Below are 70,329 nucleotides of genomic sequence, written 5' to 3'. Positions count from 1 at the left end.
AACATGGGTGCTCCTCACTGTCATGACCGGTGTGGGCGACTCGGTGGTGCCCCTTCTCATTTTCATCATTTGGATCCTCCTCCTCGTGTCGAAGAGGACCACTAGAACATAGAAACAATGGATGGACGGTTTAACAACGCCGGATTGATGAAAGCAGATCCAAAGATTGTGTGAGCTGGAGAAGGTCGCCACCACGATTTCCTTCGGTTCTAGATTCAAGCGACGGAAGTCATGGCTTAGACTGCTGAGTTCAAGCTCTTCCTTTTCCCCTAGCAGCTTCCATACCTGGTGATCGCGGAGTTCAAAGAGAACTTCCTAGCGCAATCAGCTTCCCCTTGTTTCTCCACACAGATCAGGCCCGCCAATTGCAGTCATCACGACATCCTAGCAGCTCAGAACCACACCCTCCCCTAAGCGGGGCCGGCTAACTAGCTCTCACTGCACCTCTGCCATCCTTCACCAACCTCGCCTCCGCACGCACTTCCAAGCACCCTCCCCAGATCGCATAGAGTGGAACTCAAGTATCATATCGAGATCTTGATATCAGTACATCAGACATGCATGACTCCAATGACCCAACCATGCCATGGCTCAATTCAAGCTCAACCTTTATAAAATGCTCCCATTCTTGCATACATACTTAATTTGGTCATGTTTGGGAAGGCAGTGAAGGGAAGTAGCTAGGATGCTAGAGCTAGACATGCATTGGTTTTAAAAAACAGGTGTAAAACATTTAAAATTGTACCTTTTGTTATTACAAATAAAATTTTGAATTAAAATCCTTAATTCAAATATTGTGTCAAGGGGCATTTTGAGTGTATGGTTAAAAATAATATCCATAAAAAAATTTGGATTTGTAGGTTTCAAATAACCTAAACAATATGCACGAGTTACTTAGCCAGCGCACCAAATGGCACACCCAAATTCTAGTACTAGATAAATACGAAGCATGTTCTGGACAAGTGATAAATAAAGATAAATTAACTATCCTTTTCAACATTAACACAGAATAGTGGCAACAAAGTGAAGTAATGGATATTTTACACATCTCAGTTGAAGGATTAAAATGGAGATATTTTAGACTACCAGCTTATATTGGGAAGAGAAATTCAAAAACTTTCAGTACATTAAAGAAAGAAGGCTTGTAGCAAAATTCAGTGGTGAACAGAGAAGTTATTGCAAGCCATTTCCCTGAGTTTGTACAAACTCAATAGCTGCAGCCAGTATGTCTTCATAATGGAATGCTTTTGTGTTCCCTTTTAAAAAAAACAGGCCGTAAACTAGCTCCTAACCGGTAGGAAACATAGACACAAAAATAAAAAACCATCAATGTATAACTAGCTAATAAGCAAACCTTACCTTCTCCTTGATGTTTTGCAGTTCATCTTGATCTTTTGCATTCAATTGTTCTCCATGTTGGGAACTAACAACATTCAACTCATTCGTACCTATATGATATGAAAATATATCCATTGCAATCCAAAACTAATTGACAAGATTACGCTAAATGGGTGCAAATTTAACATACCGGTTGTATTGTCATCAAGCAACTGTGTGTTGGAATTAATTTGTGTTCTTGAGATAACGAAATCAAATTGGATTGTCCCATGAGTTGTAAAGAACATGATGCATCTAGAGAATTAGCTATAGTTGGGTTATTGCTTAGTTGTAAAGTTGAAGTTGTACAAGAGAACTAGAAATTGACTACTAGCTAGTGATATTTAGCTGTTTTGAGTATTGTAGCATGTTGGTTGATGTAGAAACCGACCTAAAAGTCCTATAAAAGGACATATACCCCTATGTAAATGGTGTCTTGCCTTGTAATATGTGAAAAATACTTTAGTTCATACACCTTATGTTCTTTTATCCTAGTTTTAGGGCCAACACTGTGTTTGTCTTTTGGATTTCTATTTTTGGTTCACTTTGGAAGCATTCCACGCAGCAAGTCGTTGACGTACACTATCGGTAATCTTTGGACATTGATTTGTTAGGTGATGTTGTAGATATCTTGTGTTTGGGTAAGTCCAGCCTTCATTTCCACAAAGCAAGCAATGGAATTTGACCTTCTTCTCTTGACGATCTAATTTCAGACAATTGACCACAATTTGCTATGTCCTTGATTCTCATGCCTAGACGATTACAATAATCAGATATTATATTTAGCAATGTTATGACTTGCTAAAAATGATCCACACTTACCCTACTTGTTTTGGAAAGTTCAGCCCACAATAATCTTTTATCAAGTTCATCATGTTGTTCGGGTGCTCTAGAGATCTGAAAAGAAAAACTTCAAACAATCACTTCCCAAATCACAATAAGTTCCCCGGTCAAAAAAAATCACAATAAGTTCACAAATAAGCAGTTTAGTACGTAAAGGAGATATTGGCTGCAAATGAAGGCGAGATAGTTATAGTGCTACTTTAAGAAGTTTTAAGCAATGTGACAAGAGACATATGCAAATTATGGTTGAAAAAAATGATCAAGCCAACTGTGTTGGAGAAAGGAAGATCATCTAATCATTATAATGGATCTTAAATGATATAGAGAAGCTATATATTTCATCAAGCAACAAAGGTATGGTATTTGATACGATTAATGCAACAATTGGACAATGACACAATAGGTAATGTTACCTAGTAGAACTGAAGCTATTCTTAATATCATTAATCAGAGACTTGATGTGTTCACTGCTTGCATATGGAGTAAAAGTTTGACAAAAAAGGTACAAGCTTCAAAAACATTATTGGAAAGCAGTAGATCAATCGGCATCCTCCAATGGAAGTGAATGAAAACCTCAGCGTGATCTCATTCATCCATAAACCTCTTCAAGTAATCATTCAATCCTGCCCAATTCTGATGGTTGATTAACAAGCTCTTGTAGGGATAGGCAATCAACCCTGTAGGTATTGAATGTAAAATAAAAATGTAAGAAGATATGCAAGTCAATACGTAAGCTTGTTTAACTGGAGGCATGCAAGTGGTATTCGTGCTTTAGGGGTGTAGCCATTCTCCCCGGGCAAACGGCCACACGCTTGCGCGGCGCATGAACGCCCCCTGCCGTCCCAATCATCTACTCTCCAAAACTCCATTGTCCTCGCGGCTCCGCGCCATCGATCGCAGCCCGCCCTGGTGCTATCCCACCAATAAACTCCTCGACTCGCTATTCGCTAAACACCGTTTGCCTCGCTCCTAGATGCACTTGAGAGAGAGTGCGGCGTAGGTCGAGAGGAATGGGTGCACACAGTGCCATTGCATGACCTCGCTTGGTCGCTCTGATGATTCTTGCCATCCGGCGCAGTTGAGGCGGCAACTTTGCTGGACAGTGCTGTGGCGTAGCGTCGAGCCGACCACCAAGGTGTCGTCTGTGATCATGTCACGTCTGCGTGCACGTGGTCATACATCCAAACCATAGTGATCAATGACAAAACGTGTACTCTAGATGCTTGTTGATGGCATTTCTTAATTTTTCTCTCATATTTAATATAGTTACTTAAAGGAACACAAATTTATTATTATTCTTCCAACCATCCACTATTACATAGCTGCAACAACATGCACTCTTTTATTGCTTATGATTTATTTGAAAACCATCCTTAGCAATCCAAGCCTATGATTGACATTTCTTGGTTATGCACTCACAGATATGTCTTGGTAGCTCTTGTAGGCATGACTAGGAGTGAACACACCTAACTCATCTCCCCTGTTGTGCTTGAGCCTCCTAGCTTCTTCTCTTGAGATACGATATGCATTTGCTACAACATCGTCAGGAAGTGCGCGGAAGATGGAATTCTTTCCTGCCATGTGGCTAACCATGGAGTCAGGGTTGGTTTTCAATGCAATATATGAGCATCCTTCCCTTTGTGCCTTTTTAATGACTACATGGTGTTGTGGTATAATTAGAAGCTGCCCACGACGGAGCTCTCCATCGAACACTGTCTTTCCATTGTTGTTGACGACTTGAACTCGGGCACGACCTTGAGTAATATACACGACACTATGAGCGTTGATGTTCCAAAAAGGTGAAAGGAGTGCGTTCTGCAATAGAGAGAACATTGTCAGCATAATTTTCAAAATATTTTCTTTCATGAGGATAAAATGTCATGTGGTTTTACCTGATATAAATTTACTTTAACGGCACTCATCTGTACAAGATTAAGAATGGGGAACTTTTGGCCATTTAGATATGTGATCCTTCCTGCTCTGGGGTTGTATGTATCTGCGAGGTTTGGGTTGTCGATATTTTGCCTTACCCTCATGGTACAAAAGGTCTCATCCAAACCATTAGAGCAACTACCTTGAAGTTGTTTTTGTTGATATTGTGTTTGGCCATAGTCTCTCGATTGCACCTGTTCTTGTTGTTGCTCTTGCAACGATGCATATGGTTGGAGCAAGGAAAGCCCATGCTCAACACGAACTATTTCTCCTCTTTGGTCATTTTGGCACTGGAGTTGTCTTGCTACTCCACTGCTTATGCCAAGAGCCTCGCTAAGTAGTTCAACACTAAATCCACCAAAGACGTTCTTCGAATTGTCCCTTGCCTCATATCTATACAATTGTTGACCTATCTTATTGTTGCCAGCTAAAAAGAAATCCTAACAATCCATAAACAAACAATTAGTATGTCAAAAGAGAGTTGCCCAATAAATCAAATAAATGATTGGAATACTTAGGGTAATGACTATAGATAATATACGATGAATTACCCTGTGTCTAGGATCAAGTTGGTTAGCACTATTGTATATATCAGTGACATATATGGCAACAATTGGTGCATCACCATCATTGTAGCACCAATGAGCAACACCAGCAGGCAATGCAACTACATCCCCCTGTTGAAAACGGTGGATCTTTTGATGTTCATCTCTAAATTTATGGCTTTGGCTTTGGCCTTCCAATTGTTGGTCTTGCTCGGATTGCTGAAACTGTTGTTGATAGGTCTCAGGACATCCTGGGAAAGTTGGTCCTGTTATACCTCTGCCTGCAAGTGTGGATTGCCATGTTAATAAAATGATATAAGTACAAGGATTAATCAATATATACTTAAATGTAATCACAAACCTTGGATGACATATACCAAAGTTGCTCCATTGGAGTAGTGAGGTAACAGAAGACCTCTAGGTTCGATAACTCGACGGACAACAAATACTCCAGTACATTGAAACAACTCATTAGAGACATCAAAAAACTCAGTTGTACCAGCTTGGGACCTTACAGTGCGAATCGGCTCAAATGCTTGCAACCGATCAAATCTGCACTCTCTTGGACTTCCACGGCGAGAACTTTGCCATTGACTAGTACTTTGGCTAAGAAGTTGGGCTAACGAACCATTACACAAGAGGAACAAGCAAACGACGGAGAAAACTATAGGGAATTTGATGGTTGCCATGTTTTTGTGGGACTGAACTCAATGCTTTTGTGAGAAATGGTGATATATGTTGGTCCTTTTATAGTGAAGTAAAGTAGTGATCGACTAGATGTTAAGATAGAGTTTGTTAATGTCCACATATGAAGTGACTCACTAGATAGAAGTAAGGTACACAAAAGGTGGATAGATAAATAGACATACAAGTATCAATGGGATGCACAATGGTCTGTTTGATATCCTTTTCTTTGCTTTTATTTTTCAGTGAGCCTTCTTGTTATCTTCCACAAAGAATTACGTGCAAGGTGGACTATACGTTGTGTGTTGCTTTAGTGATTGCTTTTGGGATGAAACTTCTACAGTAAGCACATCACTTTAAACAATCAGTTAGACCTACTACATTTTGGAGTCACAAAAAGTGAATAAGTCATAACCACGTCATATATTATCTCTTGTATTGCTACATGACAAACAAAATGCAGTTTGTTTAGGACATATGTGCTTTTGGTTTTGGTTTCTTATGAGCAAATTTATTACTTTAATTTTATGCATATCTTTTTTGATGATCACGATATTAACCCATCCAGGGGCATGAACCAGTATAAAAAAATCCTTGCATTTTGTTCTCTTGTTCCATGCTCGCATATACGTTGGTTTCAGCTATACAAAGGTCTCTCAAATACCATGGTCAGGTATAACCCAGCAGCACATTTCATTATAAGCCAAGAGATAGGATATTCACAAATATAATATCATGCAAGTTGGTAGCAAGGATGAATTATTCTTTCATCTTGGAACAATACTATAGCATGTGCTTGTGAAGATAGTAAAGCACTAAGCTATAAGAAGCTACACTTACATTGCACACTAACCTAAAATTCTTATACAGCTTTGAAACTTATATCTATTGAGCATTGCATTGAGTATTATATAGCAATATCTAGCACCATGGACTAACCATGTAACCTGAATGCTCTCCAAATAGTTTCGGTTATTTATCTTTCTTCTAGAACAATTTGTTTTCAGGTAGATTGCATGTCTTCATTTTAGAAAGCAAAGAAAACACGTAACAAATGGGACAGTTACAGCCGAGGAAAGCCTTGGCTGTAGGAGACATCCCACAAAGCCTTTACTGCAATGAATTCAGGGACATATACCTTAGCAAGAAGCACTTCTCATAGAACCATTTTATGCGTTGGGAAATTACATCAGCCATACTTTAGCCCATGTTTAGACGGTGGGATTTTTCTCCTAAGTTATAAGAAATTTAACCATTGCCGCAAGTTTAACTTCATTTGGTTGAATTCCACTTTGAGATATGAGGTTAGGTAAATGCATGGAAAAAATGCATGTCTTGTAAAACATCATGGTCTAGGCATATAGGTTCCTTCAAAAGTGATGTGATGAGGACAACACTAGTTCGGATATGACCATGGCTACATTATCTATATATCAACCAAAGGTGCATGTATTCTATGTAAGATTTATGTGTTATATATTTGAACAAATATTATTGCACCATGAGTTTTGTGTGTTCTTATTTGCAGAGTTACGTTTTTGGGTGACGGGAAAGACACCGAACGCAAGGGATGAATGGATGATCAAATAAGTGACATTCCTTAGTCTACTCCTACATCACCACGTCACTTTTGGTCCACAAGAGGCAAGACATTAAGTTCTGTACATTTTGAATTCGGATTCGGGCCTTCTGACAGCATCAACTTCAAACGGAGGCCCATGGACTATGTTAGGATGTTGATGAGGAACTACAACTCTCACAGTCCATGAGTACTCGTTGGAAAGCTTATGGAGTATACTTTCATCTCCTAAGTTGTTAGGAATATGCAAAACAAGCCACGTACCTTATCCTGACCAAGTCTGATTTGGCCTTGGACCTTGTAATTATGTCATGGGCTAAGACCAAGGGGTAGATGCCCTAGGGCTAACCTTAGGACATCCCTAATCAAATTTATTCAGTAGCCTTCATCGTTTAGAATCAGATTTTGCTTAGACTATTCTGCCAAATGCAGTTTCACAGCTAGTTCGGTTTGTAGAACCCCAACACCAAGTGTTTAATCATTCATCTATAAATCAAGTTGCAATCTACCTCGTTCTTGCTTGTGTTATTTGATTCGTATCAGAGATTAAACCATACGATCTGGATCAAACAACCCTCCATTGCTCGATTGCTCCATTGCTATCGAACGTGAAGCCCAGCCCAATACTCATTTCTCTCCCACAACACTATGGTTAGCCCAGCCCAAATCTCTACCCTACTATCTAGCACCGGTTGTCAGGCATCATCGTTGAGATGCGAAACGCCGCTCACCGCACACCCCCACAGTAGTGACGCCTCCCCTTTTTCTCCCTCCTTTGGTATCTCCCATTCTCAATAACTCTCTTTACTGTGCATTGATATCTCTCCTTCACATTCATCTTCTCCATAATTATAAAGAAATTGAAATTGTCAGTTGAATGGAGACCATGCCTGCATTGCTGCAACTGCATCGCTCTTCAACATCATGGCCACAATCAGCTCCATGGTACGATAGGTTTGCCAGTAGATTCTAATAGTCTCCAGTATGCAAGCCTCACTTGCCGATTCGTTGTTTATGTCGATTCACCTACCTATTCCTATGTCACCCATCTATTTTTCTAGAGGCATATATTTCTTCTCTCCTTTATTTTTTTAGCCCAATCCCACTTTTTTATACTAATTCATTTGATTTCATTTTTTTCCTATGTTGATTAATCCAATTCCTCCTGAAGTGAGGGCAACAATACATCAGACTATACACTAGTCCCCTTTCTCAATTTTGATGTTTTCAGATTTTGGTGATGCTGTTGAATGAAATGCTGAATAAAGATCTCTGATGTGATATCCTCCTCTATGCAAGCTATAGTTTTTCTCCTGATGGTATGTCATTTGAATGATCTCTTTTCGCTGTCTCAAATTGTCTGTCGTTCTGTCTTTTTGTGGCTATTGATTATATTCTGTGATCATATAGCTGTGTACAAGGATATGAGTATTCATGTTCCATGGGTTCCAATTTGTTTTCGTAATCAGTTTTTTGTAAGTGGATGTCTATTCTAGATCTAGCTGAAAAGTATATGCAGGTGTTCGTATGACAATTGATGAGCTACGTATCAATCCATCATTCAATTCAAGATGGGTTGCAAGTTATGATCCTGACCAACCACTTGGGTAAAGGGAATTCTGTATTGAAAACTTCGTTTTTACCATAATCCAAAGATGTGAAACTAATTCCAACAGACCAGATCAAAACATGTTTGCCTACAATATATTATTTCGTCTTTCAAGGAACTTAATCAACGGGAGTAGTAATATACTTTTGAGAGTATTTTTGAATTTGCTATTTCGAGGCATTTTTATGTACAGGTGATTTGACAACCATGTAAGTTGTGATTCCATTCTTATGTACAGGTGATTGATTCACTTTGAAACCTAATGATTAAGTAGAGTTTGTTGTTAGTCATGATTTTGTTCACGCAGTGATGATTGAGATGTCCAAGACAAGCGCATGTATGCAAAGTTGCGAAAAATGTGAAAAGGTTTGTCATCCATTGCTAATTCAAGCTATCTGCAATCAGGTTTATCTTGCAGAATGCTTTTCTAGCATCATAATAAGGACATATTGCACAAAGATATCAGGTTTACAAATAAATTATCATCTTGAGAAATAATATATTCTCTTTTTCGATGGACAGTCATTGGAGTAGAACTTCTGTATCAGGTGCATTGTAAATGTAATCCATGTTTATTCTTTCAAGACATATATTGGTCTCTTTTTCTTTAGAAGTTTTCACCAATGTCTTACAAACTCAGCTACTATTGCTTCCCTGTTTTAATTTGAGTTTTCTCACCACTACTTGCATGATTGAAGAAACAATATCCATGATTGGTTCACAGCAGGGGCGGATCTAGAAATAGAATGGAGGGTTTATCTCCTCCCTCCAGCCCCTTTCTCTTCCTCTCCCTCTTCTTCCCCCTACCCCTCCCCTTCTCTCAATGGTGATCCAGCACCTACGCTGGATCTGCCCTCTGGTCCACTATAAATACCTTTTCCTACTTCTCCTAAGATATATCACCTATAATATTTTTCATGTTGAATATTTCTTACCAATTTTTGCAGCAACGCACAGGGTACCATCTAGTATAGAAATGTTTTACTTCCAGAGATATCTTGTGATCAAATTTTTGAGAATTTTTCATGACCATTTTAATGGTAACTAGGAGATATTCCCTAAAGAAATCAAAATAGTTTCCTTCTATATTTTCTACATATCTCTTTCAATCACTCCCTAAAACTTCATGTACATTGACTTGGTTGTACATTTATTTAGGGACAATTGCATATGTGCCCCCACTTTGAAAACCAATTATTGTTTTGCCCTCACATTTTAGGGTTTGCATTTTTACCCCTACGTTTTAAATCTGAAGCAGCCATCTCCCACCCGTGAGGGAATAGATAGGGTTGAGTCTTCCACCCGTGCGTCTCCCACCCCGTGTGTTCAGGAAAAGCTTGTCGAAACCCTAGCTAGCGCGAGGGCGGCGGAAGCGGCGGCGGCGCGGCGCGGAGGCGGTGGCGAGGGCACGTAGCGGGAAGGCGGCGGCGAGGACGCGCGCGCGGTGAGGAGGCGGCGGCCTCGGGCCCGCGGTGCGCGACAGTGCGAGGCGGCAGCGGCCGAGAGCGTGCGCCGACGCCCTCTCCCAGGACGACGGCTGTCGCGTCGAGGGCCAGCTGGCGCCCGCTCTCAGGAGGTCCACAACCAGCGATCGCGACTCTTCCATGCAAAGCCCCGTGAGATCTCCGGCCACCACCGCCACTGCCATGGACGCCGTCGACTCGGTGGTCGACTCGCTGCGCGAGTTCGCCAAGGACAGCATTTGCCTCGTCAAGCACTGCCATAAGCCCGACCGCAAAGGTAAGTGCCAGATCCTGATCCCACTTCTAGCCTTCGATGGCGTGCTAGACCTGATGTTTGTTTTGTGTTTGCTTGCTTGCAGAGTTCACCAAGGTGGTGGCGTGTATGCTGCAGAAGTATCAGACGTACCAAGGTGGTGGCGTGTATGCTGCAGAAGTATCAGACGCATTGAGAGCCTTATCAGACACGGCTCGAGAGCCTTAAACTTACTGTGCTTTGAACCAGGGGCGGATCTACAGTAGAAGACCGGTGTCAGGCGACACCGATGACTTTCGGCAAAATCTATAGCGAAACTGCTTATCCATATGCTATAACACCATCATCTAAGCATAATTAGCATACCATGACACCGATAGACAAGTTCTGACACCAACGAATCGATTTTCTGGATCCGCCACTGCTTTGAACATCTGACACAGCTGCAAACCAGGAGCCAGATCCGAACAAAATTCAGGTGGTGTTTCATCACTTGGTTACTAGTACATCAGAATGAGTTGAACACTTTGTCAGTTACTCAGTTTTAAGTTTAACTCAATTTTATTCCACAACCATGTTAACTCAATTTTATTTGACTGCTATCGTTTACTCAGTCTTTGGTAGTTTTTCTTAGCTGCAGAAGTTTGTCACTTTGTCAGGTGCTCAGTCAAATCCAATATTAACTAATTTTTATTTTACTGTTGAGAAAATTTCACTTGAATACACTTCTGTTCAATCTAGTTCCAGAATCTTCATGGTTTGCATGCTTTTGGACATCTATATGTTGTGTACTTTTGTGCATATATGGACTTGTAATATGCTCTGGACTGTAATATGTGGTAATGTGCCCTCTATGTTGTGGAAATGTGATGCGTGCAATTATGTTTGTGGACACTCGGTAATGTTTGTGGTCGATGACTTTTATGTATCATGGCTAATTTGTATGGGACACTTTTTAATGCTTGCTTTATATGTGACTTGTGCTAGTTGTGCCAAAATTATGTCGAAATGCTGTCCAAATTTTATTTAAATTTTGGTCAAATTTTGTAATTGTCTAGTTTTTGTGATTTTTTTGTTAAAAATACAAAAACATCACAGCAGATTCCCATATTTGAATTATTCACGTAAGCTGAAGTCACAAAGTAGGGGCAAAATCACACAAAGCTGAAAAAATGGGAGCAAAATTGCAATAACAACTGAGGGTATAAATGTCCTTTTCTTTACAACTAACACGGTTAAAACTGGCTGTTAGAAGTGGGGGTACACGGCTGCTTCAAATTCAAAAAGTGGAGGTAAATCTGCAAACCCTAAAAAATGGGGGTAAAACAATAATTGGCTTCGAAAGTGGGGGCATAGATGCAATTGTCCCATTTCTTTATGTCGTGTTTTTATGTCTACCTTTTTATCTTTGACAAACCTTCCGATACATACATCCGGCAAAAATGAATTGATTGGACTGTTTTAAGCTAATGGTCATTTAGAGTAGTATTATGGGTGAGTTGTGCAGGGAATTTAACTATTTGCCGCTATTGCGTTTGCCAATTCTTCAAATACTCTTATTAGTTTTGGCCTTTACGAATTTGCCACTAGTAAGAGTTAATCCTATATACCTATACAAGTGAGCCCCACTATGATCTCAGTTAGTGTAGTTATTAGCAATTTCATGAACTATGGTTAAGCCACATCATCTATTTGATTCTCAGCCGGTCGATTACATCTCACTGGTCCTCATTGCGTTATCGTAGCACCGATCGCCACCGCACTGATCCTTCCCCTAGCCCGCCTTCACCACCCACCGCATCGCCTCCCGCCTTCTACGCCCCCAGTGCCGCAGGTGGACCCTCTGCCCCACGGCCGAGTCGCCCCTCCCTGTCCTCCCCGTGACGTCGCACCCTAGCGCCGCAAGTGCCTCCCAACCTCTTCGCCTCTTCGCCTCCTCGGCGTGAATGGAGAAACGGAACCGTCGGTGGACACACACAGCAAGAAACGGAAACCGGTTGATCCCTGAGTCCCATCTGTTCATCTTCATTTTTTGAAACAGTACGTCGCTTGCATTATTCTGGCCTTCTTTCCCATCCTATTTATGTATGATGATATACACAACAGCTGAAGAAAAGTGGTACACAGCAGCTGGATCGATCTGCTCGGCCAACAAACAGCTTCTCCTCCATACAAGAACAAACGTCTCTGGATCAATCTGCTCGACCAGCAAGTAGCTTCTCCTCCATACAAGCACATCCCTGGATTAATCTGCTCTTCCAATAAAGGGGTTGTTCCACTGCTTGCTAATCTAACATGTTCCAGCGTAGGTTCCTCCCCCACTCAGCTAAAACTTTTTATAATACATATTGATTGATGCGAATTGAGTAGTCACACTAATTTCTTCGTGATTCAATTATGAATTTCCAACCGATTTTCAGTATCCCAAATTGGTCACTTCTTTTTTTTCCCTGTATAACAGTATTTGCACTTACAGTTTAAGTATCCCCTTCAATTTCTTCATAGGATTAACTACTTTGATTTCCTCTTGGGTTTATTATTGGATTAAATAATTGACAACCATTATACCCATGTTGTTGAACTATTGTGGGGAAATTTCTTCGACGGTAATACGTAATAATATAATCCTTTTTACCCTAACTATACAAATTCTATTATCATGCTCTTTTGTTTTCCATTTTTATTTTTTCATTTTTATGATTATTCAGGTTACCTTGCATCTGTCAAGCACCTTTGTATTTTAAGGTTTTAGTATTCTATAATGTAACAAGGAAAGTTTAGTAGTACACTTGCTTCACGAATCACTACAGATAATTCCTATCACCGAACAATGTTTAGTGAATCAATAATTCGTTTCACTAAATGACATTTAGTGATTCAATGATTTTATATGTATCTTGCGTACTTGGGGTACTAAATGATAAGATGAAATATAACTTCAGATAAATTCCCAATTTATCAAAAGTTTGGTGATCCTTTAGGCTGAGTTCTTATCTCTACTTTCCCAACTCACCTCTCCCTTTTTCACGCGCAAACTTTTCAAACTGTTAAATGGTGCGTTAGAAATATATATGAAAGTTATTATAAAAAATCATATTAATCCATTTTTCAAATTTATTTTAGCTAATACTTAATTATGCGCTAAACGCTGCTTCATTCTGCGTGCTAGGGAATGAGGGTTTCTAACCCTCACTTCCGAACACAGCCTTAGTCAGCCCTGAGAGCATTATTCAGTGAAGCAAAGGCTCAGAGATGGATTTTTTTTTTATCATATGCAACACGGTGTTCTCATATAGATTCTTTTTGTGTGATTTTTGAGGCTTTGGCAATTCTTTCTGTAACCATCAATGTAAGTGCCAGCTACAGTTTGTACAGGTCCCAGTCTTCTTTGATTTTGTTTACCAAATATTACCTGACCTGAGTTCACAATTTAAGTCATAACAGCATGATCTCAAAATTCTCAAATTAACTTAAAATAAGTTACTGTTTATTTTACCTCAAACTTACATTGATTCATATATCAAGTTTATCTTCCTCATGTACTTAGAAACTGCATAATTTATCAACTTTTCATGAATCCCATTTCCTCGTATGAGGTAGCATCATATCTTTGTTTCTTAGGTGAATCCTGTTTGTTTTTTAAGATATGATGATGATCTTCAAACTTCCATCTGTAGTACATATATATATATATATAAGATAAGAACTGCATCGAGTATTTTCAGTATTGTTCTTGCCCCCCGTAGATTTGGAAGCTAGCATTTGATCAGTAATAATAAACTGAGTTCGGGAAGCCTACAGCAGATGAGAAAAAAAATACATATACAATCGTTCAGCTCTTGCCTCTGCAAGAGGTAACAAGCTTGCTCTTTACTGTTGGGTTTAGTCTCACATCGGTAATTGATGATGGAGAGCACGACTTAAAAGATGAGGGCGGTCCTCACCCATCAGACTAGTCTTTTGGGTTGTGTAGGCCATGGACCTAAAGTTGTAGCTCCGGTTGGGCCTGTGGTGGAGCAGGTCTAATGTGACCTGGGTGGGCCGAGTTGCGCACTCTAACAAGTGTTTTTTGGGTTGTGTAGGTCCTGGACCTAAAGTTGTGGAGATTGTTGGGTTTAGTCTCACATTGGTAATTGATAAAGAGGGAGCACGACTTAAAAGGTGGGGGCGGTCCTCACCCATCAGACTAGTCTTTTGGGTTGTGTAGGCCCTGGACCTAAAGTTGTGGCTCCGGTTGGGTCTGTGGTGGAGTAGACCTAATGTGACCTGGGTGACCCACGGTGGGTGGGTCGGGTTGCGCACTCTAACATTTACCATTAACCTTATCCTATTGGTTCATCGTGAATAAATATACTCCTATTTTGTGTAAGGCACTATCGTGGTGTTTTACATGAGGAGGTCTCAATGCACGGAAAGTGAAGCATTGTGCAAAAAGTTGCACCATTACGAGTTTCAGACTACACACTGTATTGCGTCAGTTTCCCTTCTTTACACGTACATTATTTTTATCTCACAAAGTGTACCTGGATTTTTAAATTCTATTTCAATACAAATATCCCGCAGCAACGCGCGGGGTATCATCTAGTTCCTTTAACTATTTATTACTTTTACTGACGTGGCACGCCAACTCACATGCCACTGTGGCTTCTCTTCTCCCTTCATTCAAACTCGAGCAAAACAGCGAGCCGAGACAAACAAGGACACCGGGCAAGCAAGGACATCAGGTTGATCTAGTGTGAAACGACGATGGTGGCGGCAAGAGGTGTCCCGAGGTTCGACTCGTCTGCATGTGGCGTCGTTCTGGCCCAGAAGGTGATGGAGATGGTCGGAATGCGAGTAGCAAGGTTCAGATCCAAAGAGAGAGAGAGATGTCTAGCAAGCTCCCGTAGTGATCTCGGTCGCCTTGGGCTATCACAATGTGTTCCCGGACATGGAGAATTTATTTCCCTTGAAGTTGAAGGCATAGGTGAAGCGAGAGTGGCCAACATCGTTGGGGCGCGGTGGCGAGCAGAAGGATGGCCATAGCAGCTTCCATGGCGGCAGAACGGGAGGGTAAAAGTTGTAAGGAACCCTAACCATTGTGAGGTAGAGCTGGTGGCGCAAGGGCGTAGCAGTGAACGATGTGAGTTTGCAGATCGACTCGCGACCTCGACGATGGCTTGAAGAATCGAGAAGAAGCGGCAGGAGCCAGGCCGGGTGAGTTGGAGGGACGGGAACGATGTGAGATTGCAAATCGACTCACGACCTCGACGGTGGCATGAAGGAATCGAGAAGGAGCGGCGGGAGCCAGGTGAGTGAGTTGGAGGGACGGGAGCAATGGGAAGCCGGATAGAGGAGAAACATCGAGACAGAGATATCATCGGTAATTAGGATTGGTGGCAGAGCAGTGAACGGCTTGAGCTTATATACGAACACGTCGAAGGAGATGACGGAGGAGGAGATTAGGAGAGGCTGACGGGTAGGGTCCATACTTTTTTTCATACTGGTAAGGCACACTCGCATACCACATAGTCAAAACTGATAAATACTTGTGAAATCACCTCCCTTCAACTATAATTTTATAAGCCCAAATCTTTAAATGGGCAAACAGTTAAATTTCCGAGTTGTGCCGGTCCCCTATGGTGGTCGATCCACGATTTCCAGATTCCAGACCAGGGGGGCTCCGCCAGCCCATCTGACTCATCGCGCCCGCCCCAGTCGATCTCGTCTCCTCTGCTCCCCCACACCCCGCGCGCGTTCTCCCCTCGCCCGCCGCCTGCGCGCCTATCTCCGCCGCGCGAGAGGTGGCGCGGTGCCCAGCGCGCGTCCTGCTGCTTCCACCGCGTCCTCGCCTGCCTGCCTGCCGGTGAGCAACCCCCTGTACCTACGCACGTCCTCTCTCTCATCTCCTCTTTCCTACATCTATCTATCTTTTTTTTTAATTCCTTCTTGATTGAATTGGCGTTAACCCTAGCTTCTCTTCTAGATCCCGGATTCAGCGCGAATAGCCTGGCCCCCTTCGCGAGGCATTTTTTCCAGTTTAATATTTACCTGTTTGTTCCATGATATTTCTCACAACAATCCTCGACTTTTTAGAAAGGATCTGGTAGCGTAGCTAGCTCATTCGGGTTTGCATTTTGGGTAAAATTGGTTCTTGAATGAGTTGCGCAACCGTTCGATCTTGTTTATTTAGCGTTAATATCCTAGCCATCTTATGCCCTTGCTTGAACAAGAGAGAAATGGACTTCAAATCCCCGCTGGGTGATGTCTCCTCACCTTCTTATATATAGCAAGATGAATCTTACTGAACTGTGTGAGGTTGCTTCGAAATTGGCCACTCGAATCGATTTTGTCGTGCTTTTGGGGATAAAGGAAATGGTTAGTTGTTGGCTTCACTCCAGTGCTCTAGGTTTGGGGAAAGTTTGTGGTTCAATAAATGATTTTGATAATTCAGCGTTGTGTTGGTCATTTCTGGTTTTTTCTTGATTCATTGTAATTGCAAATGCCTAGTTCCTCCCGTTTAGTTTTATTGGCTCAGCGTATTATTGCTTGTGTAAACACACAAATTTATTACCCCAGAACACACATGCCTGATATGAGGAAATCATGTGGCTGTTTAACACGTCATATGATATTATGAGTGCTCCCAAAAATAATATTGTGCTTGTATTTCACTGTTTCTTTGTGCTAACAGTGCAAATGGGATGTAAGCGAGAATTCAAACTGGACATATTTGGCCCTTTTGAAACTTGAGGAACCAGCTTGTTTGGCAACTCGAGGGAAGGAGATTGGGAGTTTACACGAGAGTATTAATGGTGAGATTAAGATGGGAATTTGATTTTTAATCCCAATATCTTGTTTGGTAGAGGTGGTGGAAATTGATAGGGAGTTTAGTTGGAGATTAGGTCATTAATGAAAACGGATGGCTGAGATTTGTTTAGGCAAAGTAAAGGAGGAATTCCTCCCAATTACCACCCACTACCCAGTTACTGAAAAAGAGGGAGTTCCTTCCTCAATTCTTCATACCCATCCCACCAAAATTCCCATGTTTCCCAACCAAACAAAACAGTTAATAGCCTCATCCCTCTAAATTCCCAATCCCTCCTAAAAACTCCCTCTAACGAAACAGGCCGTAAGTGATTCATTTGGAGAACTTGGGGGACTAACTTAATCAGTAAACCTTTTGTCCTGTGTGCCCATTAGCTAGTGGCTATGCGCAGTCTCTTTGAATGGGTCTATCAGTATATAGTCCATTTATACTTCCTATTTAGTTTTATGGCATGAGCTGAGAATATGCTTGCGCTGATAAAAAAATATTTTCTTGTAGTTGTGTCACTTGCATACTTTTGGTAAAACTCTTAACATTTCAGATGACCTAATTGCCACATTTTGTGTTGTGGTGCCTTTAACTGTGAAATACTTTTATGATCGTATACTTGATATTGTGCTTTAGCCTTCCATTCACTTGCTTGCTTGTAGGTTCCTGTATTTTATTATCTTGCTGCAAATGCTATTGTCAGCTTAATTTGTGTTGTTTTACGTTCTGGGTGCTCTTAACAGTATCAGTGTCCTCATGCATGGTTTTCTTGGTTATTTCAGATCCCACAAGTAGAATTTTGATGTTGGCAAAATCAGGGTCTTTGAGATAGCTTACCCTTTTGGGCTAGAGAATGTGGAATTTCGCGTCCAGTGCTTGGGGATCTGGTTTAGGGAAGAAGAACACTCCCAACTGCACCCCGTCCAATGGTGATTGCTCTGATGATGAGGCATCTTCGTGTACAAGCAGGGAAGAAGGCCTTGAATGCCCCATATGTTGGGAGTCCTTCAACATAGTGGAGAATGTGCCATATGTACTATGGTGTGGCCACACCATGTGCAAGAACTGCATCCTAGGACTTCAATGGGCTATCATCAAGGTTCCGACGGTGCCAATCCAGCTACCATTCTTTGTCTCCTGTCCCTGGTGCAATCTCCTGTCGCTCCGCATTATTTACAAAGGGAATCTCGCATTTCCACGCAAAAACTACTTCCTCCTTTGGATGGTTGAGGGGATGAATGGTGAGCGAGCCAGATCGCGCTCTGCTATTCATAGTGAGCAACAAACTACATGGCTCTCAAGTAGCAGTAGGGCAAGTGGAAATGAAGGTTATTCGAATCCCATCAGACGTCCACTCCCACCACCGGTTGAAACACAATCCCCCAGTGTGAACCATGCCAATCATGGGGTCCCCATCTTGAATGCAGAGAGGGTACAGGCGTTGTTGCGCAAGTCGCTGTCCTTCTTGGTTCACCTGACTGCCAAGTTTCCCCTGGTGTTCATTTTCCTCCTCATAGTGCTCTATGCAATCCCTGCTAGTGCAGCTGTCTTGTTATTATACATCCTTATCACCGTGTTATTTGCTCTGCCCTCCTTCTTGATCCTGTATTTTGCTTACCCTAGCCTAGACTGGCTTGTTAGAGAAATCTTTGCTTGAGATTTCCTTTACAAAACACTGCTGGCGAAATCTCCACGCTGTTGTTGGATCTGTGTATCTGAACTGAATTCTTTCTGCTCTTTCATGTCCTTGTACGTGTAAATGTTCCAAGGACATGCGTGCCCTTGTTAGCTTTTTTTTCTTTTTCTTTTGGTGTTACAGTTGTATATTTGGAAACAGTAGAAAGCCAATGTCTGTCCTCTGTAGACATGATCACTCATCTCCTAGTACAGCCTGATCTGGAACAAACCAAATTCTACAACTCCAAAAAGGAATATGTGTGAAGTGCACAGCATGAGATGGTCCTCCAACTACAAGCTGCTAAAAGAGAAATGGCAAGCTATCGCCACATGAAGTTTATCAATTTCTGCTATTTATATCCCCTTCGTCCCCTTTCACTTGCACTACCAGTGTGATTTTCTCGTATCTTTGACTAGTAATAAACTTCATGATGTTTTTGATAAACACAAGTAGTATAGTGATATTTAGCATGCAAAGTACTTTGATAATATGATATCTTTTTAAATGTTCATAAGTTTTTAAATAAAAAGGATGAAAAATCAAAGTTTGTACATAAATATTACTACCTCCGTTTTTAATAGATGATGACGTTGACTTTTTGTCACATGTTTAACCATTCGTCTTATTAAAAAAATACGTAATTATAATTTATTTTGTTGTGAGATGATTTATATGTTATACATCAACGGCGTTATCTATTAAAAAACATTGGGAGAGTAATGCTCCGCGTAATTCGACAATTACTTGTGCTATCATGAGCAAACATTTTAACTGGCAAAAAGACCTTCAAACATGATCATCACCACAAGGGTCAGCCGCACGCGTGCAGTGAGGTAGGATATGATAGCTCCCCATACAGGTCCAAGTTGTGAATGGAAGTAAAAACTATTTTATTAGGCAGAACAAGCGTTTTCTGTGACATGATCACACTCACACGCGAGTGCAACTTGGCAAGATGCAAATCCAACTTGGCTGTCTTGGCTGGGACTGGATGCTTACATGACAGAAGCAACTTGGCCGGCATGGGTATCTTCCAAAATATTCTCTCTCTCCTCTATCCGGAGCCCAACTAGCAAGGAAGGTGTCCCCCCGTCTGACGATGCAAGTGTGCTCCACTTGCTGATCTCGACGCACAGTGTACACCCTCGGCTAGCAACTAGTGCAGCAAAGATTGACTAAACTAATGTTCAGTTAACGGGTCAGTTGCCTGCTGATATACTCGTTTCGGTTTTAATAGATTATGCCGTCGACTTTCGACGTGACATTTGATCATTCGTCATCTTGAAAAATGTATATAAATATCATTTATTTTGTTGTGACGTGTCTTTTTTACATTAAAGAAGTTTCAAGTATAACTTATACTTCAGTATATTTACAATATTTTTTATTAAGACAAATAGTTAAACACTATTTTGAAAATCAACGGTGCCATAAATAAAAAAAAATGATGGTAATATATATCTTCTCAGTATAAAAGGTTGCTGTTAGTTATCAGACTGAGGTTTTTGATTATCTAGTAGGAGTGGTTTTGTAAGTGGCATTACGTAGGTTCTTACCTGTTAGTCTTCGGTCTGTATTTGTTTAGTTCCTAAGTAGTATTAATTATCTCACTCTTTCTGAATTATACAAGGGGCTAGTTTTTTTATTCTACTGACTAGGCAAATATATTCATCTCCTAGTTGGGCATTTGCATATGTTTATATGCTATAGATCAAGTGGCATTCATGCATTCCATCTGGTTCCCATAAATCCTTATTTTAGGGCCATTGCTTAAGTAGCTATTCAATGGTGGCATCAATTTTGTGAAGTACTAGGTGAAACTCCGCGCATTGCTGCGGAAATTTAGTATGATAACAATAAAAAAAATAACGTGTAAGATAGCTAGATAACATCAGATTAAGTAAATTAATGTGGTTTATGATAATTTAAATTTAAATAGTATGTAGAATGGTGATTCAAACGTAAAAAGTAAGGTGGTATGACTTTATGGAAGAAGAAAAGTAGGGAGATAGTTTGGACCGTAGATTAATCATCTAAAGGCTAAAAATAATTGATGTGATATGACTTAATTAGAGGAAAAAAGGAGAAAGATAACTTGAACCATAGATTAATCATTTAAGTACTAACTAAATGAGGATGAACTATATAAGTATATAATATAGGATGTCATAAAACATAATAAATATATACATTGAAATATTATATGAATTAGGTTGGATGATAATTTAACATGTTTGTATTTGAAAAGCTCTTAAATTATAAAAACTATAAAGATATAGCATTTTTGCATGATGTTTAAATGTGATAATTGTTAGTGGATGATGATGTGGCATCTTGTTAATTAGTGGATGATGATGTGGTATCTTGTTAGTGGATAATGATGTGGCATCTTTGCATGTTAAGCTTAAAGAGTTAGTGGGGGATAATTTTATAGTAAGATAGGATAACGGTGAGCCACCTTTTCTGGTTTTCTTCTGGTTTAATGGCGAAGAGTTGAGTCCTCACCCATTATATGTTAGGCGTTTTTTTGGAAAAAAAAACGAATACATATTACTATGTGATTCTTGTGCTTTGCTGCGAGAATTACTAAGTAATCTTTAATATATTTTTGTTGCTAACAATCGAGCTAGAAGTAAAAAAGAATATTAGTTATTAACAACAAATAAAACTGAATTACCAAACTATGTTTGGAGAGAAATAAATTTAGAAGACTTTATAGAAGATTGTAAATGAAATTTTAGGTTGTTGGCCAAATTTTACATTGCAAGAAGCAAAAGGTATAGGGAAATATTGATGAAAAGTCAGGTTTATTTGTACTTATTACGAAATAAACTAACTGATACCCTATGCTTTAATGCAGAATATATGGATGAATATATATTAAGTATTATAAAAATGATGAATAGATATGTTGAAATAATATGAGGGGTGATGATTTGTTTGCATGATGATTTATACAATTCAATAAATTGTGGGTGATGTTGCATGCTTGCATGAGTTTTGATATGTAATTATTGTTAGTGGATGATATAGTGACATATTGAATATTGAGTTTTAGATTTAGTGGACTACAACGACTATACAGAAGAATAGATTTACTAATATCTCTTTTGATTGTTCGAATCGACCTTGAAGATAAAGTTAGTTATTGCTAATCAACTAATGTTAATAGGAGGTAAATTAACTCTTTATGTATTTTATGTAGTATTGCATCTGTTACGATTCGACTCTTCTTCCTAGTTGTTGTTGGACTCATATATAACAGTATTTAGCATTAACTTGTACAAACAAGAGAAAATGGTGCATAAGGATAAAATAGCACTCCTCCCAATCCATCATGTTCAAACCAATGCCTATATCTCTTAGTTGAATAGGCACAACCATAGAAACAATATTGACAATGCAAAGTGTCCATGAGCGGGTTCCAAAACTAAATACTTTCACATTTTTCTCTTTCCTCATAATTGTTCAGCTTCTTGGATTTTTTTTCCGAAGATATTTTTTCCACCGCGCATTAGTCGGTGCATGACGCACTGCTTGCTTTCTCCTCAGCATTTTCGGGGGTTTTTGTACGTGAGATGCCTCGTCGCGTAGCATGCTCTTTTGACAACAGACATGGCAAAGCTGATTACATCTAGCCATCGTGGCATTGTTGTCTCACCGAGTCTTCAAGACTCTGACCAAGCCATGCGATGAAGGCCAATTCGATGAATCCGAGGACACCATCCTGTGAAGCTGAGTAACCAAAGTGAATCGTGATCCTTGGGTTCTCTTTTTTCACTCTTCCAGGTGATCACCGTGACATGACGCTGATCACATGTCCACACCATCTGTCGAGTCTCTGGTGAGTTCTCCCAGATATATTAGTCCCGTGGCCGGTTTTCTAATATTTCAATTGTTGTTTTGTCCTTGATATGAATGAATTTTATACTTATGCATGACTAAAGACATGACTAAAGTTAGATTATAAACTTCCATGTTTTTTACTAAATACGAGGAAGTTATGATTTTTATAGAATAACTTATGTTACTCTCCCATCCTAAAACAGTACAATGAATCTAGATAGATAGATGTTATGTTCAGATTTATTGTATTAAGATGGGTTTAATTCTATCCTAAGTTAGGATATTCTAGGATTGAAGTAGTATATGAATAAACAAATTTTATACTTCCTCCCGTTCCATAATTCTTGACATTTTGAACAAGTTGGAGGTCAAACTTTTGTAACTTTAACCATCGAGAACTTTAAAAATATACAGTTTAAAGGAAATAAAACATCATATATAGATTTATCTTTCAAAATACTATAAGAAAAATAAACATGCATTTATTTATTGAATATATTACAGTAGAAAAATAAAGTTAAAGCTATATTTTAAAGACGGTCTCATTATCCAAAACTTGGAGAATAAACCAGCAGTGACCGAGGGAAAAAAAAGGACACAACTACACCGAGAGTGCTAGCTGGATAGTGCTAAAGAGAGACACTCTTCTTTTTAAAAAAAGCTACTAGTACACTCAATATCTATGTATTTTTTTTTCTTCTTAGAGAAGTTTCTCTTAAATTTCTCATCCGATTTATAATCCGATTACACCGTTGTGTTTGTAACAATTAAATCTTTACAACAAGATCTCACATGATTATATTTTGATGAAAAATCATAAATTACTTTTATAATATGTCTAAATTACTTCTAAATTTCACTAAGTTACTTATTAGACATATAAAAGTATATTAGACATATAAAAGTAAATTCAGTAAAGGTTAAAAGTAATTTGCATATATTATAGAAGTAACTTATAACAAAAAGAAAAGTAATTTTAATTTAGAACTATATCTAGATTTATTAATATATATATATATATATATATATATATGAATGTGGGCAATGCTAAAATGACTTACATTATGAAACGGAGGGAGTAACTCTCTGTAGTAGAAATAATTATATTGTGAGTGAGCTGAAATAAGAAAATATGTAGAGTAAATTCGCAAGTAAAGTGTACATAAGATTTATAAAGTCCACAAAATATAGAATTAACTAAAAACAATAATAAAAAATAATCAATTTAGAGCATTATGAATGTATAGAAGTAATTTAGTCAAATCTAAAAGTAATTTATATATATGATAAAAGTGACCTACGTATATAATAAAAGTAATTTATAAATATAAATATTTTTTCATCGTAATATAATCATGTAAGATCTTGTTGTAAAGATTTAATTGCAACGAACGTAATGATGTAATCAGATTGTAAATCGGATAAGTAATTTGAGAGAAAATTCTATAAAAAGAAAAAAATAGACATGCATTGTGTGCACTAGTAACAACTGGACCTTTCTCACGTAGCTGTACTAGCAGTACAGGACCTTCTCTCACGTACTAGTAGCACTGTACCTGCTCTCACGAATGAGTGCATCGCTCTTTAACACTAAATCGAGAGCGCTCTCGATTTAGATTTTGCGAAAAAAAAGGGGGAAAAAACCATGCAGTGAAGAGCAATTGGGCTGCCGGGCGGTCAGCCGGTCACCCTCTCTCTCTCTTAGCCGGTCACCCTCTCTCTCTCTTAGGGTTGAAACTAGTTCGGATAGTTTCCGTCCGTCCGGACCATTTTTCGGATTCGGATAGTTTCGGTCGGAACTATCCGGAAATTCTCGGATTCGGAAACGAATTCGGATATTTTTTTCTCGAAAACAAAAACGAATACAGTAAGGGTACTATCGGTCGGAATCGGAAAACGGTCGGAAACTATCCGGAATTTTTTTCAGATATCCGCAGATATTGACTAAATTTTAGAAAAAACACGTATATATACATAACTTTTTCATACGGAATCAGATGAAGACAAACTTTATATCAAAATTGTAGAGCTCGATGAGATCTACAACTTTATTATTGACTATTTTATTATTTGATGTCATTTAAGGTTCTAAATATTCATTATAATATATCATATTATTTTTTACAAAATCTCAGATCTACAGTTCAAACGACATCTGATGGAGATGTGTTCCATAACAAAGTTGTAGAGCTCAACGGGATCTACCACTTTGTAGTTTATAATATTTGTATTTGAAAGCATTGAAAGTATAAAACAAACATTACAAGTTTCGAAGATGTGAAGTAAAATAAATAATATCTTTAATTTATACAATGGTAAGTAAGTTATACATCGTAAAAGGTCTTGGGAATAGAAAATGATAATCATATTTGCATATGGATCTTTGATAGGAACAACCATAAAATCGATTTTCACATACGGTTGTGGGACTGTCTACAAAATTGACGATATAAATGTTGGAGATGTTGAACTAAAATAATAAGCGATATATCTTCCTTGATCAAGAAACTCAATTTGAGAGGTTTTTTTATATACCGGTAAATATTCGCTACCGTATTTGTTCCATCTCGTATTCGCTCCGTATCTGTATTCGATAATATTCGATTTCATTTTCGTATCCGAGTTTTCGATTAAAAAAAAATGAAAACGAATATGATAAAGTTTCCGTACTTTTTCGATCCGTTTTCATCCCTACTCTCTCTCATGATATCTGTCTGTCGCACACGGACACGGGGGGCACACGCTCGGCCGGCTCCTCTTCTCATCCTCCACCTCTCCCTTCCCTTCCGCCTCTACCTCCACCTCCACCTCACCTGCGCGCGCCTTCCCCCCATTGCCTCCGCCTCCGCCCCCTCAACCGGAGGAGCTCCCCCGGCTGCCGCTCCGTGGCCCGTGTCCCGTGGCCGCTCTCCTCCCCAGCCCTGGGTGGGTCGGCGTCGGCGGCGGGGGAACTAACCGGAGATCCACCCGGACCCGGAGGGAAGGGAGGGGGATCCCTTTGCCCTTTGGAGGTATCTCAGCTTGTTTTGGATTCCTCTTCTTTTTCCTCCAAGAGTCTAGTGCAAATCACTCCCCCCTCCCCGTTCTATCGCGGACGGATTTGTTTTGCTTTACTTTCTTGCTTGAGCTTGATGCGTGCTACTATATGTCCTTAGTAATCCTCCGATTAAATTCCATCTACTCATCATGTTTACGATGTTTCAAGCCACACGCACGACATATTGATTGGTTGATTGATGCTAGGATAGCCCCGTTAATTTTCGTGAGATTGTATTTTTGGACTTTCATGGATGACAGACGGTTAACCAAGCATGCCCGAACCATGGAACTTTGACTAATGCAGGGGGGGTGGGTTCAGGGGTGGTGGCGCGGAGGCCAGCGTTGTTGAGTGCGAGCGGAGCTCGGGGTGAGCTGAGATGGTGCTGGTGGTGAAGCAGTACCGCTGCACGCACTCCGCGAGCTGCCTCTGCCTCAAGGGGCACATCAGCGAGGACGCACTGTTCCTCGTCTTCCGCCACATGAACTGGAACCCGAGGATGATCGCGCTCTTCTCCTGCGTCTCCAAGTGGTTCGACGACATCGCCAAGCGCGTGCTGTGGAAGGAGTTCTGCCACGCCAGGGCGCCCAGGATGATGCAGGACCTGCACTCCGGCGGCAGCCACATCGTCGACGGCAACTGGAAGGCGCTCGGGAAGCTCCTTATCCATTGCGCGGGGTGCACCAAGGGTGGCCTGTTTGGTAACATACACGTTCCTGGGCACTTTGTTTTCAGGACCCGCTTCTCAAGGACCTGCGGAAAGAGCATCTTGCCTCCGCAGTGCAGGACAGATGTGTTGTACGTCTCGGATCCTTGCGAGCACCTTGATCAGGGTGAGGAAGGTGATTTGGGGTTTTTCCGCGGCATCTTCAAGTCCTTTGCTTCTTCAAAGGTCAAGAAGATGCTGATTGAGAAGCAAGCAAAGTTCCATCCAAAGGAGGTGTGTCCTTATTGTAAAGCCAAGCTATGGAACTTGCTGCAGGCAAATATGATACCCAGAAGTGCTTCCATAAGGTTGGATGCTTATGACGATTCTGTTGAGTATTATATATGCCTTAACGGACACATCCTTGGTTTATGCACTCTGATGCCTGTCTCTGATTCCGAGGATGCAAAGGAGTAGTTATCAAGACTTGAGTCAGGTACCTTTTTTTTTCTCCCTTTTGTACACATGTAGTCTACTGTTTACCTATGTAAAATAAAAGTTACTCCTACTGTGTATTTAACTTGTTCCTTTAGGATGTAATGATGTACATTCTTATAGAGTCACTAAGCGTTACTTGATTATGAAAACAGAGCAACGTCCTTTTCGAGAGCAACTGAAAACATTTTATGGAAACAGAAGACTTCCTTTTCGAGGAAATCTAAAAACACCAAATCCTAACTGTGTTCATGATGAAAATGTTGTACTTGGGACTAGACAACTAGGTGACTAGTATTCAATGTCACCCATCCTTACCTTTACGAGACTAGTATTATTGTGCTGGTCAAGCTGTCCTTAGAAGGCAAATTGTACTGCAGTTTTCCTACAATTGTGCTCTTGCTTGTTAGAACCTGCCATTTATTGACAGGGATGTTTGGTAGCTATAACTAAAAGATGATTCAATAGTATGTACTTGTGGTTGGGTTTGATCCTAATTAATTTTTGAATTATGCAGAGGCTAAGTTTTGGTAGACAACCTTTTGTTCTTTGGACAATATGATGAAAGACTAAAAGTAGTAGACTGAACTATTCTCAGGAAAGGCTACGCCATATGGGTGCTAAGATGGTCAGGATCAAGATACTAATTTTGGATGAACTATTGGAATCACTACTGCTGTATAGTAGAAGACTGATAGTAGTAGATAATAAACATCTTTTGATCACCAAGATAAATAAGCTTGTTATGCTAAGTAGATAAATTGTCCAATTGTAATGAATTACATCGAATCGGCATTGAAGTGTTATTTAATCTGATTGTAGTGTTCAATTTATGGTGCATCAAATAGCTTAAAACTTTTCCATATTGTGAATTCATTAAGTTAAAGAATAGCTGGGCTCTTGAGCATACCTTGTGATGGTTGCTTACATGTGTATAGGCTGTTAGAATATACAACGTTTTGTTTTGTGAACACGCATGCTTCAAGATTTTAGATTATGTTCCCGTCAAGAACAAAGCCAAAAAGAAAAAAAAAGCATGTGACTGTAAAACTTATTTATAAACATGAGAAAATTGGCTGCATGCATTTATCTTTGTAGATCATACATGCATTTTTTTTTGTAACTTTAATTTATCAAGCTTTATTGAAAATGAAATTTGAGAGGGGATGCCTGCCCTTATATATGTGTTAATTACTTAATTAATGAATTAACAAAATGGGGATTTCGAACTGCACCAGTCTAATTCAGGATGGGGACTTACGGCTTACATTATTTTTTTTTACTGTCCGACTAAAACACTTTAATTTCGTTCTTTTATGGCAATATGATGTTACATGGGAAATTCAACTTATATGTATACGTTTGATTTATCTCTTGGAAATGTTTGTTTGGGATATACTGCCTCTTATGTTAGCATCATGAGGTTCCACAGACTAAGTTTGGTTACGCGCTAAACCGAAACGGACCAAACCTGATTTACATCTTTTATCTTTTACCATTTATTTACAAAGTAACTTGATATACAAGATAATGACACATAATACACAGACCGATTTAAAAGGTAGTCTTTTTTACAATATTCCTACAGGAGGATAAACTATAGCTTCCTTCTCGTATATATTTTGGCACTCACTATCAACTATAACATACCAATGATGTTATGCTAGGATATTACAGAAGTGGTTCATATGGTTCCTGCAGGTTTTTTTTTTCCTTGTGAGATGATTGTCATAATTCTATCGTGTAAAAGCTTAAGCAGTTCCAAGAGAAACTTAATAGTAGATGAATTCTGTCTTGTGATAAATATAAGGAAAAAACTGAGTTTTTGTCCACAGAGAAATATCTCTATATATACATTTTTTATAAGAAAAGTTTATTCCACCTGTTCAGTTTGGCCTAGAATTCCTATATGGCATTGGGGACTGTCTACCCTTTTTTTTATTGGAACAATTTCCCAACTTCCATGTTGAATTGATGTCCTGACAAAAAAAAAAAAATGGGGGGGGGGGGGGGGGGCTGTTCATATTGTAACCAAAATAAACCTTACCAAATTTAGGCAGGATTTCTTATGTATTTATCAAAGTTTGGTAAGAAACTAAATGGATGCACATATTTAGCAACTTTATCAAAAAATGGTATGGTTTGAAATTGCATTAATCTGAACAAGCCCTAAATAAAAGGACTAACAGGACAGTACCAAAAAACAAAGCCTTAAGCTTTTTTACTTGTGTTTTAGAGAACTGTACTGTTGTTCTTCTCAGTGTAATTTGATAGTTCCATGGCATTGTTATCGTTGGATGTTAGTGTTGGCAGGAAGCAAACGTTGCCGATTACAAATGCATTAACTCTGAAGAAAAAAATTATACTGTAGAGAATAGTCCAATGAACTGGATGCAGCGAAACTGTAAATAGTCCAAGGAACACTAGACATTCTCTTAGTTTTCATGTTTCTGTAGAATGAAAAGCTTATGTAATGTGTTTCTAATGTGTTCTGGTCTTTCTTGCTGACAGGTGGCCTTATTCATGACTGGTCTGTGAATCTTGTACAATGTTGGATCTTGCTTTCTACTAAGAATCAGTAGCTCGATAAGAAAATGTTGTTTTTCTTGGTGCATGTACAATGTGGGATCTTTCTTTCAACTAATAGCCAGCAGCGTAACAAGAAACGTTGCCGTTGTATTATCTGCATTGTTCTTTGTACCAATAGAACATTAGAAGGCTCTATGTCACCACTTCCTTTTTTATGGGTACCTCATTACAGGTATCTTGTATTGTATCTACATGTTTTACATTATCTGACATGGCATGTAGCATTAAGGGACATTCGAGCTGTACAAATTTTGCTTGTGTGCAACACAGCTTCTCTGATAATTTTCACATCAATGTCGATACTCGATATCATGTTGCCCATAACCATGGTTGTGCATACTGTTCCACTGATGTAACCAGACTCGAGTTTCTATTACTTTTGACGAGCGTTCTTTCATCTGTTTGATGGTGTCACATTTTATTGATTTGCCAACTCTTTAAGATCAGAATCACTGAAGTTTCGTAGTTCCTTTTGTCGAATTATGGACAAACTATCGTTTTGTGGTTCCTTTTATAGCGATGAGCACAAAAGTCAGAGTTTATTTATCATGTTTATAGCTCGGAAGTAATTTCCAAAACCAAGTGAAATGAACTCCGGTTCTAAATATAAAGCAATCCGCTTTTAGAACGAATATAAATGTAATCTGAGCGGGCATTTTTCTTGGAAAATTTTGCTAAGACATCTAAAGTTTGTATAATTTATTGGTGAACATTGTAAAACCATATTATAGCTGGAGAACGAACAGAATAATTTGCCGCAAAACATTTTTGACCCAATTGGATAAAGAAATTAAAAAAAACAAGAATACCCATTGCTGAAATGAAATTGGAGAAAGAAATTAAAAATACAAGAATAACCATAGCTGAAATGAAAATTTTGAAATTATGTTATTCCCAATTTTGTCATCACCCAAGTACATTGTTAGCCTATATTATATTTTATCTTAACTACAACATCAGGTTATACTCATGTAGCTTCAGTGGCACTTTTGATTTTCTTTTTTCAAAAAAGAATTTACCTCTCCAATTGGGTCAAGATGTCGAACAAATTATTAGTTTTCTTATTCGTCCAACCATAACACGTTTTTATAATAATCTACCAACAAATTATATAAATTGAGTCTCCTATTGCAACATTTGTCTTTCTCTGAGTCCAACTGACGAACACGGCTGACAAGACAAGAGGTTACGCAGCTACGATAAACCCGAAAGCTTATCCTTGCGCACAGGCGATGTGAAGACATTTCGCTGGAAATATTAGAGACAAAATAACATTTCTCAGCACAGACTTTGTGCTTATGTAATGTTGAACTAGCAAGGGAAATTGTGTCTGTATACTATGCTATCCACTCAAGTTTGCTAATCTTCTATCTACATTTTATTCCTCATCTGCTAAAAGTTCGGCCCATCAAACAGCCGGCAAAAATTTCTCGTCTTCAGCAGCAGCTGGTGCGGATTCTTCACTCATTTTGTGGAAAACGAGCTTTTGCTGAGGGAGCTGACCATTAGATGGCACGGTGACCTGGGTGTCTACCAGGATGCTGTCCTCGTCCTTGAAATCACCTCTCAGGATACCCTTCGCCAGCTCGTTCTCCACATACTGTTGAATCACTCGCTTCACTGGCCTGGCACCGTAATTCGGATCGTAACCAAGGCTTCCCAGGAATTCGACTGCTCCAGGCGACACTTCGAGTTTGATCTTGCGATCGGCAATTCTTTTTTGTACTCTTGCAAGCTGTATAACAGGAAAAGCAAAAGAAATTCAATCAAGATATGAAAAGGTACCATTGAGTTTGTACATTGTTGTATATACATAATTCACATAATAATCATCGGTGTCTTGCGAATGTGAAGTTGACCTCAGCAAAGTAAAGAAGCTTTACCTGTAATTTGACAATGCTGTTGATCTGTTCCCTCTCAAGTGGCTTGAAGACAATGTACTCATCAATCCGATTCATGAACTCCGGACGGAAAACAGATCTTGCAGCATCCATCACCCTCTTCTTTATATTCTCATAGGCTGAATCAGTTGACCCACCTTCTTCATCCATGTTTAGTATGAACTGTGAACCAACATTGGATGTCATGATAATGATACTGTTGGTGAAGCTCACTTTCCTGCCCTGCGAGTCAGTAACCCTTCCATCGTCCAATATTTGAAGGAAAACATTGAATACATCTCCATGGGCTTTCTCAATCTCATCAAACAAGATAATGGAATATGGCCTCCGACGAACAGCTTCCGTAAGCTGACCACCCTCTTCATACCCAACATAGCCTGGTGGTGCACCAATCAGTCTTGAGACAGAATGCTTCTCCATGTATTCACTCATGTCAATCCTAACAACAGCTTCCTCAGTGTTGAACATAAAAGCAGCAAGGGCTTTTGCTAGTTCCGTTTTGCCAACTCCTGTAGGGCCCATGAACATGAAACTGGCAATGGGGCGATTTGGATCGGACAAACCAGCCCTGGATCTCTGAATAGCCTCAGAAACTGCTTTGACTGCAGGATCCTGCCCAACAACACGCTTGTGCAGTTCTTCCTCTAGATACAGCAACTTCTCCCTATCAGATTGCTTTAGTTTAGATACTGGAATACCAGTCCACCTGCTCACTATTTCTGCAATATCATCTTGGGTGACCTCTTCTCTTAGCATGGATTTCCCAGAACTTTGATATTCATCTAGCTCTTTCTCTGTTGTTTGAAGCTGGCGCTGCAATGCGTTCAGACTGCCATACTTCAGTTCAGCAGCACGATTGAGATCATACTCACGTTCGGCCTGCTGGATCTCCACATTGACCCTATCAATCTGTTGCAGCAGTTAAAAGCAAATGAGATAACTGACAAAAGCAATTATGCTGTTATATAATAATATAAGCTGCTAAATTGGGAGTTATATTTTACCTCTTCTTTAATAGATTGAATCTTAGTCATCACCGACTTCTCACGCTCCCACTGCTCAGTCAGGTCCTTCTGCTTTTCTTTCAATAGTGACAGTTCTGCTTCAATTCGAGATAGTCTGTCCCTTGATGCTTTGTCTGTATCGTTTGTTAGTGAGAGACGTTCCATTTCAAGCTTTATTACAGCACGATCAATCTCATCTAGAGCAGTTGGCTTGGAAGTTATCTCCATTTTCAATTTGGCAGCTGACTCATCAACCAAATCAATTGCTGTAAAGAAACACAGCTACTGGTTAGGAAGAGCCATAAAAGTTCTTGATAGAGATTATAAATAGTTATCCTTCATAATGCTTGATCATCTTATTAGCTTCTAGGGAAAACGGAAAATAACTGGAGGGGAGAAAAGGCACCTTTGTCCGGCAGAAATCGTCCACTAATGTAACGGTCTGAGAGAAGAGCTGCTGCCACAAGTGCACTGTCTGATATGCGTACCCCATGGTGCAATTCATATCTCTCCCGTAATCCACGGAGTATTGAGATTGTATCTTCAACTGAAGGTTGATCAACATAAACTTGTTGGAAGCGACGCTCCAATGCAGGATCCTTCTCAATATATTTGCGGTACTCGTCAAGGGTTGTGGCACCGATACAACGTAGCTCTCCCCTACCAAGCATCGGTTTTAGAAGATTACCAGCGTCCATGGCACCATTTGTTGCACCTGTAACAAGATGAATGCTTATAAATTTCTGAATAGAGTCAGGAAGCAACTGACATTCTTGAGTAGTAAATTCATAGAAAGAACAGACATGAAAGGGCTCCCAACAGCCAAACCTTGGTATTTTATGCAAATTTCAGTAAATTAGAACAGAATTAAAACCAAGCTGCTACTCAACTTCATGTCATTCAAAGTTGTGATGAAATGGATATGACCATGGCCAAAGAAATTACTATGATTGCATTCCATCTCAGAGAAACCAATTGTTTATCGTGACAGAGAAAGGAAACAAAATGGATAGCTGTGCCAGCATATGTACGGGGTGCTCAAAATACATTTATGTAGTTCACTTTTCAAAACTTCTAGAAAATATTGTGTGAGAACAGCGATTGTGGGAGTAAATTTATGTAGTCCTATCATTCAGGTATATAAAACCTTTGGACAGATCTCATGGCTCATAGCCTATATGTACTCTTTTCTTCCATAAGCACTGATTTATTTATAAGTTTATACTAAAACTACAATTCCACAGAGAACGCAAGATTGAGTTGGATCTTAAAATTTCAAAAAAAAAATTGCCTCCAAGTTAGTGTAATGAGTGTTCTCTAGGTAGAACAAATGCCATATAAAGTGGCATTGGCAAATAGATCACCTTATGCCATATCAGGCAGTAATAAACTAAGCACAGCTAAACCACTTTGTGATGTACCGGTCGCTGGTCTAATAACTGTATTCATTCTTTCAATAATGCATGTCATCTTCCAAAACTTCTAAATGATATTCAGATGAAATAATCTGTATACAGGAAAAATGTTCCAGTAAGTCAAACAAATAACTGAACATTCTACATCTAATTACCTGCTCCAACAACAGTGTGAATCTCATCAATGAAAAGAATGGTTTGTCCATCAGAATCTGTGACTTCCTTGAGTACAGCCTTCAGCCTATCCTCAAATTCCCCACGATATTTTGCCCCAGCAATCAAAGCACCCATGTCAAGTGCAATTAGCTGCTCAAAAGAAAATGAAAATTTAGGGGAAGCAAAATTAACATCGGGTCTTCATGATGCTCTTGTTCTTTTGAGCTTTTCAGAACATAGGAACTTCCCTACATTAGCTCTAAGCTGAGAATTCATAATTAAGGAACTAGTGCATCGAATACTATACATCCAAACAAAAACACAAGATTATATAGAGAGTACTAGGAAACTGTGATCATTTTATAGGCTATTCAACACAAAAGCTTCAGTAACCAGGGAAATTTACAGAATAAGCAATATAAAAACCAGTTATACTATAAAAACCAGTTATAGTAGCAGGCTATGATATAAATTATAAAAGTTTACAGGCGGAAGGTTATTCTACAAATAAACTGGAATAAACCATGGAAAAATACAGAATAACAATCACAGCAATATATAAAAAACCAGTTACGATAGAACTTTTTACGAGGCTATGATATAAAAACTTACAGGAGGAAATAAGGAATAAGCAATAACAAGATTACGTATATATTAAGCACATCAAAAGCATAGCATAAATACATGAATGAGTAAACTTACTCTGCGGTTTGTTAGAGCTTGCGGAACATCTCCTTGCACTATCCTCTGAGCAAGCCTAAGAAAAATTTAAAATCAAGTTAGAGCTTGATAGACTGCAGGGTGAACTACTGTGTGAAATAGACTGTTTTAATACCCTTCAGCTATAGCAGTTTTCCCCACACCAGGTTCACCAATCAAAACTGGATTATTCTTTGTTCTCCGAGATAAAATTTGAATGCATCTACGAATTTCATCATCTCTTCCTATAACCGGGTCAAGTTTCCCCTGACGTGCCATGGCTGTGAGGTCCTTGCCATACTTGTCCAAAGCTTCATATTTTCCCTCAGGATCTGTGAAATCATTATTTCAGATGACATTGCATATGGAAAATCAGAAAAGAAAATATTGCATATTTATACTACCATGAAAAAGAGAATCATCCAACACTCAATGCCTACTATAAGCACCTGCATTCTTGGTAAGAACATCTCAACTCTTCACCTTTCTTTTCTGTTAATCTCTTCTATAAAAAAAAATACTGCAGTATTTGGTCCACAAAAGAGAGCAGAGCTCCATCTCTTACCCTTCTATTAATCAACAATCATGCTGTTGTAAAAATGATATGCTAGAGTGCAAAAAGGACCATTTAAAGGTTCCTTTAACCATACTGCTTACATAACGAATGGGTTACATATCAAACAGATCAAATTACCCATGAATTTTATGGCTTTATCTTGTAAGATATTCGTTAAGTATATTTTCTAAAAATTATCAGCACTTCCTTTCTTTTGTTCCAAACTGCATCTCTCTAATTAACAACTTCATGCATTATTACCTATACTCCTATACTACCCTTATTTACAAAACAAAAACACACAACCTCCTTACATGCTGAACAAATGCTGATTTACCAAATGAGCATTTAAATACTGCAGGTTGCTTACGGCTTTTTTTACATTAAAGAAACCTAATAGTATACTGAGTAAAAGAGCAATCCTTTATCCATTGTATTTGTGTGAAAGAAACATTTTGTCCCTTCAAATGCAAGCAGAGAATATAGAGTAAACTTCACAAAACTACACATACTTTGACCAAACTATCACAAAACTACTGATTTAACACATTGTATCATAAAATTACAGATTTAGCAACAAATTTATCGCAAAACTACAGATTTAAGAGTAAGTACTATAAAACTACAAAGTTAATATTAAAGTTATTACAAAACTACGGATTTCAGAGTTTAAATCCTTAGCATTTTTTTTATGTAAAAGCTGCAAATGTTGTAGTTTTGTAATCAAATTGATGCTAAACCTATAGTTTTGTGATAATTTTCTTACTAAATTTGTAGTTTTGTGAAACTTCATATTATATCTGTAGTTCTTTGATATATTTGATGTTAAATCTGTAAATTTGTAATAAATTGAAGATGAGGATATGACCATCTAGGCATGCTTACAGAGCTATACAGCACATAACAAATCAATTTATGTCATTTGGATGCAATAGAATCCCCGTACCTTGATCAATCACATTTTGTTTCCCTCTTATTGATTCAATGGCAGTTTTCAAGGACTGTACGGTAATCTGGAAATCCTTGAACAGCTGTCTTCCAAATCGTTTATCCTCCGCAAAACCAAGGACCAGATGCTCAACCGAAACAAATGAATCACCATACTCTTTTTTAAAGTCTCGTGCTCTTTGTATCAGAGCTTCCAAGTCACGTCCCAACATGGAACCAGGATCTTCACCCAACACCTGAACCATTGAAAAGAGCATGAGATAACTGCCTTGAAAAAAATTGATCATAAAACAACTATTGTGTAGAGTACTGAAAGAATGTTCGGATATTCAATGTTTTCTAAAAAAAAATCATGGATGCCCGTGTTTAGGACAAACTACCTTAGGCTGCCGCTGGATGAACTTCTCTGTGGCATCAAGAAGCCTTGTATTATCAACTCCAGCTTTAGAAAAGATTCGACGGGCGAGCCCATTCCTTTGCTCCAGCAATGATTTCATCAGATGTTCAGTCTCCACAATCTGGTGTTTACTCTCTTTCGCTACTTCAGGCGACGAAACAATCGATTGCCATGCCATCTCAGTGAACTCTTGTTGTGTAATCTATCAACCAAAAGGAATTATAATAAGATACAGAAAGGTAAATGGGATAGAATGGGAAACTCTACTGGGTGGTGCGCTTGATCTACCTAGAACAATGTGGGGTGTACAATAAGAATATGGTATTGTATATGGATCCAAGCTAACATATTTAATTGTCATCACTAATATTTCTCTAGCGTAAGGATGGATCAGCACCGACCCCCCCCCCCCCACCACCCAAAAAAAATAAAACAAAATGCAGACCAAAAGAGGATCTTACCCTCCCATTGCTGGCGGCGCACCTGACGGAGAGCGTCCGCGGCGGCATCCTCCCCACCACGGGAGGAGGCACCCACCCATCTCGCCCTCCTCCTCCTCCTCTCGACAACCGAAGCGCCCTACACCGAGCCGACGACGACAAGGCCGCCCCCCTCCTAGCGCCCACGCCCCACGCCGCGGCGACGACCGGCGCCTGTGCCGCCGCCATGGCGGGCCGGAGCCCCGCGGCGAGCGGCGGCGCTGCGGCCATGGCAGGCTTGATCTAATATATAACAATAATAACAACAATAATATACCGTACTGAATCTGCGGACACGCAACAACAACAACCGGCGGCTAACACGCAACAACAACAACCGGCGGCTACCTCAGAATTCTCTTGAGATACTAGAAGTAGATTGTTCAGTTCTTCAGCGGCGGCGGCGGGAGATCGGAGATTGGGATTGGAGCGGAGGCGAGCGCGAGGATAGAACGGTGAGGTGGCGAGGCGGGGTGCGGGTATAAATAGGTGGCGGTGGGCGTCGCGGCGGCGGGGAGGAGAGGGAGCTTCTGGGAGGTTCAGGGGGGAACGAGGAGGGCGTGGATGGATGCAACGGAGGAAGATAGGGGGAGAAGAAGACAAGACACAGGGCTAGCTGCGTGTGTTGTGTGTGTACTTGTGTGCTTCGGGGACCTGCGCCGTTGGATCTCCGGGTGGACGACCGGATGTGAGCCTCTCTTTCTGCTGCTGCTGGTGGTCCCTGTTGAAAGGAGAGAGGGTCAAGATCTCTCTTGTTGTGTTCCTGGGGTCTGGAACTTTTTACATTTTTAGTCTTTGTGAATATTCATTAGAGTAAATTTTTACGACTATACCTCTCGAAAAACGTATTTTACTAATGGATATCTTTTTTCTCGGCGCCGAGATTCAATGTCTCAACATCAATGGCACTGGCGTCAGCCGCCAACACTCTTATCCCACGTGATAGCTAAGTCATTTATGTGAAGGGATCAACACCAAATAGACTGATGCCAATAACTTGTTTATAAAATATTTTTCTTATAAATAGGTCCTCAGCGTCAATCTCTTTAGCAACGACCCCTGCTAGACAGGTGAGGATGTCAGTGCCAAGATGTTGGACCTTGGCGTCAAGGTTACTGGCGCCAAAATAGATCCATTCATGAAATAAGTTTGTTTTCGATATTTGTAAAATAAGTTTTTTTTTAAAAAAAAAGGTAAAACATGCAAGTTCCTGGTAGCAGCTTCCATGTTTCCTCAAAGACATTTTTTCAATGTTTTTTACGTGGATGAAATAAAAATTACTTCTATTGATAACAAATTCTAATATCTATTATTATAAAAATTAAAAAAAATTTGTCGATATTTTGGTACATCATCCGTGTATAAGTCGGTTTTTAAGTTCGTTTGCTTTTGGAAATATATATCCGTATTTGAGTCAGTTTTTAAGATGGTTCACTTTCGGTAATATAGAAGGAATTATATAAGAAATCTGTTTAAAAAAACTCGTATGCTAACTTGAGACAATCGGACTCCTAACTGCAGCTCATGATTTTCTAAAAATATATATATCCAAGCGAACTCCCATAGTAAATTTCATCTTAAGTAAACCATATAACAATAATAAGATTGAAATAGACTTCACCCGTCACAACGCACGGGCATTTTTTCTACTAAATACCATTGCACAATAAGTTATGTTTTCTGCTTGCCACCACCATCATTTATCTATCGCCTTAGTCTGTTATCACCTCTTATAATTACCTCTAGAATTGATTAAGCACCGTGTATGCACTGTGTGAGCTCTTTAATTAGCTCATAGCTCGGGTTGCCAATTCGTGATTTGTGAATGACTGGATGTGAACAGATGGCCTATTGAGTAAAACATGAAGAGGAATTGAGATATTGTATCGCTCTTCTCAAATTGCATAGTCCTCATCAGATCCGGTCATTGTCTCGTTGATGAAGCTCATGTAACTCAAGAGGAACCACGGCCAATTCTAGTAGTTGATGAACCTTAAACTCAAAACCAAGATGCACCTTTTGTTTCTATTTATGATGTTAATTGTCTCAAAAGTGAACCAGGCTTAAGACTTCCTGTTGAAAGCTATCATGTCAATAAGCAAGATGATGTTTGGAGAGCATATATTCTCAAGGGCATGTGGTAACATTACTGATGTGAATTCTCACCAGTGGCGGACGCAAAAATGAGATACGAAGTTAAGAAATATATATTGAGATATTGATGAAATATAATACTAATCGAGGATATTTCTACAAATAAATAAGCTTCAAGTCCTTTTTTTTACATCCATTTTCTTTTTGAAACTCGATCAAATGGAATATATACTACTATACATGCTATATGATGGGTATTTTGCAAGGTACAAGTGTAAACCATGTCCTATGGTATGTCCGTCCCTGGCTGTGAAGCATAGAATTGCTCTCTTTATCCTCATTACACATTTTCACTTCCAAATCCACAATAAAGGTCTAAGTGAATAAGTCAATCTACCCTTATAACGAATTTTATTCTCTTATGAGACCTTCATAATGACATTACCAACTGGTGCACCTTTCACAAACAAGTTATATTTCTCTTGAATTTTTGTTTTGTGCATTTGTAACAACACCCCGTGCCTTGGATTTGTTCTAATTTTTCCAACCACCGTAAAAAAACTACTACTTCTATTGCTAAATATATAACATACCATACAAAACCCGATGTCCTTATATTCAGATAGTTGTACTTACGAAATCAAATAAAATTAAATTGGTATTGCCGTTGCTTAACATATACTACCTCCGTCCAAAAATGTTATAACTTTTGGCTATGAATCTGGACAACAGTTGTCCAGATTCATAGCTAAAAATGTTTATATTTTGGGACGGAGGGAGTATATTTCAAGGTGGGAAGCAAGGACAGACCATAGGACAAGGGGGTACACTTTACCTTGCAAAACACCCATCATATAGCATGTATAGTAATCCCTCCATTTTAGGTTATAAGATATTTTGACTTTAGTTAAAGTCAAACTACTCACTTAAACTAAGTTTATAGAAAAAATAATAACATTTTCAACCCAAGACAAATTTATTATGAAAATATATTCAATTATTGATTTAATGAAACTAATTTGATATTATAAATATTATTATATTTGTCTATAAACTTAGTTAAATTTGAAGTAGTTTGATTTTAACTAAAATAAAAACGTCTTATAACTTGAAACTATATTCCATTTGATTGAGTTAAAAAAGAAAATGAATATGTCAAGAAAAAAACTAGACTCGAAGCTTATTTATTTGTAGAAATATCCTTAATTAAGATTATATTTCATCAATATCTCAGTATATTTCTTAACTTGGTACCCCATCTGAATATATCTGCGTCCACCACTCAACAGGTGAAGAGAGACTCTGCTGCACCTGTTTTTTGATTGTCGTCATTTGTTTGTGCTGGAGAACACTAATCCTGGGTTTCATCAAATGGTGGTACTTGCTAGGATTTTATTATGGAGAAAGGGTTTCATGGAAATTTTCTTTATAGTGGCTGGCACATTTGGAAACAAATAAATGCACCAATCTTTCAGAAGAAAATGCCAAGTGTTAGTGCTTGGTTTCATTCTTTTAAATTTGATATATTCTCCTGCGTACTTGTAGAGAGAAGGATCCATCGGTTGAACATCAACGGCAGTAGAAGGTTTCCAAGTTTCTCTATTACAAAATAATAATAATAATAATAATAATAATAATAATAATAATAATAATAATAATAATAATAATAATAATAATAATAATAATAATAATTCTGTCACATATTTTTAGGCACTGATCCAGACCATCTGCACACGATCCAACAGCTCAAAGCGCGTGTAAATCCTCCGCGAGTACCAACCAAGCTCAAGCTCATGCACAACAGGATAAGTAAAAATACTATTCCCTCCGTCCTAAAATATAAATATTTTTAGGTTTTAACACGGTCTACGAGATACTACTTTAACCAACAATATCTATAAAAATAAAATATTTTAAATAAAAAGAGTTACATATTATGATAGTTTGTTTAATGATAAATCTAGTAACATCAATTTTACATGATTGATCTTTTTTTTTTTTGCTATTAATAGTCAAAGTTAAAAATGTTTGACTTGTCACTATGCTAAAAAATGCTTATATTTTAGGACGGATGGAGTACTATTCTCGTTCTATAATTTATGCATTGCTGATGTGCCAAACGGGCCCTGCACACTAGGGGGTGTTTATATTTGTAAAATTTTGACGTGTCACATCGAATATTATATAGGGTATCGTATGGGGTGTTTGAGCACTAATAAAAAAACTAATTATAGAATCCGTAAGTAAACAGCGTGACAAATTTATTAAGCCTAATTAATCCATCATTAGCAAATGTTTACTGTAGTACCATATTATCAAATCATGGAACAATTAGGCTTAAAAGATTCGTCTTGTAAATTAGTCGCAATCTGTGTAATTAGTTATTTAGCCTATATTTAATACTTCATACAGGTGTTCAAATGTTCAATGTGACAGGGTGTAAAATTTTGGGGTGTGATCTAAACAGGCCCAACACTAGGATTCAGCTCCTACCAGACACTTTTTGCAACTTTACCCAAACTAGACTTTGAGCATTTTTCAGTTTTTCAAGACAATAGCTGATACCGAACATAACAGATAATATCACCTAGTAAAAACCAGTAGTGCATTTTTCATGAACTACTCAACCAAAGCCTGCAGAATTTTCAGCTGAAATTACTTGATCCTACATTTGTTTTTGTAACTAGTATTATAATGCGCTGTCCCACGGAAATGTAGTGGAAACAATATTACCACATAAGAATCAGAAGGCAATATATAGCTGATACTGCACATGATAATCTTGGTACTGATGGTACATTATCGCACAATAACAAAGTTTACCAGTATTGCCATCTGGAAATCACAACTGACTGAGTTCTGTCTTTATCGATGATGCCCTGTTTCAGAAAGTTCATCTGAAGCACTAACAGGCTTGCACCAAACACAATTGAGCAAAGGGTCAAACATATAAGAGACTCTAGAATGCAAGAGTTGGATGAGATGGAACGAATTTAGATTTTAGACCAATAACTTCAAGTCATGTACTCGATGCAACTCAGGATTTTGGGCAATGAGCCACCCATAATACAGTGAAAGAAAAATGAAAGGAGAAAGCGCCTCAGGCATCATACAACACTCTAGCAAGAGCCAAAAAAGGGGAGGAGTTCAATAGCTGACACTTCCTCGCTGTACTGCTACTATTCACAAAGCTGTCACATGATGGAACAACCACACCTGAAATCCTTTGGCTTCTTGGCAACTATTTTATCTGTTGACAGTTGATGAAAAATAAAATAATTAAAATAATAATTACAACACTGCATAACCTTGCAAAAGATAGAACACTTACTGGACTGTTTGTCTGAAGTAGGAGCACGAACTACGACATGCATTGTTGTCAATCCAGAGAAGTCACAAATTGGGCTTTTGCATTCTGAAAGGGTTTTGTTGTTCTCCAATATCTTCCCAGCATTAATAAGCTTGAGGTCATTTACAGTCCTTGGGCCCTTTTCCTTATCTGCTGGGAGTACAAAAAATAAGTCATAAGCAATATTCACTAAAAGCTAAGGCACATAGCTCATAATAGTTGGCAATATAAGAATCATCACTAATCTCGTATGGCATTTCACATGGTAAAAAAGAAAATATAACAATAAAAATATTTTTCGTCCTCATTGGCCAGCAATTTGTAGAATTTGCAAGTTTCACACGTTCACAACCAATGGTTATTTTGTAGCGTAAATTCCAGTGGTATATATCTTTATTTTCGTATATATGATAGCATGAAGTTATCCCATCTATAAGAGTAGACATTAATGTGTACGCAAATAGTTAGGCTAGCAGAATAGATCACCTCACCAAGTGACAAAGTAACTACAACAAATTATTGATATATTGACCATGTTCCAAAAATGACATTCACACTCCCCGAAACTACAAACAACCAAGTTTGACTACAATTGAGCAACTGAATGAGCCACATAGCAATAAATGTAAAAAAACTGGACAACTTTTGAGTTTGGAAAGTAGCCAATTCTGACTGGTCTGCAGAGAAAATTAGCTAGTTTCTAGAAGATTCCAGCTTAATGGGTTCCAAATCAGTCATTTAAATTTTAATTGCTGCATAGCTTAGCACCTTCTGGATATTCAAGGGGGATATTATCTGTTAGTAGAAAGTAGAAGCTAGACAGCAACAGTTTTTCTTTTTTTGTAGAGCAGGATAACCGCTCATAAAGGCTCTGTTCGGCTGCCATTATTTTCACTGTGGTGCAGCCAACAAGCACAGTGTGTTGTTTCTTCCGGCTGTGGCAGTGCAGCGGCGGTACAAAGCAGCCGAACAGGCCCAAAATGTACCCACGTTACATCTAAAAGTACTCCCTGTATACTCTCCATTGCGGGGCATTATAGATACTACCATTTGCTGCATATCTAGTGGAAGCCACAAACTATCCAGTCAAATATGTGATGGCATCCAAATTCTTACAAGGTTATATTCAGTTATCTTACCATTATCTTGATTGCAGGATACATATCCCATATTTCACAATGATGCATCTCAAATTTCTGAATAAACAAATCATGATAAAATATAAACTACTAATATGTGAATACGACGTAAAGAAAATTACTTTCGGTGTCACCCTAGTAGTTCACTGCAATGTCTAAAGCTCAACTGCTCCCACAGAACTTCCAGCAAGTACTAGCCTAGGGAGACTCTTATGTCCCTGCCCCTTTATTACTTTTCCCACTTATTCCTAACTAAAATCAATTGGTAACAGTTGGTTCTTGACCAGCTAGATCTCCAGCCATCAAAAAGCAACCTCAAACACCTACTATTGCTGCATTTTGGAGCTGATTCAAAATGCATCCAACTGCCCACCTTGCACGTGTAGAGGTTGTCATCAATCAATTGATCAGTCACCATCCTTCTCCGAGGCTGTGTTATTGTGTCTTGTGTTTAATGCTGAGGTTCAGCTGTTATAGTATTTCATCAAAATGGTGTCTGTCTGCTATGAGAGGAATGGAGCCTGTGAGAGTGTGATTGCACTTTCAATATTGTTTTCTTTTTGCTGCTATGTCTCAGCAAACTGCCCAATTTATGCTTAGTTTCCATACTTTGAAACCATAAAAATTGAGCTGATTAAACTTTCCTCCCAATTAGCGGCAGCATATCACCTTTCACCATGCCCAAGATTGTCAAGCATTTGTACCAATTTTGAAGCCCAGGATGAGAACAAATAATACTAACTTTGGAGCAAATGGTATGTAAGCAGTGACACTGAAATATGAATAGATAAAAAGGTGTGGGATTTTGGATCTTATAGCTTGGAACTTTGGTCTGTTAGACCTATAAACACGTCTTACTTCTTAATATTACCGCAAGCAGCTTAGCAGTCAAAACCAGGAATAATTATAACTCGACAAATGTGCAGCACTTTTATCAAGCAATTCTACTTTCCCAGCTGCTCCATTAGAAGGTCCCCTAAAAAGCGCTTACCCGGTTACACGGTATCAGTTCATGAAATTCATCTTCCCTACCTACTCTATAGTTCTAACTTGTACTACATCAGTTTTGTTCCTCCTAATCGTTCCGTATTTAACTTATATCTGTAGTACCGGCTTGTCAAATGAAATATATCTCTATGAAGCATTGATTTTGCCGCAAACAATCATTCATCAAATTGAACCTCAGCACAGAAAAAACAGCAGCTATAGCAACAAACCTATCCGACTCTGACTGTGACAGCAACCTGAACAAAGATTGAACTCCTATGACATAGTGGCCCAGTTGTTCGAGCCACCTGCTCCAATAATTGGCTCACCATCCTGCAGTATTGGCCCCCCTGATGGCGACCCTGCAGTGCTGTACATCTCAAGATTCCAAGCTAAATTGGTCGCAGAAAGAACCCGGGAGGGGGGCGAAAGCGACCGCCACATCGACGCCGATCACACGAACGCTGTGGCCACTACCACTCACCCGGCGCCATTGCCAAGAAACCAAAAAAAAAAAAAGCTTTATCGAGTAGAAGAGAGAAAACCTTTAGGCCATTGAGCAACGATGGATTCCTTGAGCGTGGCGACGGTGGAGGCCGCCGGGTACCTCTTGGGCCCGATGTCGGTGCCGTCCGGCAGCCGGAACTTGATCTCAAACTGCTCCTGCACGCCGCCGGACATCTCCGAGCCCCCCCAACGCCAGCTGATGACAACAACAATAGAAAAAAAGCATCTGCTTCAAGAACAAGGGAATACTACTACTACTACTATAATAAATAAATAATTACCAAATTTCTGGGCAGAAAGCGAGGAATCCGGGGGGGACGGAGAAGGCGGGGGCTCAAATCTGGATGAGAAAGGATGGATCAAGAAACCAGGGAGGGTGGGGAGGAGGAAGGATCATAGGAGTGGAGGGGCATGGGGGAAGTAGTACTAGTAGCTAGGCCAAGTGCCCAAGGGGGAAGGAAGAAGACGAAGAGGAGGAGGGAGATTTGGAGTGGGGAGAGGAGAGGGGGGTGTGGGGGGTGGTGGGGGGGGGGGGGGGGGGGCTCAAACACAAAAGGAAACGAGGCAGCCGCCGGCCGCATCTGCTGTGCGCGACAGGATGGAAAGGAGACAGCCACCACCACAGCCTCGTCGTCTCGTCTTCTTTTTTTTTTTCTTTGGCTCGCGAGCCAACACCACCGCGCACCGCGTTTGGAGTTGGAGTTGGACCGGCTGTCCACACAAAACGGTTGCGCTGGCTCGTGGGGAACCGGGGGATTTCGCTGCTTCGACGGCTCCGTTTAGAGCAAGTTTAATATGGTAGCCCCCTACTGGCCTCCAAATTATCTATATCCAATATAATAACTAATTTATACAATAGTTACTTACTATATTATTAATACATGGTCCTATCTGTTATACACACATTACGTCTTAGAGTCTGTGTTACAACCGGCTACATATCTTTAGCCTGCTGCTCTTCTCTCTCTTCCTTTATCTCTTTAAAATATATTTATAGTTGGCTTATAGCCTGCTATTGTACCTGCTCTTAGTTTCTAAAAAAATTTGGCAAAATTTGCCCTAGAACACCTAAAAATTATGTAATTGGTTGGGAGACACTGTAAAATCGCGTCGTTGCTGATGGACATCACAAATTTTATGTAATTTGCTGTAGGACACCCGAGACAATATTTTATCATTTCTTATAAAAAGAGGATAGAGAAATTTCAAAAAGACAAAATTGCCCTTAGCCTATCTAATCCCCATTGTCAGCAGCCGCTTCCCAGCGTCGCTCGCCAACTGCCGCCGTCGAAGCCGCTCCGGCTCACTAATCGTCATCGAAGCTATCACCGCCACCCGCTTCCCAGCGCTGCCCGCCGTTGCCTCCATTACCGCAGCCGTCGGGCTCATCGACCATCATCGAAGCCGCCGCCGCCGCTCGCTGCTGCCTCCGCCGTCACCTCCGCCGCCGCCTCCACAACCAACGACGCTGCCACCTCCACAATCGGCGATGCAGCCACATCACCGCCGCACGGCGTGCCCGATCCGCCCTTAGACTCACTCATCCCTGCCACGACATTGCTGTTGGGCGTCGTCGTCAGGCTGAGCGCCGGGTGCGTGCAGGTGCTGAAGATCCCGCACGAGAAGAGCGCCCACGGCGACAGCTTGAGCCTCGCCACACTGTCAGTGGCAGCCGCCCAACGCCATCAGATCCAGCCTCCCGAAGTCAGCCTGGAGCCACCGCGCTCCTGGCGTGGTCGCGCCCATGGAGCTCGGTCGCCCTTGCCTACGCGCTAACGCCGCCCAAGGCGCTGCACCGGTCCGCACCGTCGCCGGTGCTATCCCTCTCCCTCAGGCTCACTTGAAGAATTAGAAGAGAGAGAAAGAATGAGAGAGAGAAGAATAAGGAAGAATAAAGAAAAATAATTCAAAGGGTAGAACCGTACTTACACAATAGTTTCTATCTCCTATTCCTCCAAAAATAATAAAATAATGCCGCGGGTGTCCAGGAGCTAATTACCAGTTTTTGCGATGCCCTGTAGCAAATACGTGTTTTTACGGTGTCCCCTAACTAATTACATGTTTTTTGGATATCCTGTAGCAAATTTTGCCAATTTTTTTTCCCAAAAACATCACATTCGAATATTTGGATAAATACATGAAGCATTAAATATAGATTTTTTTTTAAAAAAAACAATTGCACAGCTAGGGGGGAAATCGCGAGACGAATCTTTTGAGCCTAATTAGTCAATAATTAGACATAAGTGCTACAGTAACCCACATGTGGTAATGTAGAATTAATTAGGCTCAAAAGATTCGTCTTGTGGTTTCCAGGCGAGTTATGAAATTAGTTTTTTCATTCGTATCTGAAAACATCTTTCGACATCCGGTCAAACATCCGAGGTGACACCCAAAGAATTTCTTTTCACAAACTAAACAGGCCCGGAACATTTTTAGAGCCGTGAACGGAAATTTTTTTTCATGTCACATCAAATATACGAACACGTATTTGAAGTATTAAATGTAGATTAATAACAAAACAAATTATAGATTTCATCTGGAAACTCCGAGACGAATTTATTAAGCCTAATTAATTTGTTATTATCAAATATTTAATGTAGCAGCACATTGTCAAATTATAGCGTAATCAGGCTTAAAAGATTTATCTCACAGTTTACACGAACTCTGTGTAATTAATTTTTTTTCTATATTTAATACTCCATGCATGTGTCCAAACATTCGATGTGACAGGGTGAAAAAATTTTGTTTGAGAAGTAAACAGGCCTTAGTACTCCCTCCGTTTCAGGTACATTTTGACTTTGATCAAAGTCAAAGTTCCAAATTTAACTAAGCTAACAGACAAATATATAATATTTATAATACTAAATTAGTTTCATCAAATCAATAATTAAATATATTTTTACAATAAATTTGTTTTGGGTTGAAAATGTTATTATTTTTTCTATAAATTTGGTCAAACTTAAAGCAGTTTAACTTTTAGCAAAGTCAAAATATATCTTATAGCTTGAAACGGAGGGTGTAGTATATAATTTTTTTTATTGCTAGACAGTTTTTTTCAGAGAAATTTTCGATTTTTGCTTATGTCTATTTTTTTCATTACGACACGTACGAAGACACATCATGGTGAGGAGGTCGCCATACAAATATGCATGTAGGATGCCGGCATGAACCTAACCATCTTTGCATTTTAGCTAAGGTTAGTTTTTTTTTTCTTGGAGCTAGGCCTATTCCTTTTCGCCTCACGCGGCCTACTAGGCATTGTGGGCTTTATGAGTACAAAAATTCTAAAATTTTCATGCACAAAGTTTATATGTGTAAGTTTGTTTCTATAGTACATTTCACACATAAAGATCTTTTGTATAAAAACTATATGCTATGCATAAACATGTTTTTGGCCAATATGTTAGTCGCTGTCTCACTGATTTAAAACCAGGTCGTGCTCCTTTGCAACTGGACCTCGGCCCTGTTTGGTTCGATGGGCTAATTATTAGCCCTCACCTTTTAACTCTGAATTAGCCCTTAAGAATCCAAACATGTAGGCTAATTTGAGGTTAAAGTGAATTAGCCCCCCTCAAAACATTAGCTCCTCCAAGGGGTGCTAATGGGGCTAATTTTGTGTGGGGACCATCAAAAAGCAGCCCTCTCTCTCTCCCTCTCTCTCCTATCTTTCTACTCTCTCTTCACCTTTTAGCCTTAAATTAACCCATGGATCCAAACATATCATCTTAGGCTAATGTTTAGCCTATCAATACATGACTAAACATTAGCTCTTAAAATTAGCCTTGGGCTAATCTTCCAAATAGGGCCCTCCTCTCTCACACCCGCAAATGTATCCCTAACATATTTAAAGAGATGGAGACGAGTGGCAATTTCATGGCTCACCTAGAAGCGTTTAAAAACGTATTTATGTGTGTAATAGTCGTACGCATCAGGACTCTATATGACTTAAAAAAATAATCTCAAATAAAATGTGGTATATTTTCACTATATTTGGATGTGGCATAATGGTTAAGAACCCTTTGTTTTCGTTCGGCATTATATTATCGCTGAAGTCAAATATTCGTATGTCCTACAAAGGGTTGTCGCTGATTCACTGTCAATAGATCGAAGTTTGTAAGATCTAAGAAAGGGTAGTGCTTGATGAAGGGAAAAGAGAATACAGTTTTGGTTTAAATAAGTGTTATTGGCACATCCTTTTCTTTGCATGAAGGGGTTTAGCGTGTCCATGGTTCCATTCTTCAACTGGGTTGTTTTTAGCTTCTTTTTTTTTTGTCAGACACTAGTTTACATTGTAGGAGGCTGAAAGCCTGAAAGCTCCAATGTGTCTTAAAACTGCCATGTTTAATTGCAAACCACTATCTTGCTTGCATCATATAGGATCAAAACCACCGTGGATTGAGCTGGAGACCATATATTCGATTTTAAAATGTTGAGATTGAGAGTGATTTCTGTGTTGGATGTTACAGTTTAGGTTGTAGTCTCTTGATTCAGTCAAATATATAACGTTTTTCTTACACTAAGATAGTGTTTGAGTGAGCAAGAAAGGGTGAGAAAGTTTTTCGTTTTCCAAGCGCACGCTTCCCGAATTGCCAAATATATAGTGTGTTTTCTTAAAAGAAAATTATATATGAAAGTTACTTTAAACAATTATATTAATCCATTTTCCAAGTTTGGAACAATTAATACTCAATTTTATCATGCGCTAATGGTTTATCTCGTTTTGCATATCTTCTGAACCTTATCCTCTCCCCTCATGTCATGTATTATACTCCCTCCGTACTCGTAAAGGAAGTCGTTTAGGATAATGTTTAAGTCAAATCTTGAGAATATAGATTATGAATAACTCTCAAGTTGTTGAGTTTGAAAATATAAAAATTATAGGGGCAATTGCAAATACCACTATTTTGAATCGTTATTTCAAGACTGCCACTAGAAAATTGCAAGACTGCCACTAGAACTATCATTTGAAATTGAAAAAACCGGTGGCAAATTTGCAAATGCCCCAAAATTATATGAATAGATTTGTCTTGAAAAATACTTTCATAAAAGTATACATATATCACTTTTTAATAAATATTTTTGTAGAAACAAGAAGTCAAAGTTATGTTTTAGAGACCGTGTCACCCTCCAAAACGACTTGAGTACGGAGGGAGTATTTCTCAAAAAATTATATATTGTTGACTAAAGAGGGAGTAGTTCTGAACAAGACATCACTTTGGGAGCTAAACTGAACTTAGAAAATAAAAACTAGGGACACCCACAAATAAACCTTGTGCTTGAGCAGCCGTAGTAGTCACGCTGCACCCGCATCCGCATGCACCAGTCATGGCGATATCAACATTCTACTGCCTTCTCCTCCTCTTCCATTTCTTCGCCTTCCTCTCCTCGATCAGAACCGCCGGCGATGTGACGGCGATCGCCGCCGTCGGCAGCGAAGAAGAAGAAGAACACGCCGTGGCGATCACTGCGAGCGGCCCGTCGTCACCGTCGACACCGCTGCCGGTCGCGATGGGCGGCGCCATGGCCGGCTTCGGGTTCTTGTTCCCCAATAATCTCCGGCTTCTCCGCGGCTTCCCGGCGGTGCAAGAGTTGCACGCGAACAAGGGCAGCGGCGGCGGCGGTGTGGCGGTCTGGGGCTCGAGCATCCCTTGGTGGGAGTGGGACAACCCCGCCGCGCCTTCCGCGCTCCGAGCCGCGCTCTGCCGCCTTTACGCCGAGGCGTACTGCGGGTCGTTCTGCAGCAGGAGGATTCATGGAGCCGACGCGGTGGAGGAGGAGAAGGAGAAGAAGAAGAAGCTTCGCGTGCTGCGCTACGACGCCAACGCGGCCGTGGGCGGCGACGACGACGACGAGCTGCAGCAGTGCAGGCTGAGGTGCGTTGCCGTTGTCGATCTCCCCTGCCACGCTCTAGGTAGAGGCGGCGTCCACACTGCCTACTATTCAGGTATCAACTCTTGATTTGTGTTTCTTTAGATTATCAACTCTTGATTTGTTGATTGTACAGTAATTTGTCCCTGCTATCTTTTCTTTTAGATAATGGGTAGAATTTGGATTTTTTTTTAAAGAAGCTACTACCACTTATTATAGAGTTGTTGGTTCAATTAAGTGCAATAATTAAACCATGACATTCTAATGAAGTTCAAAGTTCGCCAAAATTTTACATGCATGTTGACTCCAGTTCCAGCATTTTTGTTTCACAATTCACAAACCTCTGTGCCCAAAACAAAGCTAATATATATTAACTTAAAAAGTATATGCAAATACGACTTAGTTAGGGATTTATAAAAAATAATATCAGTTCTGCTAAGCCATAAAACTCAACATAAAAGAGGTGTTTATACTTATTGTAGGTTGTACCCGTCTAAGGTATTTGTAGAGTGTAAGAATCGTTGATGCTAGGGTATACGTAAGATTGAGATAGATAGACGAGACGAGAGACGGATATTTTTATATAGGTAATAACCCTACTCCTGTTGGCCAAAGCTGATGTTGCATTTATATATCAATATAGCACGAGTACAATATTTGAGATAATCTAATCTAGTTTCTGTCATGCTAGAGGCATAGAGCTCTTACATGTGGTCGATGGCTAATATAGTTTGCTTCCTCGAATATGAACTTGGTTAGATTGGAGGTCGCCTTAGATCCCTCTTTGATGGCATATGTTTCTCCACATTGGGTTTGTCTTGGCTTGCATCGGTGTATGTTGGCTCGTCTTGGATGTTTAGACCTGTTTTGGCATCCTCTCTCTCCTCCAGAGGGATCTTGTATTTTATAACCTCAGGTGTTCCACCCTCGATAGTTACACACTCAGGTGGTCGGGATATTCACCCTCGACAGTTCCATTGTCCAAGTAAAGCTAGGGAACCAAGCATGGATATGATCTGAGCAGTTCCTGTTGTGTTCAAGTAGGACTTTGTTTCTTTTTCTTTATCCGGAACACCTTCCATGTATGAGACTTGATTCCGTATAAGATTTTGTATATAGTGGGTTCCGTCGGGGCTAACAGAAAAGTATTAGGTATGTATTATCCATAACACTATATTGTCAATACTAAATATGTTTTAGTCAATATAGACCAATAATCAAACTTTGGTTTTAACAAAACACAAAATATAAACAACACTCCAAAGATATTTAGCAAAATGGCAATCAAATAAAAGATGATTGGTAGTTTCATCATACGTATAAAAGCAACAATTTTTTACTACCATCCTAATACCGTTTTGCTAAATTACCCTTGTTCAGACTACCCTTTTAACATATATCACATAAAGATTGTTGTATCGACTTTGGCCTGCAATGCCGGCATTTGCCACATAGAAGATGATGTTGGTTTCCTAAAGATACTTCCACGGTATTATAATTTATGAGATTAGTTTTCCTGGCCTGGTGATATTTTTAATTAGTATCCTAACTACCATGTAGCAAGAGTGGTCAATAAGCAACCAATCATGCATGATAAATATATCATCATTTCGAAATAATTCAGTTTTGATAAAAGTCACCAAATTTTGATCAACAGTATTTATTTAGCATCAAAGTTGTATGCATTTACCGTTATTGCTTATGTAAACATAGTAGCTAAATAATCCCAACGTGTTACCTTTACTAGTATCTTACATTTAAACTTATTTTGCTTTGATCTTGCATAAAAAATAGTTATACTTTATCCTCGGTCACCATATGAAGGCTGTGGCCTGTGGGTGTGTAACTTGAGGCAGCAATATAGCAATGTGCACGCTTTGTTAATTCGTGTGTACTTTTCTTGCACATCTTGTCTAATGTTATGTGTACCTGTTGTGGTATCAGTGATTTTTGACAGGTTGCGATGGCTGGTTATGAATCCATTATCACTACAACCATTATTGGTACTGCTTATTGCGACAACTTGGATCGTCGATTATTTTCTTCTGAAAAATAGGATGGACAATGAAAGGGGAACTGAAATCAGTAAGTTCACTTTTTTCTAAAAGTTAAAAAAACGGTACATAACATTTTGTAAATACAAAAATATACTTGTAAAATTCCATACTTAAGGTTAATAGACAAGGAATTAATGAGGTTGTTTGACCCCCTAACGAAACCTATTTTTAGGGGTGGCTAAAATGGGTTTGCAGAGTTGACAAAAGGCCTATAGAAATGTTGTTTCCAGTGGCGTTTGTCTTGCTAGTGAAAGGAATTTTCACGTTTTGATTTTTTCAGACAGGCCGAAAAAAATATTTCCAATTATTGTATGATGTGATTTCATACAAAATATACATGTGCCAATCAATCAATCAACTAATCTCAAGCCGACAGGTTTTCTGGGTTTCGATTGGACCACGTAGCGCTGTTAAATATTGAGATAAATCAAGCATTTACTAATGTGAAAAAAAGAGAAAAACTCACTTCTCCAGGACCAGAAACAGAGAGAGAGAGAAGGTTAACATATGAGAAATATAGAACCTTCTCAAATCTAAACTACAATGGAGAAAGCCAGAGCCTTCAAAAATATAAGGGCCTGTTCACTTTGATGTTATTTTCAACCTTACCAAATTTTAGTAAAATTATCAAAAAATGGCTACATTTAGTTTGCTGCTAAATTTTGATAACTATATAAGAAATCCTGCCAAAATTTTAGCAAGTTACCAAAATTTTGGTAATAATGCCAAAATTAGTAAGGTTTTTTTGGCATCAAAGTGAACAGGCCCTAAACTACTGTCTTAATCTCCTACGGCAAAAATTCACACAGCAAATTTATCAAAAAAAGAAAAAAATCACAGGGCAACTTAAAAGGAAGGGGGGGGGGGGAAAATGATGGTAAACACGTAAGGGGCCATGTAGCGGTACGCCAACAGTCGTGCTGCCTTTCTAGTATTCCCTCCGTCCCAAACTACCAAACTACAGGGCACCACTTTTTTTAAGAAAATCACACTCGATAGCTTTTGATTAATAATCATACTAACTATATCTATAACTATATCTATACTAAGTATTATTCATGCTATATTACTATATTCATATTTTAAAGTAATTTGATAATCATACTAACTATATCTATACTAAGTATTATGCATGCTATATCACTATATTCATATTTTAAAGTAATTTGATGTGATGCTAATTTTATATTTATTGGGATCATCGAATGAAATAAAATACTGGTTAAAGTATGTTATTAAAAACCATGTAAAAAAAATATAAGCCTTATAATTTGGGACAGAGGGAGTAGAGGGAGTAGTATATAGGATTTGAAGCCAGCACCTCCCTATCCACACACAGCCTGCGTACTATCTTACCTCAAAGGAGTCTCTTTTATTAGCACATATTATTATTCTTTTGACTTCTCTCGTTGAAAATTTGTAACTCTTTTACTTAAATTACCGTCAGGGCCTTTCCTGATAGTTTCCTTTTATAAATAAGAAAGAAAATGAGAATTATTTATAAATGGGAAATTTTGCTACAGGACGGACACCGTGACTTCGTGGTTTTAGCTATAGGACACCGCACGAAGTAACTTTTGGGGGGAAAACACTTCCAAAAGTTAGATATTTATTGGTGGATATCGCATACATAAAAGTAATAATTTTTGGTTGAAGAGGAGAGAGAAATCACATGGAATGTCATAAATGCCCTTGGGCCTACATGTCAGCGCTCCTTTCTCTCTTCTCTCTATCCGCTCCTTCACTTCTCTCTTTAATATCTTCTATCTCTATCCCACATATCAGCGACGACGGTGGGCAGGTGAGGTCCGGCGGCGGCGGTGGCGGCAGTGGGAGGGCGAGGGCGGATCGGCCGAAGGCGAGGGCAGAGTGAACACGACCAACGGCGCATGGAGGAGCGCTGACGCCAGCCAGCGGCACGACCGAATAGCGGCGCCGGCCGGACAGTAGGCGAGGTTTGGTGGTGGCAGCTGCGTGTGCAGAAGCGGCGGCGCAGCCGGACGACGACGGCTGCAGCGCGCGGAGTAAGGAGGGAGGAGCGCCGTCGGCGGTCGGCACCACTGTCCAGGTGTTCCGCTGGCCGGAGCCGTCGCCCTCCCGTCGCTGCGGTCACTGCTCTTGCTCTCGCCCTCCCGCCGCCGGCGGCCGCCAGACCTTGCCTGCCCGCGCATCGTCGCTGACATGTGGGATAGAGAGAGAGGAGATTAGAGAGAGAAGTGAAGGAGGGGATAGAGAGAGAAGAGAGATGGGAGAGCTGACATGTGGGCCCAAGGGCATTTATGACATTTCATGCGATTTCTCTCTCATCTTCAACCAAAAATTATACATTAATGCGTGCGGTGTCCACCAGCAAATATCTAACTTTTGGGAATGTTTTCCCCCAAAAGTCACTTCGTGCGGTGTCCTACAGCTAAAACCGCGAAGTCACGGTGTCCTGTAGCAAAATTTTCCTTTATAAATTTACAAAGACCATACAACTAGATTTATATGTAGTTTGTATCCAATCAAGAACTATCTGGTTTAGAACACTTCCATTCTACATGTAGCTAGAAGAACATCGTCTTTGAAATCTTTCTACCATCTCTGAACACTAGGAGCCACATTCTGAAAAAAAAAAGGTGCATTCTTATGTTTCCACAAATGACAGCAAGGTATAAGACGTTTCTACTACGTACAAACCAGAGTTCAGCCATTAAAACAAAAGGAGTTTGTTACACATGTTTGAAAGATCAATCAATTTTTTGGACTATGGCTGTGTTTAGTTCAGTGTAAAGTTTGGATTTTGGTTGAAATTGGAGATGATGTGACTGAAAAGTTGTGTGTGTATGACAGATTGATGTGATGGAAAATGATTGAAGTTTGGATCTAAACACAGCCATATGCATCTTCTATCAACCTCCACCCATTCACACATGCATCTCTCTTCTCAACTGCACATGCTTACCATCTCCGCGGCCCTGCCCCACCTGCCCCATTCCGTTTCATAGCCCTTGTGCTACCTAGTTTGTTGTTGAATCCTAGCTAATTTTCCTTGACCCTTCTGCCGACCCATGGTTTGGATACACTCATACACATACTCACCCCACCCTAGACCCAAATATATTCTCGTCATCATCATCGCCTTGGCACATCTTCACAGGAGACGAGGTTGCCTCTGTCTCTCGAGCACAACCACAACCACCAAGCACTGATGCACATCAATTTGTGCTCCAGTTCTTGGAGGGCTAACTTTGGTTCTTATATTATGTTTTATCCAATGTGGTCTCCATGTTTGAATTTTTAATTCAAAACCGTTATGATCCATTTGAAACACCATGTAGCAAGCCAATTCAGCATACACTCATCCTTGGTTTCAAGCTCACTTTTGACAACACATTATGGCTTCAATCCTAGTGCAATGTAAAACATGAGGGCATAATAGAATTTGCATAAATTGAGTTGATTTGTGCACATGGACACATTGTGCTTCAAGTGTCTTGCAAGGACCATTTCAAACAAAAATATAAATACGGAAGACTCTGATGGATTGAAAGAAACACAGTAGCAAGCTAAGCCTTTAACAAAACATGGTGGAGGAAATTGCTATTCTCCCAAGTCATATAGGTATGAGGGCATAAAAAATAGTGTTTTTTTTCGATTCAATAGGCCTATGGTCGGAGGATCCCTCCTATCTATACCCCTTTCCTTGGTAGGTTTGGTAAGAAAGCAAATGAATACATAGAGTTTTGAAAAGAAAGAAAGCACATAGCTTGACAAGTGAGCATCCTATAGATGGATGTGGGAAAGGCAGATAGGAGAGGACAATGGGGGGAGGAGGAATGACATAAAGTATGTTTTCTAGTCCAACCCCTCAGTACAGCTCAAGGGTTGACTAACTTGTCCGGCGGTCCAGAAGAATCGAAGGCAAGTAAAGGCGATCGACTGCCTACAGATGGTTGAGGAAATTGCTATTCTCCCAAGTCATATAGGTATGAGGGCATAATAGACTTTTGTATGTCCAAGCTCGTGACTTTATATGACACTAGCATATTGCATCAGTGTTGCAACATGATTTTAATTAAAAAATATTATTATTAACCCATTATTAGCATACGTCATCTTTTTGTTTATATATGTGTGCGTATTACTAACACGTGAATTCTCTAGACCTTACACTTGTTTTAGTGGTGGGGGTGGTTGACATGTGGGGCTAGAGATGGCTGACATGTGGACCCTCTGGCTCCACATGTCCTTTTTCTTTTCCAAATAATAGGGAGTTGGTGGTGGGAGTGGTGGCAAATTCACCTCTCACCACCATCACTATTATCTTTTGTAAGAGTATAGATGAGTAATACATACTTCTTGTTCTAGCTGCGTACATATTTGAGAGCATGACATTCTTAGCATATGATCGAGCCAAGTTGACTTTTCACATTGCCAAGATACATTAGATTGTCATTATTCGGTGTGCAGATTTAAAAAACATGCATATCTTAGAAATATGTTGATCATGAGAAAAAAAACCAATGTGATTATTTTATTTGTGATAAAATATGCATATTATATATTATTATATACAGGTACAATAGAATATTTTTCAACTGATGAAGGAGTCGATTTAACACGAAGTAGTATTGCTAGCATTGCTCCCATAGATCTATCAACTATGGAAAGGGCCACGGGAGGCTTCTCCAAGAGGAATATCATTGGTGAAGGTGGTTTTGCAATTGTTTACAAGGTAATGTTTCTCAAGGTTTATAAAAAATGATTCCCCGCAATATTGATCACTTTCCATTGAAGTTTTGAAGATTAGCATATTGGTGAACTTGGTGTTTTACTTTATATAAATTTATCAGAACATGAGAATTACATGGGCCAGCAATACATATTGACCCCCCTAAAATAACTACTATTTGGCACTCTATAGCTTGGGAAATTATTTTAGACAATTGGGCCTCTACTTCCTTTTCCTCCTTCCTATCCTCCTCTCTGCAGCAGCAAGATCAGCATGGCACAAACCATGTCTGCTCTGGTCTGCAATAACTTGACTACTCATGCCATTGATGAGAATGTGCTCATGTTCATTGCACTCCTTGCCCATCTTACTATTGCCTATGACATCCATGCCAAAACAGTAGAGTGCATCCATGCATTAAGATGCACAATAGCAGTAGCATTGGCACAAGTTGCCAAGAACACATGAGGTAGGCCATGGCTACAAGTTAGATGTGGAACCTTCCAAATCATCTTCTAAGGCGTGCCCCTTGGAAAGGATGAAATGGATGCTAATTGTGTTGTCTGAAGGTGAGTCTCCCTACATAAACTTCCACTTGCCTTCACCCTTTTGTGTCAAACCAAATTCGTCACAAGGTTGTCATGAGATATTTTTTGTGACGAATTTACGCTGATTTGTGATGACATTGCACCATCATAGAAGTCCAAATCTATTGTAGTTAAACTGGCATACATGGCTAGCTGTGCAAATGTTTACCAATCAGGTCTCTTTTCGAATGGAAAAAGTTTATTTGGAGGATTTTTATGGGAAGAGCCATAGGGGTTAAACAAAGAACATCCAAATTGAAATAGCTAAGTGATCGAAGTAAATCTTCAGTGGCATATATAAGTTATTTATCATACATATTCATAGCTAAGATTTATAATTTACTCAGGGCATGTTTGGCGTAGAGCTTTTGGTAGCTACAGCTTTAAAAAAAACTTCCCCAAACAGTAATTTTTTTTTGACATTTAAACAGCAGGAGAGGCTCCTATTGTGCTATATCTTTACCTATTATAAAAGTTTAAGATGTTTTTGCCAAAAATTTTTCGTACGTTGTCCGATTCCCTCCCCGTGATCTTTTTTTTTTTGCGATTTTTCCTTGTTATTTTCCAGTCCGACTCCCTCCCCGTTCCCACTCGTGTCGCGCCACAGTGCCAGTACCACATAAGGCGGATGTTGCACAAATTCAAATACCGATACAAAATCCAATCGGACATTGAATCTAGAGAAAAAGAAAACGAAACAAGAAAAATAAAAAAACCGCACAAATAAAAAAATTGCACAAAAAAAAGCCCACGACCGGCTCAAATCGATCCAATTTTCTTCATTGAGTACTTCAATACCCATCCCCAAATTGAAGATGAATATATGAACAACAAACAATAATCCCCATAACCTTATTTCAAGATATGAACAACACATACAAATCCTCAAGATAAAAAAAACATGAATAAACATGAACAAATCACGCGAGTAATTCATTATCATCGCCATCGTCACTGCTTCTGCTTCTGGTGTGGGAGGAAGAACAGGAGGGGGCGGCGTCACCATCGCACCTCCCAGATCGGCCCATCTCCGACCTCCAACACTAATGGATCGGCCAAGCCACCAGAGGTAAGTAGAGGAGAAAGAGAGGAGAAGAAGGGTATTTGTCGCACCTGCAGCCCATTGTCGCCGTCAGCTCGTTACCATGGAGGTCGTCGCCGGTTGATGCCGTAGCCGGCGGCGGGAGGAGTCCGGAAGACCGAGTCGCCGTCGCCGCCGCCTCGAGTCGCTGCGCCCTTGCCGGGAAGGGTGAGTGCAGGAAGAGGAGGAGATGGAGCAGAAGAGGACGGATCTGGGACGCCGGACCGCCGCCGCCTCCCCTCCCATTGGATCCGGCAGAGGGGAGGGCGCCGCCCCTGCCCGCCGCCTCCCCTCCCGCCGGAAGGGAGGGCGCCGCCGCCTGCCACCACCCGTCAGCGTCGAGCCCTCCCGCGGCCCCATGGTGAGGGAGAGGAGGTGAGGGACGGAGAGGCGTCGCTGCGCGGAAGGAGAGCCGCCGACGCCGAGGAGTAGCTTGCCAGCGCTGCTCCCTGGCTCGTTGCGCACCGCTGCTCCTGCTCTCTAGGCATCATTGCCACGGGACAGCGGGTCGTGGGTAGAGGGAGAGAGGAGGCATGGAGAACAAGACAGGAGAGGAGAGGATGTGTGGCTGGCGACAGGAGAGAGACGGGAAAGAGAGAGAGAGAGTAAACGAGACAGGAGAGAGACGGGAAAGAGAGAGAGAGAGTAAACGAGAGAGGGTGGATAGAGATAAGGTTCTTTGACTAGAAACAGTCACGATATTTTCTCAGTAACGTACTGTACCAGCTTCTGTTTTTCTTATACTCCCTCCGTTTCAAAATGTTTGACACTGTTGGCTTTTTAACACATGTTTGACCGTTCGTCTTGTTCAAAAACTTTTGTGAAATATGTAGAATTATAAGCCTACATAAAAATATATTTAACAATGAATCAAATGATTGGAAAAGAATTAATAATTACTTAAATTTTTTGAATAAGACGAACGGTCAAACATGTGCTAAAAAATCAACGGTGTCAAACATTTCGAAACGGAGGGAGTACTAAAATGGAATCTACGACCTAGATATGCTATTCATTGAACTGAATTCCGCTGAAAAATTACAGTGGGTTGAGATACACGTATATACTTAGTGTTGTTCTCTTTAATTATTATTTTCTACTAGCGAAAATACTCGTGCGTTATAACGGGTGAAAAAATATTTAATCATAATATATGTTTTTCATGCATAACCATGTCAATAACAATGTTTGTATGGATCGTTTGTAGCTGAGACAATAAAAAAATTGGAACATCTTCAATGTAATCTCTCATGTTTTTATTTAATTTTTTTACGGACGATGGAAATACTTTTTTCTCGCGTATTTTTTTATTTTTTACAGAAGACAGAAAACATTATTTTAACGCTTTTTCTGACTTTTTTTCTCACGTATTTTTTAACCGTTTTTATTTTCTCATGCTTTTTTAAGTTGTAGAATGAAAACTTCTCTTTTAAGTAGTTATATTAGATTAGAGATAGAGAAGAGATATATACTGTCTACTAAAATGAATAGAAATCGGACTTCTTTTCCACACTTTTTTCCTACCTTTTTTCATGCGTGATTTTTTTAGTTTATACGAGCCATTTTTTCGTCACTTTCTTAGGAAATCGGACAAACTTTTTTTACATGTTTTTGTGGTTTTTTTTATTCTTCGTCTTTTACATATTCAGACTTTTTTCCATTTTTATGGGAATCGGATCTGGCTTTTTTTTTAACTTTTTTTCACCTTTATAGGAATCAGATTTTTTTCCCGTTCGGATCTACATTTTTTTTTTTTGCCACTTAGTGGAACCAGAATTTTTTTAGTTGTTTTTTGCTATTTTTTCTCAGATTTTTTTCCTTTTTTAGGGGGAATCGGATCTACGGTTTTTTTTTCGCCACCTTTTTAGGGGAGTCGGACTTTTTTTTTTGTTGTTGTTTTTTTTGCTATTTTTTTTATTTTGACGGACGAAGGAAACGTTTTGAAATTTTTTAAGTAGTAGAGATTGCTGACACCAAAATCACCAAAACTTTTCTACTATTATAAAATTGAAGATAATTTTACCGGTACTCTGGTACGTCATCCGTGTATAAGTTGATTTTTAACCGTATTGAAAAATACAGTTCGTTCGCTTTTGAAAATACAGATCTATATTTGAGTCGGGTTTTAATTTCGTTCGCTTTTGAAAATACATAAGGAGTCGTATAAGAAATCTCTTGAAAAAAAACTCGCGTGCTAACTTAACATGATTTAATCTCTTGAAAAGAAAAACTTGCATACTAACCTGGCATTATTTTCTAGAAAAATATATATCCAAGCGAATTCTCACAGTGAACAATAATAAGATTAAAATAGCCTTCACCCGTTGCAACACACGGGCATTTGTTCTAGTTAAAATAAATATGCGAAAGTTACAGAGTTACATTATGTACACAAAGGAGTTAAGAAATACTAGCTATCCATGATTGCCGTGTTGGTAGATCAGCTTCCTTTGCCCTATGCATATGCATGGCAAACTCCCTTTGAAAATCTATTTTCCACCTATCAAAACTGTGAGCAACATTATTGAAAATAACACCATTCCTGCTACACCAAATGTGCCAGCATCCAATTGCTAGAACTTCGAAGAAGAAGTTGTGCTGAAAGGAGTTTTGAGCCGATATGATCATATTCATTATTTCCAGGGCCATGTTCCATTGAATGCCAATGTGTTGCCAACATTGCTAAGCCACAGGGCAAGAGAAGAAAAGGTGTGTCATGTTCTCTGCACTTGAAGTGTTACACATCACACAGTTTGGTCCACCGTGAACGTTGAATTGTTTCTTCTGAAGCAGTTCTTTTGTATTGAGTCTATTCATTAGCATGAGCCAAAGGAAGACTTGTAATAAACTATAGTTGAAAAATTTAGAAAGTGAATTTAGAATATATAAGTTGGTTTTCCCAACTTCTCCATATTCTCACCGATTGGATTACAACCGGTTGTTTTCCAAAATCTAAAGCTCCTATAACTAGGCCATTAATTTTCTTTTGAAGGACAACCTAAGCGGTGTGAACGGGTCTGTAGCCTAGCGATTACGGTGCTCATGTAGCACCTCTAGGTCCTGGGTTCGACTCCCTACGTGAGCAAATTTCAGGCCTAGTTAAAAAGGTCACTTACTAGCCCATCGTAAAAACACATGTTAAGAATTGACGTATGAAGGATGGGCCCTCATGTAGGGTGCAGGGGCCTCAAAGTACAGGTTAAGAACTAACCCATAGGGGACGAGCCGGTGTGTGGGGGCAAGGGTCAGTTGCCTTTCTTGAACTTGTTTGGTTAAGGCTTCCTGTTCTTAATGAAAAGTCGTGGGGTGGTCTTTCCTCCACCGGTCAAGTTTTTTGAAGGAGGGCTTAACAGGTAAGGGCTATCAACGTAGTAGTTTGGCGTTGAAAAAACTGAGTGACATTACCATACAAATTTAGACATAGATTGAACTTTACTCAATGTCTCAATTTGTTTACAAGCTAGTCATCCCTTAAGGAAATTCTCAAAACTTAGATATCTCCAGGGAAAACTACCTAGGAATCATGTCCTTGCAAGAGATTTACAATACAAGAAGAAGATTGCAGTAAAGAGGCTTAAACCATCGGCTCTGTCCACAAAAGGCTTGCATGATTTCACTAGAGAAGTGGAGCTGATGTCTAGGGTTAGGCATGGCAACCTCAGCCAGCTCCTTGCCCACTGCATTGAAGGGGATGAGCGGATACTTGTATATGAGTACATGCCAAAGAAGAGTTTGGATGTCTACATATTCGGTGAGTATGCTATTGCATAGGCAGATTAACTATATTATATTTCCTCCATTTTTTAATAGATGACGTTATTGGCTTTTAATATGTTGTTTGACTATTCATTCTATTAAAAAATAAAAGTAGTATTTATTTTTTATGACTTATTTTACATTAAAGAAACTTCAAGCATGCCTTATATTTTTCATATTTACATTAAAAAGAATGGTCAAATGTTATGTCAAAAATCAACGGCATGATATATTTTAAAAATGGAGGTAGTACACCTAAGGAGCCTATCTTTAATCTTTTTGAGCTTGCAGCATTATGTGGCATGCTATGCATGTTCTCAAACCTTCGTACTCTCTCCGTGTTGATAATAGTTGTCATTTTAGACACGAGCACGGTCTCCAAAAAGTAACTTTAACAACTATTTTCTATTATAATATCTATAGAAATATCAACAAATATATGATTTTATTGAAGTACTTTTTAAGACTAATCTATACATATGGTTTTCATATTTTTAAGATAAATATTTTAAAAATTATTTATAGTCAAAGATTTTAAAGTTTGACTTTATCCTTGTTCAAAATGACTAATACTATCAGCCCGGAGGAAGTATTAATTCAGTGTATTGGCAGGTACACCAAAACGTCGGGCTTCTCTAAACTGGGCAAAGAGACTAGGTATTATCAACGGGATGGCCCAAGGTGTCAACTACCTTCATGAAGGATCAGGGGAGATTGTCATTCACAGGGATCTGAAGCCTTCCAATGTGCTCCTTGATGATGAATTCACACCAAAGATAGCGGACTTTGGCACGACTAAACCACTTGTTGCTGATGGCACTGGAACTCAGACTATAGTTTTTTCACCGTAAGAAATTGTTTTAGTACATAAAAGACAAATACATATACCCACATATTGCACACACCAGAAACTGTTTTAACACCCTCATGAGACGGGGCCCAACATTGAATCCTTGAGCTCACAAAAATTTCTACTGAATATGCACGTGTGTACATATAATTATGGGCACTAGGATTTAAACCTAGTAGATATAGTTATTCATCCACAACTACATCACAAAAAAGGTTCCCTTCAGGCTTCAGCATAAGAAACTTTTGACATTCTCCATTGGACTACATGTGACCAAGTCCCTCTTTGAATGGTTGCTTACTTTTCTTTAATTGTGATTTTGTTCAATAGCGGTTTAATTTAGTGCACATCACAGAGGTTATGCAGCTCCTGAGTACATCCGAGGGGATGTGACATTGAAGTGCGATGTGTATAGCTTCGGAGTTGTGCTACTAGAGATAATCAGTGGGCAGAAGAACACTCTTAGGCCAAGCCTCCTTTCAAAGGTAACTCTTGGATGCCCTCATCTGCAAAATATCAATGATGAAATTTACGCGTGTTCCTAAAAGACTCGCATAAAAATAGGGGTGAGTCTTGGGCCCTAAGCTTGCCTTTGTAATCATATTTAAATTCTCTTATTTCACCTTTGAAATTTTGGAGAAAACCTATAACCTATTAGTCGAGACCTTTGTGAGCCCTAAGTTTTGTTATTTCGGTTCCACCGCTGCATGAAAATATATTTGGCAATCAATATGTGGTTAGCACACATACATTACTTAGAAACTTGAACGCAAAATTCTTTTTACTACAAGAAATCATAGTGTTGTAGCAGCGAGCAAGCAATCTTTGTGTTTGCATGCAGGCCTGGAAACTGTGGGACGAGCACAGGATCATGGACCTCGTTGATCCGTCAATGGTGAGACGCTGCTCTGGAGCGGAGGGGCTCCAATCGCACGTGCGTAGGTGCATCCAGATCGGGCTCCTCTGCGTACAGGACTCGCCCTGTGACAGGCCGACCATGTCCCAGGTTCTGGCGATGCTCACCGGCGACGACTCCTCATGGCTGAACAAGCCTAAGCCACCTGCCATGTTCGACGACCACCACCGCCACTAACCGTCTCTCTCTCTCTCTCACACACACACAGAGTTGTTCACAGAATTGTAGTGGTAGCCTTTCAGAAGATTGACTTATTATTACTAAATGATGCATACGAGTCTAGTAGTTCCGATGCTTGTAGTCAGTTGTATTAGTTGATAAAGTAGGAGACAAATTAAGGCAGTTGTTCTAATCTTTCTCGTAGTACTATCACTTTCTCTCCACTGATGTAATCTGATCTTTTATAAGGAACTATCTATGTTGTGTTGTGTTTCATAGAAAATCATACTTCTAATCTTATGAATTCTGGACCACTGGATCAAACTCAAATGCTCCATAGACCTCCCTCTCTCCTCCTTATCTCCTCTACCTCTCCTCTCCCCTAAGCTGTACGCGCTCACGACACGTGGCTACGCTAACACTCGAGCTCTGCTTTTCTACTCCCATCCTTGCTAGCATTGACTCTAGCAAGGTGTCTCCGCGCCGCCCTCCTCCAAAGTCTCAAGCGGCTCCCGCCACTGGATCCATTACTACCATCCGCCGCCACCTAACAATTCTGACAAGGTACCCTCACCCTATCATCCTCTTCTGTCTCCCGCAGCTCTTGCGACTGGATCCATCGCACCTCTCTTAGCTTCCTAATATCTCCATTCTGCTTTGCTCGAACCACTAACCTTGCCCACCGCCCGTGGCCACCATCGCTGCCTTGCCGACCCCAGCTCCATGGCCTATCACCGGAGCGATGCCTCCCTATAAACCGAGGGAGCTTCCTCCTCTTCTCCTCCTCCCATCCTGACCAAATCCTAAAACTTAATTGGTTGGGTCACCACTAAGTCTCATCAAAGTTGTTGTAGTTCATCAGAGCTAGAGGAGAAGGGACAGGGCACCATCACAGAGCAGATATGATGGTCTAAAATCTATAAGAGTTCTCCCCTATTATCTATTAAATGTTAGCAAATTCCATTTTTATAATGATGTTGGGTTTGTAATGGCTGATAATAATGAGTGAGCTCCCTGCTTGTAGTTGTATCATCCTACCCATCTAATAGACTAATTAATTATACCTCTACGTGTTTTCACTACTACTGAACATGTTATTAGTGCCGGTTGGGAAGCCTCACCAGTATCTATTTCAGGGTTATGGATACCACATACCTAATAATAGTTGACTAAATCTCGGTAGGACCCACCACATACCATGTCCTATACGGAAACAACCTGCGGATATAAGAGGAGTTCCGGATAAGGAAAGACAACCAGAGTTCTACATGGAAACGATAAGGACTACTCGGATTGTATCCATATTGGTTTCCCTAGTTCTACTTAAACAAGGGGACACCTATGGGTATAAATACAAGGCCCCCTAGGAGGAGAGGGGACATAACCACCACAATTAACACAGACAATCAACACCCACCATAGACGACACGGAACAATAGATCAAGACACAAGATCAACATACAAACCAACATACGCCAAGACAAGACGCCGGATATCGACTTCACGGATAGGCACGGCTAGTACCCTACGGTGTCTCCGGATACTGTCAGGAGAGACGAAAGCGCTATCTCTGATCTCGCCGGGCACAGATTCGAGGAGGAAGACTACCCTGTTGTCGACTACGAGTCAGACCTTCAGACCGCCATGTCGACAACAGTTAGATAGGCTACCCCAAATATTGTACTGGTGTGATTATGGTGGATAAGAACAATACCGGCTTTGACCAATAGGATGTAGGGTTATTACCTGACAATTCAGGGGCCCGAACCTATATAAAAACCCCTGTCTCTGTCTCTTTTACCTCAGTCTCGCATATATCCTAGTACCAACGATCCCTATACTATGCAAATACCGGAATCGCGATATCAAACGTCGACAGTGGCACGCCAGGTAGGGGCCTTTGGTGCTTCAGGATTTCGACGAGATGGGTTTAAGAGCTGGATTCTCCGACAACAAGCTACTCGACGACTTCGACTATGAAGAGATTTAAGCCGACCGAAGTATGTCATCCGACAAGATTGGAACCATCATCATCAACTATTCGATCCGACGAGATCGACCAAGCTTCAAGACGTCGCTACTGCAGAGAACAACGGTTTAATGTTGTCGACCGCAAGGCCTCTGCCCGGATCGACTACCTTCGAATTCGGATTGGTTCGGAGCTAGCTGACGTCAACCGAAATCAATCTACTAAACCTCGAGAAAACCACCATCTGTCTTCGACGGACATCGGTACTCTCGAGGAATCAGAGTCGGATGTCACATTGATCTTCACGTAGACTCGTCATGCACGTGGAGGATACAAGTAAACAACAACAAAGACATGCATGATAGCCGAGCATGCTGACCCACGGACAATGATGGGACATGCTAGCCCGTATGGATGGAGGGATTAACTATTGAGCTAATCTACCCTAAGTTAGCAAGATGCTAAGTGTACGCGACAAGATTACCAGGGAAGATATGCATGAGCATGGACGCTTCCCAGAGTAACGTAAATATGGTATTTAGTAAGATTAATTTCGTAAATTGATCTACTAATTCCGTAGATATATCTGGCATATATCTACAAAGGTACACAATATTTTATATGCAATTTACCGTACCTATATTCAGATCATACAGCATTGTCAGATTCATATTATGTTTACCTAGAGCATGTTCTATTGCGCGAGTGTCCCCGATGTTAAATCGACTACGGTTTAACGCTGAGGGCTCGCTCTGTTTTCCTCTTCATAAATCATGCTTGTTTACGGTTTACATAATGCCTGATATTTACATCTGCTCGTTATATCCTGATAATGCTAGAAGATCCATGCAGCTTTTTGAGTACATACTCGATATTATCTGCTATATATCTTGTCTTCTAGAAAATATTTTTCAGGAACAATTGAGCACTCGAGTAGGTTGTGGTCAAGTACACCGTATTGTCGAGAATGATCTCGACAAATGCAGAGTCGTCGCGCCCAATCTACCAACGAAGACCGATGACCTATCTCATAGCACCGGCCGTGGCTGGACTATTTAAGAAAAGGTTGTTAATGGATAATTCCTCGTGAACACCATCGGCTTGATCACCCGACATGATTGCGAACGGACATCAGGATATGCTACAAGTTGGGTGTGTGAGTCATGCTGGCCACATGAGATACACATGTAATAAACCAACTCTAGCACTTCCATTGGTGTTCGAGAGATGATTCTACTCGCTCGCTGGTTCTCGAACCAGTACGTACGTAGCAATCTCCTGCACCGCAACTTCCATTGGTGTTCGAGAGATGATTCTACTCGCTCGCTGGTCCTCGAACTAGTACGTAGCAATCTCCCACACCGCAACTTCCATTGGTGTTTGAGAGATGATTCTACTTGCTCGCTGGTCCTCGAACCAGTACGTAGCAATCTCCCACACCGCAACTTCCATTGGTGTTTGAGAGATGATTCTACTTGCTCGCTGGTCCTCGAACCAGTACGTAGCAATCTCCCGCACCGCAACTTCCATTGGTGTTCGAGAGATGATTCTACTCGTTCGCTGGTCCTCGGACCAGTACGTAGTAATCTCTCGCACCGCAACCTCCATTGGTGTTCGAGAGATGATTCTACATGTTCGCTGGTCCTCGAACCAGTACGTAGCAATCTCTCGCACCACAACCTCAGATGGTTGAGGTATGACTACAGCAATAACGCAGCGGTCCTCGCACCACGACTTCAAATGATCGAGAGACACCTACTCATTGGTTCTCAACCAGTCAATCGTAGCGATCTCTCGTACATTTACTTCTAGCGGTTGAGTTACGACTACTACCTGGTTCTTGACCAGAGGTGTAGCGATTCTCCCATTACCTCTACTTCAACAAAGTTGATATCAGGTACACAATATCGCTAAGTGTTTTACCCCGAGATCCCTTACCACAAAAGACACCTACCGTTGAAACCTATCCTAATGTCCCTTTACGTCGTCCTGACAAGGCCTCCGAGGAACCTAAGGGAACTTCAGCTGGGGACGTCCAGAGCGGATAAGGCCTTGTCGAATCCTTTAGAGACGAAAGACCATATAAGATTTGGTCGTGTAAGAGTTCTCGCCGTGCGTATTAACCAAGCCGTGTAATCGGAAATCGGGTTTTCCAACTTCACGGCTGGGGGCTAGGATCAGTACTTGTTCAACCAAGGCAGCTCAAAGGTCCAAGAGCCTTATCTTCCGAGAACGATTCTCCGACGACAAGGCTGGGGGCTAGGGAAAGTGTATGACTTAACAAACTGACTGATCGAAGTCGGTAAAAGAGTAGATGCTCATATACAAAACATTGGTCTATAAATTTAATTCATTTTCAGTTTTCCATACATTCTATAACATGTTACCCTTTGAGCGTTTGCTCGGGGGCTATTTCTATCTAATATTCTTTTCTGAGTATTGATTTCAGGAAAATTCTATTCGACATTGACGAAGGCTCCATGTCTCTATGGTTCTACACCAAGATCGACTAAGGCGAGTACGACAAATATCGACAAGGCTTCGTCGCAGATTCTATGCCTTCTCGATCACTCGAGAACGGTTGGTGGATCTCGACAAGGAATACGGAATGAAGAGATGGTGTACCCGCCGAGATAAATTTCTTGACTTCAATCCAAATTCTCGATTACAGCAAGACGGGAGACTTAGTCGTATGCTTTTGTACTTTCTTGGTTGACGTCGGAGATTGACTCAGACAAACCCTTTAGGTGCCCGCACGAGGCTGATAAAGGAAGTTTAACGTTATCTCTGAACTCATCGAGAACAGTCACGTGAGCTCGATAACAGTTCCTCCAAGGTCTGCGGTTGAGAATATGAACTCGCTCATTTGCATTGAAGTCGGGCGCTACTGTCAGGGTTATGGATACCACATACCTAATAATAGTTGACTAAATCTCGGCAGGACCCACCACATACCATGTCCTATACGGAAACAACCTGCGGATATAAGAGGAGTTCCGGATAAGGAAAGACAACCAGAGTTCTACATGGAAACGATAAGGACTACTCAGATTGTATCCATATTGGTTTCCCTAGTTTTACTTGGACAAGGGGACACCTATGGGTATAAATACAAGGCCCCCTAGGAGGAGAGGGGTGACAACCACCACAATCAACACAGACGATCAACACCCACCATAGACGACACGGAACAATAGATCAAGACACAAGATCAACATACAAGCCAACATACGCCAAGACAAGACGCCGGATATCGACTTCAGGGATAGGCACGGCTAGTCCCCTACGGTGTCTCCGGATACTGTTAGGAGAGACGAAAGCACTATCTCTGATCTTGCCGGGCACGGATTCGAGGAGGAAGACTACCCT

The 70,329-nt window shown here is 40.0% G+C and overlaps 7 protein-coding genes and 1 long non-coding RNA gene across 13 annotated transcripts; 4 read left to right on the top strand and 4 right to left on the bottom strand.

The window, feature by feature from the left end:
- Nucleotides 1-3,450: 3,450 nt before the first annotated feature.
- LOC4333164 (glutelin type-A 3-like) lies at nt 3,451-5,418 on the bottom strand. Its single transcript, NM_001402178.1, has 4 exons — nt 5,059-5,418; nt 4,704-4,978; nt 4,113-4,592; nt 3,451-4,035 (listed from the first exon to the last, which is right to left on the bottom strand). Exons 1-4 carry the CDS (start codon nt 5,384-5,386, stop codon nt 3,628-3,630), a joined length of 1,491 nt encoding a protein of 496 aa, NP_001389107.1. The 5' UTR covers nt 5,387-5,418; the 3' UTR covers nt 3,451-3,627.
- A 10,472-nt stretch (nt 5,419-15,890) lies between these two features.
- LOC4333163 (uncharacterized) lies at nt 15,891-19,009 on the top strand. Of its 2 annotated transcripts, XM_015773009.3 has the most exons (3): nt 15,891-16,130; nt 16,959-17,079; nt 17,864-19,009. In XM_015773009.3, the coding sequence occupies exon 3, from the start codon at nt 17,935-17,937 to the stop codon at nt 18,736-18,738; it is 804 nt and encodes a 267-aa protein (XP_015628495.1). In that variant the 5' UTR covers nt 15,891-16,130; nt 16,959-17,079; nt 17,864-17,934; the 3' UTR covers nt 18,739-19,009. The 2 variants fall into 2 exon arrangements, with proteins under 2 accessions (XP_015628495.1, XP_015628494.1); XM_015773008.3 differs by lacking the exon at nt 16,959-17,079.
- Nucleotides 19,010-25,317: 6,308 nt separating this feature from the next.
- LOC4333162 (EID1-like F-box protein 2) lies at nt 25,318-29,696 on the top strand. Of its 4 annotated transcripts, none has more exons than XM_015774947.3 (3): nt 25,318-25,616; nt 25,964-26,784; nt 29,295-29,696. In XM_015774947.3, the coding sequence occupies exon 2, from the start codon at nt 26,022-26,024 to the stop codon at nt 26,763-26,765; it is 744 nt and encodes a 247-aa protein (XP_015630433.1). In that variant the 5' UTR covers nt 25,318-25,616; nt 25,964-26,021; the 3' UTR covers nt 26,766-26,784; nt 29,295-29,696. The 4 variants fall into 4 exon arrangements, with proteins under 4 accessions (XP_015630433.1, XP_066164488.1, XP_015630432.1 ...); XM_066308391.1 differs by having other exon boundaries at nt 27,301-29,696; XM_015774946.3 differs by having other exon boundaries at nt 25,949-26,784.
- A 955-nt stretch (nt 29,697-30,651) lies between these two features.
- On the bottom strand, nt 30,652-37,499 carry LOC4333161 (chaperone protein ClpB2, chloroplastic-like). Its single transcript, NM_001417850.1, has 11 exons — nt 37,276-37,499; nt 36,910-37,170; nt 36,432-36,650; nt 36,050-36,287; nt 34,684-34,879; nt 34,551-34,605; nt 33,848-33,998; nt 32,684-32,992; nt 32,278-32,543; nt 31,256-32,182; nt 30,652-31,107 (listed from the first exon to the last, which is right to left on the bottom strand). Exons 2-11 carry the CDS (start codon nt 37,156-37,158, stop codon nt 30,781-30,783), a joined length of 2,937 nt encoding a protein of 978 aa, NP_001404779.1. The 5' UTR covers nt 37,159-37,170; nt 37,276-37,499; the 3' UTR covers nt 30,652-30,780.
- Nucleotides 37,500-41,996: 4,497 nt separating this feature from the next.
- On the bottom strand, nt 41,997-45,523 carry LOC4333160 (membrane-anchored ubiquitin-fold protein 1-like). Of its 2 annotated transcripts, none has more exons than NM_001417845.1 (4): nt 45,285-45,523; nt 45,042-45,199; nt 42,353-42,523; nt 41,997-42,271 (listed from the first exon to the last, which is right to left on the bottom strand). In NM_001417845.1, the coding sequence occupies exons 2-4, from the start codon at nt 45,175-45,177 to the stop codon at nt 42,216-42,218; spliced, it is 363 nt and encodes a 120-aa protein (NP_001404774.1). In that variant the 5' UTR covers nt 45,178-45,199; nt 45,285-45,523; the 3' UTR covers nt 41,997-42,215. The 2 variants fall into 2 exon arrangements, with proteins under 2 accessions (NP_001404774.1, NP_001404775.1); NM_001417846.1 differs by having other exon boundaries at nt 42,353-42,520; nt 45,285-45,516.
- A 4,738-nt stretch (nt 45,524-50,261) lies between these two features.
- On the top strand, nt 50,262-53,081 carry LOC107280422 (uncharacterized). The gene is made up of 2 exons (XM_015774944.3): nt 50,262-50,947; nt 52,816-53,081. Exons 1-2 carry the CDS (start codon nt 50,329-50,331, stop codon nt 52,974-52,976), a joined length of 780 nt encoding a protein of 259 aa, XP_015630430.3. The 5' UTR covers nt 50,262-50,328; the 3' UTR covers nt 52,977-53,081.
- A 5,904-nt stretch (nt 53,082-58,985) lies between these two features.
- On the bottom strand, nt 58,986-59,883 carry LOC107277942 (uncharacterized). The gene is made up of 2 exons (XR_001544504.3): nt 59,343-59,883; nt 58,986-59,272 (listed from the first exon to the last, which is right to left on the bottom strand). It is a non-coding gene; the product is annotated as an uncharacterized lncRNA (long non-coding RNA).
- A 3,854-nt stretch (nt 59,884-63,737) lies between these two features.
- LOC136355646 (cysteine-rich receptor-like protein kinase 44) lies at nt 63,738-65,009 on the top strand. The gene is made up of 3 exons (XM_066308473.1): nt 63,738-63,913; nt 64,272-64,401; nt 64,758-65,009. The coding sequence occupies exons 1-3, from the start codon at nt 63,738-63,740 to the stop codon at nt 65,007-65,009; spliced, it is 558 nt and encodes a 185-aa protein (XP_066164570.1).
- Nucleotides 65,010-70,329: the final 5,320 nt, after the last annotated feature.

The sequence above is a fragment of the Oryza sativa genome, chromosome 3 (assembly GCF_034140825.1).
Source record: "Oryza sativa Japonica Group chromosome 3, ASM3414082v1".
Classification (NCBI taxonomy): Eukaryota; Viridiplantae; Streptophyta; class Magnoliopsida; order Poales; family Poaceae; genus Oryza; species Oryza sativa.
This window is presented reverse-complemented; position numbering and strand designations above follow the sequence as displayed.

Excerpts from the sequence above, each read along its gene's own strand:
- LOC4333161 (NM_001417850.1), bottom strand. The coding sequence starts at position 37,158 with ATGGCCGCAGCGCCGCCGCTCGCCGCGGGGCTCCGGCCCGCCATGGCG. Across the intron at positions 36,288-36,431 it reads TCATCCAGCGGCAGCCTAAG|GTGTTGGGTGAAGATCCTGG; the intron begins GTAGTTTGTCCT and ends TCAATGGTTCAG. Across the intron at positions 33,999-34,550 it reads AAGCTCTAACAAACCGCAGA|CTAATTGCACTTGACATGGG; the intron begins GTAAGTTTACTC and ends TCTTTTGAGCAG.
- LOC136355646 (XM_066308473.1), top strand. The coding sequence starts at position 63,738 with ATGGCCCAAGGTGTCAACTACCTTCATGAAGGATCAGGGGAGATTGTC. Across the intron at positions 63,914-64,271 it reads CAGACTATAGTTTTTTCACC|AGGTTATGCAGCTCCTGAGT; the intron begins GTAAGAAATTGT and ends TGCACATCACAG. Across the intron at positions 64,402-64,757 it reads GGCCAAGCCTCCTTTCAAAG|GCCTGGAAACTGTGGGACGA; the intron begins GTAACTCTTGGA and ends GTTTGCATGCAG.
- LOC4333163 (XM_015773008.3), top strand. The coding sequence starts at position 17,935 with ATGTGGAATTTCGCGTCCAGTGCTTGGGGATCTGGTTTAGGGAAGAAG.
- LOC4333162 (XM_015774947.3), top strand. The coding sequence starts at position 26,022 with ATGGTGCTGGTGGTGAAGCAGTACCGCTGCACGCACTCCGCGAGCTGC.
- LOC107280422 (XM_015774944.3), top strand. The coding sequence starts at position 50,329 with ATGGCGATATCAACATTCTACTGCCTTCTCCTCCTCTTCCATTTCTTC. Across the intron at positions 50,948-52,815 it reads CCACACTGCCTACTATTCAG|TGATTTTTGACAGGTTGCGA; the intron begins GTATCAACTCTT and ends TTGTGGTATCAG.
- LOC4333160 (NM_001417845.1), bottom strand. The coding sequence starts at position 45,177 with ATGTCCGGCGGCGTGCAGGAGCAGTTTGAGATCAAGTTCCGGCTGCCG. Across the intron at positions 42,524-45,041 it reads CGTTGCTCAATGGCCTAAAG|CAGATAAGGAAAAGGGCCCA; the intron begins GTTTTCTCTCTT and ends TTGTACTCCCAG. Across the intron at positions 42,272-42,352 it reads TACTTCAGACAAACAGTCCA|ATAAAATAGTTGCCAAGAAG; the intron begins GTAAGTGTTCTA and ends AACTGTCAACAG.
- LOC4333164 (NM_001402178.1), bottom strand. The coding sequence starts at position 5,386 with ATGGCAACCATCAAATTCCCTATAGTTTTCTCCGTCGTTTGCTTGTTC. Across the intron at positions 4,979-5,058 it reads TTTGGTATATGTCATCCAAG|GCAGAGGTATAACAGGACCA; the intron begins GTTTGTGATTAC and ends CCACACTTGCAG. Across the intron at positions 4,593-4,703 it reads AACTTGATCCTAGACACAGG|GATTTCTTTTTAGCTGGCAA; the intron begins GTAATTCATCGT and ends ATGGATTGTTAG.